We start from the raw sequence: 72089 nt of genomic DNA on the forward strand, positions 1-72089 counted from the left end.
TGCATATAAGTGCATACACTTCAGTCCTGGCGAAGGGTGTCTGAGAAAAGTTGTATGGCGTTTCCTCAACAAAGCGTTTTGGAGAGATGATCCCACTGATGAAAAAGTGTCCAGGCCGGTAGTAATTGCGAGCATCCGTTTGATCCCTGACCAGATTCAAGGGGCATTTCGCCTTGTGGTTCTTGCAGACTCCAAAGGACATCATGAGCAGCAGAAGCAGCAACAGAAGGAGCAGGGATCTCATTCTGGCTCTGCCTCCTCCTCCTCTTACCTGCCAAGGAGGCAAAGCAGAAGAACCCAAAGACTCTTGCAAGGCCAGACTGCCTGGGCTTTCCCAATCTGGGTGGTTTTCAACTCTACCTTCTGAGCTTGGAAGCACAAGGCAGGCACCTCCCTCTTTCTCCAGCTCTGCATCTTCACTCGGTCTGTCTCCATCACAGGAAATATTCTCTGCACCAACTTTTCCCCCCCAGACACAGTGCAATTAATATTGTCATGTTGCTTTCCGAGGCTCATGCAATCTACAGAAATATCTCCTGAGCTTTCAGAAGATGAGAAGACTATAATTTTGATTATTCCAAGTGGAATAAGTTTCATCACAAAAACTTTCTGGAGTCTTGAATGGCTCAAGCAGCAGGTGCAGAGCTGGAGAAAAACATGGTGCACAGAAGTCAAGGGGTGTGTTTGGGATTTGGAAGTTTGGCCTGAACTTTGCTCCCAAGGACCAAAGAAGGAGCTGGATCTGACCATGGACTCTCCTTCCTTGGAGGTTTTGAAGCAGAGTTTGGATGGCCATCTGTTAGGGATGATTTAGCATTGCAGAGGGTTGGACTAGAGGACCTTGGGGTCCCTTTCCAAGTCTCCCATTCTATGATTCATTGGAGGTTTTTAAGAAGAGGTGGGAGAGTCAGGGATGGACAACAGCCAGATGAAGGAGTCCCAGCCTTGAATCCCGGGCATCCTAAGCCCTTTTAAAATGTGGGGGTTCGGGGGGGACATTATTGGGGTGTTGTTTTTATTTTGATTATATATGTTGTGGTTTTATATTTTGATTTTGTTCTGTGAACCGCCCTGAGACCTCCAGGGAGAGAGCGGTATATAGATTCAGTACATCAATAAATAAAGGAATAAATATGAATAAATAAAAATGAATAAATGAAGAATGCTGAGAAATGCCATCCTCAGTACTGTGAACGGGATACATGGTGGTGGGATCTTGTTTCCTGGAGGCTGCTAGAGACAGAGACTGGTGGAGCCTGCGATGGGGAGGGTTTTCTCAAGCCCACCGTCTGGCCACTTTGGGTGGGTCTGGGCTGCTTGATTCCTGCCGCTCTCTTCTGGTTCTCCCCTGGAAGGGAAGTAGCACCTTGGTGGCTTTGAAGCCATTTCAAGTGAATTTCCACCCCATCTTTGAAAGGCTTCTCCAACAGAGGGAATCTCTCTGGGGTTGGTGGAGGGGAGAAAGGTTGCTCTGAACTTTTGACTCTCCCTTCCCCTTCGACATGTTCTGCGGAAGGAGAGCTTCTGTTGCACATGGAGCCAACTTGCTCCTTGACTTTGAGCAGAAACTTCTCTACTTGTAAACAATTGCATGTGCAGAAGCCAGGTGTGACGGAAAAGTTGGTTCCATAAGTATTTCTTTTTTACTTTTATCTCCTGCCAGGAAATGGTGAAAGAACGGCAGCCTCTGATTGGCTGAAGTTCCAGGAGGGAGAGTTTAAAAAGAGAGGCGTTGGAGTGAGACAGGGAGTTGGGCTGTTGAGGGTGGTGTGGTTGGTTGAGTTGAGCTGGTTGAGGAAGGAGGTTGGGAGTTAGGTAGGGAGATAGGATAGGAGTCAGGTTGAAATACAACGAGTGTTGAGGAGGCAGAGTTGGTTCTGGAGAAAAGGTCCACTCCACTGTACAGTGAAGGACTGAGTGTAGTGTCTGAGTGTAGTGTCCTGTGGGAGTAATAGGACCAGATCTTGCTGGGAGACTGAGGCTGAGACAGAAGTAGGAGCTGAGGTCTACTTAGGTCTCAAACTCGTCTGGAGGGGGGGAGAGACTCTTCTGAGGAAAGAAGAGACTTCCAAAACCCAGTGAAGGAAGGGTGTGTGTGGTGAACCCTTAAGACTGTTACTGAAAGTCCCTCAGGAGCTGGATTTGTTAAAGGGGTGGGTAACTGAAGGAAAAGAGGGACGCGGGTGGTGCTGTGGTCTAAACCACAGAGCCTAGGGCTTGCCTAGGTCGGCGGTTCGAATCCCCGCGACGGGGTGAGCTCCCGTTGCTCGGTCCCTACTCCTGCCAACCTAGCAGTTTGAAAGCATGTCAAAGTGCAAGTAGATAAATAGGTACTGCTCCAGTGGGAAGGTAAACGGCGTTTCTATGCACTGCTCTGGTTCGCCAGAAGTAGCTTAGTCATGCTGGCCACATGACCCAGACATGCTGGCCACATGACCTGCGGACAAACGCTGGCTCCCTCGGCCAATAAAGCAAGATGAGCGCCGCAACCCCAGAGTCGTCCGCGACTGGACTTAACTGTTAGGGGTCATAGAATCATAGAATCATAGAGTTGGAAGAGAGCACAAGGGCCATCGAGTCCAACCCCCTGCCAAGCAGGAAACACCATCAGAGCACTCCTGACATATGGTTGTCAAGCCTCTGCTTAAAGACTTCCAAAGAAGGAGACTCCACCACACTCCTTGGCAGCAAATTCCACTGTCGAACAGCTCTTACTGTCAGGAAGTTCTTCCTAATGTTTAGGTGGAATCTTCTTTCTTGTAGTTTGGATCCATTGCTCCGTGTCCGCTTCTCTGGAGCAGCAGAAAACAACCTTTCTCCCTCCTCTATGTGACATCCTTTTATATATTTGAACATGGCTATCATATCACCCCTTAACCTCCTCTTCTCCAGGCTAAACATGCCCAGCTCCCTTAGCCGTTCCTCATAAGGCTTCATTTCCAGGCCTTTGACCATTTTGGTTGCCCTCCTCTGGACACGTTCCAGTTTGTCAGTGTCCTTCTTGAACTGTGGTGCCCAGAACTGGACACAGTACTCCAGGTGAGGTCTGACCAGAGCAGAATACAGTGGCACTCTTACTTCCCTTGATCTAGATGCTATACTCCTATTGATGCAGCCCAGAATTGCATTGGCTTTTTTAGCTGCCGCGTCACACTGTTGGCTCATGTCAAGTTTGTGGTCAACCGAGACTCCTAGATCCTTTTCACATGTACTGCTCTCAAGCCAGGTGTCCCCCATCTTGTATTTGTGCCTCTCATTTTTTTTGCCCAAGTGCAATACTTTACATTTCTCCCTGTTAAAGTTCATCTTGTTTGTTTTGGCCCAGTTCTCTAATCTGTCAAGGTCGTTTTGAAGTGTGATCCTGTCCTCTGGGGTGTTAGCCACCCCTCCCAGTTTGGTGTCATCTGCAAATTTGATCAGGATGCCCTTGAGTCCATCATCCAAGTCGTTGATAAAGATGTTGAATAAAACCGGGCCCAAGACAGAACCCTGTGGCACCCCACTAGTCACTCTTCTCCAGGATGAAGAGGAACCATTGATGAGCACCCTTTGGGTTCGGTCAGTCAGCCAGTTACAAATCCACTGAGTGGTAGCATAGTCAAGACCGCATTTTACCAGCTTCTTTACAAGAATATCATGGGGCACCTTGTCAAATGCCTTGCTGAAATCAATGTAGGCTACATCCACTGCGTTCCCTTCATCTACCAGGCTTGTAATTCTGTCAAAAAACGACATCAGGTTAGTCTGACATGACTTATTTTTCAGAAATCCATGCTGACTATTGGTGATCACAGCATTCCTTTCTAGGTGCTCACAGACTGTTTGCTTAATGATCTGCTCCAGAATCTTCCCTGGTATTGATGTCAGACTGACTGGGCGGTAATTATTTGGGTCCTCTCTTTTCCCCTTTTTGAAAATAGGGACAACATTTGCCCTCCTCCAGTCTGCCGGGACTTCGCCTGTTCTCCAGGAATTCTCAAAGATGACTGCCAGTGGTTCTGAAATCACATCTGCGAGTTCTTTTAATACTCTTGGATGCAGTTCATCTGGCCCTGGAGACTTGAATACATCTAGACTAGGCAAGTATTCTTGTACTATCTCCTTAGTTATTCTGGGCTGTGTTTCCTCTGCTGAATCATTTGCTCCAAATTCTTCAGGTCGGGCATTGTTTTCTTTATCGGAGAAGACTGAGGCAAAGAAGGCATTGAGGAGTTCAGCCCTTTCTGTGTCCCCTGTTTGCATTTCACCATCTTCTCCTCTGAGTGACCTCTGAGGGTCCCTTTACACTTAACTGAAGGAAAGTACCGCCTTAGAAAGGAACCAAAGTATAAAGCTGAAACTTCTGAAAATGAATTGAAGTAGCGTATTATTATTGAAGTAACCTAAGTTTCTCCACTTGTATTATACTACCTTGTTTTAAAATAAATCTTTATTGTTATTTGAAAAACATCTGCTTGAGACTCCAGCTCACTGGTTATCCCCCACACCCAGGTCCCCTACAGAATACTCTGGGATAGTTAGCATTGGTTTTAAGGGTGGTTCAGTGAGGTGGGGGCAATATATGTAAGAAAGAGCAGGCACATTGAGGCGCCAAGCCCGTGGCACCAGGCTAGCATTCTAGCAGTTTTATTATTCTTTATCCATTTATTTATTAATATTTACTTCTTTCTTACTTACTCATTTCATCTCTTGCATAAAATCCACGTACCACAGGGTTAGGCCAATAACTCCCAAAGCGCTTTATGTAACAATCATAAAAAGTTTACAAACTTACTTCAGAACATACAAAAAGTTAAAATAATAAAACAGACTCAAATTACCTCAACTTCCTAAGAATCTGGGTGGATCCTTAACGAAAATATATTTTTTATAACAATAAATTTAATAAAGTCTCCATAGATATTCCAAAACACCTTTCTTCTTATACAACTGGTAAAAATAAATACATAATTTCTTCTTGACTCCCCACCTCTCCTTTCTCGATGTTTGTTTTTATTACTCCTTTTTATCAGATGTTTTAAAATATATATGCTTTTATTATGTAAGCCCCGATGTCGTCTTTCAATAATCCTCTGCCTTTGACTTCATGTATGGATGATGGTTTGACAGATAATATATCCCTGATCTCCATTCTTCCTTAAACAATCCATCATTTTGGATGGTCATTTTGGATGGTAATTTTAGCAGGTAATTTCACCATTTCAGCATATTCCCCCAGTTTCATAAGCCATTCCTCCTTGGTGGGGAACTCTTTCCATTTCTGTGCATATAAAGTTCTAGCTGCTGTGGTTGCATACATACATAAACTAGTCAGCTTTCTTAGGACCTTTACTAATTAATTTTATATTGCACCCTTCATTGGAATTCTACAGGTTGAATTGCTATAAGACTGAGAACTTAGTAAGCTTTCCACCAATTTGAAGTGTTGAAAGTTTAAGTAGGGTGCAATCTTGGCTAATTAACCTATTCTAAATGCTTCATTAGTGGCTGTTCTGCCAATTATTTTCACTTCCCATCTGATCTTGGTTTTGCTCTATAAATGGGGCCTGAATGGGAGGAACCTGAGGAGGAGGAGGAGGAGGACCTGAATGGGAGGAACCTGAGTAGGAGGAGGAGGACCTGAATGGGAGGAACCTGAGTAGGAGGAGGAGGACCTGAATGGGAGGAACCTGAGTAGGAGGAGGAGGACCTGAATGGGAGGAACCTGAGTTGGAGGAGGAGGACCTGAATGGGAGGAACCTGAGTAGGAGGAGGAGGAGGAGGAGGAGGAGGAGGACCTGAATGGGAGGAACCTGAGTAGGAGGAGGAGGCCTCTCGCTCTTCCTTCCTGACTGAGCATAAGATGCCTCCTCTTAAAAGGTTTGGCAGGCAGGAAATACAACTATCTGGCTTCGTCTCATTGCTTCCCTCCAATAGATGAGTAGCTGTGTTTCCTTTAGGCACTTCTGGACACTGGGAACATGGACTATTTTAAGAATCACATGTCCCCTTAATTTCTGGTTGTGAGGTGCTCCTTTGTGTTCAGATCAGGCCTCAGCACAATAATGTAGCACTTGGGAAGGAAGATGCAGCCCAGAAGCCCAGCACTGGAGGCCAACATAGAGAAGATCTGCACGGCCACCATGTACTTGCCCTTGGTGCTCAGGTAGGTGGGCACAAAAGACACCCAAACGCTGCAGAAGACCAGCATGCTGAAGGTGATCAGCTTGGCTTCGTTGAAGGAGCCAGGCAGCTTCCTGGCTAGGAAAGCCACCGTGAAGCAGGTGGCAGCCAAGAAGCCCATGTAGCCGAGGGCAACGTAAAACATGGCCACAGACCCTTCGTTGCATTGCAGGATGATCTCTTCCACCTGGGAGAGCATGTCGGGCTCTGGGAATGGGGGAGAAGAGCCCAGCCAGATGGTGCAGATGAGAACTTGCCCCCCAGAACAGGAGATGACAATGGAGTTGGCCAGACTCTTGCCCAGCCATCTCCTCACCCTGTTCCCGGGCTTTGTGGCCAGGAAGGCCAGCACCACCGTGATGGTCTTTGCCAAGACAGAAGAAACAGCAGCTGAGAAGATGATGCTGAAGGCCGTTTGTCGGAGAAGGCAGGTCTCTTTCCTTGGGCGCCCGATGAAGAGGAAGGAGGACAAAAAGGAAAGCAGGAGGGAGACGAGGAGGATGTAGGAGAGGTCCCGGTTGTTGGCTTTGACTATGGGAGTGCCCTTGTATTTAATGAAGATTCCCAACACAATGCCTGCTGTTAAGGACAAGAAGAGGGCAATGGAAGCTAACACCATTCCCAAATATTCTTCATAAGCCAGGAAGATGATAATCTTGGGGGCACATTGATTTCTGTCCTTGTTTGGATACTGATCTTCTGAACATTTGGTGCAATGTTCTGCATCTGAGGAAGAGGAAAAAGAGTGGCTGCAGCATCAGTTACATCCCTAAGGATCTGTGCTCTGCTACGTTTTGAAAAACTCTGTGGTGGACCTCAGGAAATAAGAATGCTAAATGAGGTAAAGCAAAAATTGTGAGGTAGGATAAACTGAGTAGCAATGAGCACTCCACTTCTGTTAACTGCATTGTTTGGATCCTGCCTAATCCTGAAGAAACAGCTCTTTAACTTGACATTTGAAATGCAGTTTTCTGTTGCTTCCATGCAATGTTCATAGTAGTGAGATCAAAACAGTCCATTGATTATATTGTAATAATTTTCATTTGAAATATTTTATTTTTTATTGTGCTTTTGCTATTAAACATTTGCTGGTTTGCATCACCTGTCCATTACTCTTTATAAATGTCAAAATGATTTCCTTTTTGGTGTGACTTGGTATGAAAAATAAAAAAGGAATGCTTTATGGGCATTCCTCTCACAGCTGCCCACTTTCAACCCCAGAGATGTCTTCCTCATGGTCATTCCTATCAACTCACTTCCTGGATGTAATAAAGTTGATTAATCCTAAAGAAGTTGAGGAAGGAGCCCCAATATCTGCAGAATTCTCACAAAAAGTGTGTGAGACTGGATTACTGCCCAGTGTTTACTCTCTCTCGGAATACTGTAATGGTTCTAGGGGTTGCTCGTGCATAAATCGGCGCCACACCTTGCTGAGTTGTCTGAGTGAACCCTTTCTGTCCGGAGAGCCACTCACCTGTGGCTGTCTCAATCGCTGGCAGAATCCGTCAGTGGGCGTTTCTTGAACTTCTTCCAGCAAAGAAGCTCTTTGACACCTAGTCTCCGCCTACTCTCCCTGCGCGGAAGCCTTCTGCGCAGGGAGGGTGTTGGCAGCGGAGGACCCATGCTCTCCCTGCAGGTCTCTGGCGAGGAGTCATGGAGCCACCTCGCCGATTCCCCAATCTGCCCCCCTTCTCCACTGGTGCTACGCTGATTTCCTTCCCCAGAAGATGGGCTGCTTCTCTCCCTCCCGGGACGCTCTCCAGAATCCCTCTGGAGCCCTCCCTCTCGCTCTGGCTCCGATGGCAGTTCCCTGACAAATACCTTCCCCTTGGAGTCACCCACCTTCCTGGGCGGAGAAGGTCCCTTCCGCACACCGAGCACAAGCATAGCAGCAAACGGGCTTTCCTTCCAGAACCACCTTGGCATATCCAGGTCGACATCTTTCTGTACACCTGGAACGAGGTACGGCCTAACCAGAAAGACAAGAAGGTGCAAGAAAGAGGAACAGTTAGGAGTATTTGTGGGTATGTAATTCACTCATAGGGTAAATTGAAACTGATCTCTGGACTGCAGCCTTTGACCCCTCATCAGGGTCCTTTCAACCCCCCACTGACCATTGGGGTGACCAGAATATCTTGTTCTTCGTTCAGGACAACTGAGGTTTGCGCCACAGAACTCTGATTCCTCTTCTCCGTTTACCTGCTTCCCTGCTTAAAAAATCTTCAAAGAAGATAGCAATGGAGTCTGAAATGTGATTTCCCCAATTTTCAGGATTCTGATAATCTCTCAACCACTAATTTAGATAAATTTAATATGACTTTTCCAAATATTGGTTTCCCTCACTCTGTTCTTGAGGGATGCAAGGTTTCCTCTTGTCGCTGATCTATTTCCCTAGTTATTTCTAGTTTACATGCCATTTCTTAACGTTAACCTTATATTACAATAGGGTTGTTGTTTTTTTAAATTATCATCTTTCACCAACAACTGTGAATGGTGTCTTCTCTGAGGACCTCTGGGCTCTATGCTTTCTGTGAGCATCCCAAATTTCCCACCTATCTCAGCTGCTGTGGAAAGAAGGAGTGGCCGTTGCAGCTGTTATTGGACGGTCAAGACATCATTGGTCAACCTGATATAGTCATTTTGCAGCAGTTGTTCAAGGAAAAGCATATTCAGGATCTCCTAGCCTCCCCTCTCTGTGATTCCCCCTACCTTGTTGAATTTCTTGGGCCACTCAATGGCTTCTGGGTTAATGGTGAACTTTATGCTAGCAGACGTCTCTCTCCTTATATTCCCAATAACGACACAAGACTTATTGGGAGAGATCACCCAGTTCACAATATCAAAGTCTGCTGGCAGCTCCCAGTTCTCATCCAAGCACAGCCTGCCTCTGGAAGTATTCAAACACTGGATTTCTCTCAAGAAAGGGTGAAGCTGGAATGACAGGGGAAAGCACCAGCACTGAGAAACCTGGAAGCCAAGATGGATATCTCAGTCCTACTCACTTCAACCTCTTCTGATTTGGGGCCTGGGTGTATCTCATGTAGACTGGAATTCCTATTCAGCCATTTTTATTACTACAGACCCTGCAAGTGCCCCAATTTTCCAGGGATGTCCCTGGATTAGAGTCAGTTTTTCATTTGATCCCGAAATTCCCCACTTTTCCTTTTCTTCATTGGAGAAAAGTTGGCAGATGTGGAGTTATCCAACCCACAAGCCGTCCAATCCTGTATCGGGAATTTTAATATGTTTTATATTTTAGTATGAATTTCTTTATTTTGGGAGCTGCCCAGAGTGCTGAGGCAAGCCAAAAAGATGTGTGGGGTATAAACAGTGATATATTTCTAGCAAAAAGGGTGCCGGAAATCACCATGAACACCTCCCTCTGAGAATGGCAATGGTACCCGCCTGAGAGGTGCCAGAACTGAGTCCCGACCCCCCAGTAAAAAAGCCCTAGGTATCAACAGTATCTGTATAGGGACAGATGGTATGTCCCTATTTTCATCAGAGAAATGTTGGGCGGTCTGCTACTATTACTAATACTAATAGTAATTATGATATGTTGCAGGTCTATCCCCAGTCAAGATCAGCATCTGTGTGGAGTGCAGTTTGCAAAAGGGGAAGGAAATACCTGCCACGGCTGTAGCCTTTGGGGTCCCCATTGCTCTCCTTCCTCCACCATCAGCCTCCTCTGGGATCTCGAGGAAAGCGAAGCATGCAAGGCCTGAGCCACAGCTTGAACATGGATGTAAGTGCCAGAGCTGTCTAGAGACAGGGCTCTCTCATGCACCCCTTGGGATAATGGCTCCAGTTTCTCCTCCTCTTTGCATCTTATCCTGCCTTTCACGGACAACAAATGCTTTGAATATGAACACTGAAATGCTTGATTGAAATAATCCCTAAGATTGAACTGCAATTTGTCACCTTTGCTGCTCCTTATTCCGGTCTGAATTGCAAAGGACAGAGAACCATGGAGGTGCTGGAATAAATTTGGAGGGATGTAAAAGCCATTTCTGATTTCTAGCAAAGATGTTGTGATCCAGACTTTTGCCCCTATTTCCTTCTCATAGATAAAGTGTATTGCCATGAGGATTACGATAGTCTGTGAATTGGTTATATAGGAAACAAATACCCCAACTTGTCTCCATAGGAAAAAAGGTTCCCCAGGCCTGATAAATTGACCTGGATCATTTTCTGGTACTCTTTTTGATAAAGCAATGCAGATCCCTTTGCTGAGCAGCAGAGGTTTCACAGCGCTCACAAATCTTTCTCCACTGTCATTGTCTGGAGTGAAGAGGCCAATCCACGTCCATCCAAAATGCAGGAGCAATTCAACAATCCCCTGGTACTGACTTTCCTCTTTGGGACTCATCCGGTAGACAAAAGGGAACAGGGTTTTACCTTCGAGAACCTGGGAAGTGAAGCCATAACTGATCTAGCAAGGAAAGCAAAAGATCAGCAATTTATTTTACTTTCAGCATAATGGGTATTTAATCATCTGAAATGCCTGATATCTAAATCTCTGCTGGCTGAGGCTGATGGGAGTTTTAGTCGGAAACATCTGGAGGTGCCAAGTTGGTAAAGGCTCAGTTTTGAAAAAGGGATGTTGAATCCATAGCTCAGGATTTTCCCATTTTGAAAAATATCCTCACTTGACCCCTCCCAAGAGAAAATAGAATTTTACACAGTTGGAATTCTCTGTGCTTCCATGCTCTCCCACTACTTACCTGTGGGATTTTGTAGATGCCTGACAAGGCTGAAATCACTCTTGAGATGAAAGTGTTGCTTCTTTCAAGAACAGCCAGCAGCTGATTCTGTTCTCCACAGTGATAATTGGGAATATTGCATCCACTGCCTGCAAGCAGCTCTAGCATGGCGTCCGAAGTCATCCTTGCATCAAAATAGTTCTCATAGATGTTGTAGCCCAGGGTGATGTTGGGTAAGAGCCTGAGATCCTGGTTGATCTCTTGAATGGTGAACAGGAAAGACAACATGTGCCAGTAGAACCTAGGTGCCTCCCTGCAATAAATGAACCCTTTAAACAGAGTGCAACTGGCATTCGTATGAATGGGGGTGGGGACATTATATGATCCACAAAGATTAATATTTGTTTGTTTCTTTGTTTTTCCATCCTTCTGCATTGACATCAAATCTTTTCCTGTCTAGCATAGAGGAAGAATTTGGAAATCTCTGCTCCATTACAGCACCTTTGAAGCACACAGAGCTGTTCAACAGTGGAACGGACTCCCTCCGAAGGTGACCATGTGTCATGGATGCTTCAGGTGAGATTCCTCTGGGTCCCTTCCATCTCTACCACTCTATGATTCTATTCTACTGTGGTTTTATGAGTAAGAAATGAAGGCGCCCCTCAAAAATTGTGATATACTGGGAAGTTGCTGCAAAGGCTGCTTTTCTTGCAGTGGTCTTTGGCTTCTTCCAAGGGGCTAGACTATAGGTAGGTAAGAGACCATTTTATTGACAGAAGAGAAGCACCAAATACCTCAGTCCCCTTTTACTTACATATGGGGCCTGGTGGCTTGCAGGTTTGACTGTGTGGTAAAATTATAATTTTGTCCATATTCTGGATCAGAAACTACACGAATGAGCACACCTCCCTTTACTAGAATCTTTTACTAGACACCCCTCCCCAGCTCCCAGCTCCTCCAACAGCAAGCCCAATGGTCAGGGCAGGGTAGTCCTGCAACACCAGCCCTTGGCTCCCCAGCCCTGAGAAAGGGGCTATTTCCTTGATAAATAGGAACCATTATAAGGAGTGGAGGACCATGAAACCATCTGCATATAAGTGCATACACTTCAGTCCTGGCGAAGGGTGTCTGAGAAAAGTTGTATGGCGTTTCCTCAACAAAGCGTTTTGGAGAGATGATCCCACTGATGAAAAAGTGTCCAGGCCGGTAGTAATTGCGAGCATCCGTTTGATCCCTGACCAGATTCAAGGGGCATTTCGCCTTGTGGTTCTTGCAGACTCCAAAGGACATCATGAGCAGCAGAAGCAGCAACAGAAGGAGCAGGGATCTCATTCTGGCTCTGCCTCCTCCTCCTCTTACCTGCCAAGGAGGCAAAGCAGAAGAACCCAAAGACTCTTGCAAGGCCAGACTGCCTGGGCTTTCCCAATCTGGGTGGCTTTCAACTCTACCTTCTGAGCTTGGAAGCACAAGGCAGGCACCTCCCTCTTTCTCCAGCTCTGCATCTTCACTCGGTCTGTCTCCATCACAGGAAATATTCTCTGCACCAACTTTTCCCCCCCAGACACAGTGCAATTAATATTGTCATGTTGCTTTCCGAGGCTCATGCAATCTACAGAAATATCTCCTGAGCTTTCAGAAGATGAGAAGACTATAATTTTTATTATTCCAAGTGGAATAAGTTTCATCACAAAAACTTTCTGGAGTCTTGAATGGCTCAAGCAGCAGGTGCAGAGCTGGAGAAAAACATGGTGCACAGAAGTCAAGGGGTGTGTTTGGGAGTTGGAAGTTTGGCCTGAACTTTGCTCCCAAGGACCAAAGAAGGAGCTGGATCTGACCATGGACTCTCCTTCCTTGGAGGTTTTGAAGCAGAGTTTGGATGGCCATCTGTTAGGGATGATTTAGCATTGCAGAGGGTTGGACTAGAGGACCTTGGGGTCCCTTTCCAAGTCTCCCATTCTATGATTCATTGAAGGTTTTTAAGAAGAGGTGGGAAGGTCAGGGATGGACAACAGCCAGATGAAGGAGTCCCAGCCTTGAATCCCGGGCATCCTAAGCCCTTTTAAAATGTGGGGGTTCGGGGGGGACATTATTGGGGTGTTGTTTTTATTTTGATTATATATGTTGTGGTTTTATATTTTGATTTTGTTCTGTGAACCGCCCTGAGACCTCCAGGGAGAGAGCGGTATATAGATTCAGTACATCAATAAATAAAGGAATAAATATGAATAAATAAAAATGAATAAATGAAGAATGCTGAGAAATGCCATCCTCAGTACTGTGAACGGGATACATGGTGGTGGGATCTTGTTTCCTGGAGGCTGCTAGAGACAGAGACTGGTGGAGCCTGCGATGGGGAGGGTTTTCTCAAGCCCACCGTCTGGCCACTTTGGGTGGGTCTGGGCTGCTTGATTCCTGCCGCTCTCTTCTGGTTCTCCCCTGGAAGGGAAGTAGCACCTTGGTGGCTTTGAAGCCATTTCAAGTGAATTTCCACCCCATCTTTGAAAGGCTTCTCCAACAGAGGGAAGCTCTCTGGGGTTGGTGGAGGGGAGAAAGGTTGCTCTGAACTTTTGACTCTCCCTTCCCCTTCGACATGTTCTGCGGAAGGAGAGCTTCTGTTGCACATGGAGCCAACTTGCTCCTTGACTTTGAGCAGAAACTTCTCTACTTGTAAACAATTGCATGTGCAGAAGCCAGGTGTGACGGAAAAGTTGGTTCCATAAGTATTTCTTTTTTACTTTTATCTCCTGCCAGGAAATGGTGAAAGAACAGCAGCCTCTGATTGGCTGAAGTTCCAGGAGGGAGAGTTTAAAAAGAGAGACGTTGGAGTGAGACAGGGAGTTGGGCTGTTGAGGGTGGTGTGGTTGGTTGAGTTGAGCTGGTTGAGGAAGGAGGTTGGGAGTTAGGTAGGGAGATAGGATAGGAGTGAGGTTGAAATACAACGAGGGTTGAGGAGGCAGAGTTGGTTCTGGAGAAAAGGTCCACTCCACTGTACAGTGAAGGACTGAGTGTAGTGTCTGAGTGTAGTGTCCTGCGGGAGTAATAGGACCAGATCTTGCTGGGAGACTGAGGCTGAGACAGAAGTAGGAGCTGAGGTCTACTTAGGTCTCAAACTCGCCTGGAGGGGAGAGACTCTTCTGAGGAAAGAAGAGACTTCCAAAACCCAGTGAAGGAAGGGTGCGTGTGGTGAACCCTTAAGACTGTTACTGAAAGTCCCTCAGGAGCTGGATTTGTTAAAGGGGTGGGTAACTGAAGGAAAAGAGGGACGCGGGTGGTGCTGTGGTCTAAACCACAGAGCCTAGGGCTTGCCCAGGTCGGTGGTTCGAATCCCCACGACGGGGTGAGCTCCCGCTGCTCGGTCCCTGCTCCTGCCAACCTAGCAGTTTGAAAGAACATCAGAGTGCAAGTAGATAAATAGGTACCACTCCGGTGGGAAGGTAAACGGCGTTTCCGTGCGCTGCTCTGGTTCGCCAGAAGCAGCTTAGTCATGCTGGCCACATGACCCAGACATGCTGGCCACATGATCTGCGGACAAATGCTGGTTCCCTCGGCCAAGCGAGATGAGCGCCGCAACCCCAGAGTCGTCCGCGACTGGACATAACTGTTAGGGGTCCCTTTATCTTTAACTGAAGGAAAGTACCGCCTTAGAAAGGACCAAACTATCAAGCTGAAACCTGTGAAAATGAATTGAAGTAGCGTATTATTATTGAAGTAACCTAAGTTTCTCCACTTGTATTATACTACCTTGTTTTAAAATAAATCTTTATTGTTATTTGAAAAACATCTGCTTGAGACTCCAGCTCACTGGTTATCCCCCACACCCAGGTCCCCTACAGAATACTCTGGGATAGTTAGCATTGGTTTTAAGGGTGGTTCAGTGAGGTGGGGGCAATATATGTAAGAAAGAGCAGGCACATTGAGGCGCCAAGCCCGTGGCACCAGGCTAGCATTCTAGCAGTTTTATTATTCTTTATCCATTTATTTATTAATATTTACTTCTTTCTTACTTACTCATTTCATCTCTTGCATAAAATCCACGTACCACAGGGTTAGGCCAATAACTCCCAAAGCGCTTTATGTAACAATCATAAAAAGTTTACAAACTTACTTCAGAACATACAAAAAGTTAAAATAATAAAACAGACTCAAATTACCTCAACTTCCTAAGAATCTGGGTGGATCCTTAACGAAAATATATTTTTTATAACAATAAATTTAATAAAGTCTCCATAGATATTCCAAAACACCTTTCTTCTTATACAACTGGTAAAAATAAATACATAATTTCTTCTTGACTCCCCACCTCTCCTTTCTCGATGTTTGTTTTTATTACTCCTTTTTATCAGATGTTTTAAAATATATATGCTTTTATTATGTAAGCCCCGATGTCGTATTTCAATAATCCTCTGCCTTTGACTTCATGTATGGATGATGGTTTGACAGATAATATATCCCTGATCTCCATTCTTCCTTAAACAATCCATCATTTTGGATGGTCATTTTGGATGGTAATTTTAGCAGGTAATTTCACCATTTCAGCATATTCCCCCAGTTTCATAAGCCATTCCTCCTTGGTGGGGAACTCTTTCCATTTCTGTGCATATAAAGTTCTAGCTGCTGTGGTTGCATACATACATAAACTAGTCAGCTTTCTTAGGACCTTTACTAATTAATTTTATATTGCACCCTTCATTGGAATTCTACAGGTTGAATTGCTATAAGACTGAGAACTTAGTAAGCTTTCCACCAATTTGAAGTGTTGAAAGTTTAAGTAGGGTGCAATCTTGGCTAATTAACCTATTCTAAATGCTTCATTAGTGGCTGTTCTGCCAATTATTTTCACTTCCCATCTGATCTTGGTTTTGCTCTATAAATGGGGCCTGAATGGGAGGAACCTGAGGAGGAGGAGGAGGAGGACCTGAATGGGAGGAACCTGAGTAGGAGGAGGAGGACCTGAATGGGAGGAACCTGAGTAGGAGGAGGAGGACCTGAATGGGAGGAACCTGAGTAGGAGGAGGAGGACCTGAATGGGAGGAACCTGAGTTGGAGGAGGAGGAGGAGGAGGAGGACCTGAATGGGAGGAACCTGAGTAGGAGGAGGAGGACCTGAATGGGAGGAACCTGAGTAGGAGGAGGAGGAGGAGGAGGACCTGAATGGGAGGAACCTGAGTTGGAGGAGGAGGACCTGAATGGGAGGAACCTGAGTAGGAGGAGGAGGAGGAGGAGGACCTGAATGGGAGGAACCTGAGTTGGAGGAGGAGGACCTGAATGGGAGGAACCTGAGTAGGAGGAGGAGGAGGAGGAGGAGGACCTGAATGGGAGGAACCTGAGTAGGAGGAGGAGGCCTCTCGCTCTTCCTTCCTGACTGAGCATAAGATGCCTCCTCTTAAAAGGTTTGGCAGGCAGGAAATACAACTATCTGGCTTCGTCTCATTGCTTCCCTCCAATAGATGAGTAGCTGTGTTTCCTTTAGGCACTTCTGGACACTGGGAACATGGACTATTTTAAGAATCACATGTCCCCTTAATTTCTGGTTGTGAGGTGCTCCTTTGTGTTCAGATCAGGCCTCAGCACAATAATGTAGCACTTGGGAAGGAAGATGCAGCCCAGAAGCCCAGCACTGGAGGCCAACATAGAGAAGATCTGCACGGCCACCATGTACTTGCCCTTGGTGCTCAGGTAGGTGGGCACAAAAGACACCCAAACGCTGCAGAAGACCAGCATGCTGAAGGTGATCAGCTTGGCTTCGTTGAAGGAGCCAGGCAGCTTCCTGGCTAGGAAAGCCACCGTGAAGCAGGTGGCAGCCAAGAAGCCCATGTAGCCGAGGGCAACGTAAAACATGGCCACAGACCCTTCGTTGCATTGCAGGATGATCTCTTCCACCTGGGAGAGCATGTCGGGCTCTGGGAATGGGGGAGAAGAGCCCAGCCAGATGGTGCAGATGAGAACTTGCCCCCCAGAACAGGAGATGACAATGGAGTTGGCCAGACTCTTGCCCAGCCATCTCCTCACCCTGTTCCCGGGCTTTGTGGCCAGGAAGGCCAGCACCACCGTGATGGTCTTTGCCAAGACAGAAGAAACAGCAGCTGAGAAGATGATGCTGAAGGCCGTTTGTCGGAGAAGGCAGGTCTCTTTCCTTGGGCGCCCGATGAAGAGGAAGGAGGACAAAAAGGAAAGCAGGAGGGAGACGAGGAGGATGTAGGAGAGGTCCCGGTTGTTGGCTTTGACTATGGGAGTGCCCTTGTATTTAATGAAGATTCCCAACACAATGCCTGCTGTTAAGGACAAGAAGAGGGCAATGGAAGCTAACACCATTCCCAAATATTCTTCATAAGCCAGGAAGATGATAATCTTGGGGGCACATTGATTTCTGTCCTTGTTTGGATACTGATCTTCTGAACATTTGGTGCAATGTTCTGCATCTGAGGAAGAGGAAAAAGAGTGGCTGCAGCATCAGTTACATCCCTAAGGATCTGTGCTCTGCTACGTTTTGAAAAACTCTGTGGTGGACCTCAGGAAATAAGAATGCTAAATGAGGTAAAGCAAAAATTGTGAGGTAGGATAAACTGAGTAGCAATGAGCACTCCACTTCTGTTAACTGCATTGTTTGGATCCTGCCTAATCCTGAAGAAACAGCTCTTTAACTTGACATTTGAAATGCAGTTTTCTGTTGCTTCCATGCAATGTTCATAGTAGTGAGATCAAAACAGTCCATTGATTATATTGTAATAATTTTCATTTGAAATATTTTATTTTTTATTGTGCTTTTGCTATTAAACATTTGCTGGTTTGCATCACCTGTCCATTACTCTTTATAAATGTCAAAATGATTTCCTTTTTGGTGTGACTTGGTATGAAAAATAAAAAAGGAATGCTTTATGGGCATTCCTCTCACAGCTGCCCACTTTCAACCCCAGAGATGTCTTCCTCATGGTCATTCCTATCAACTCACTTCCTGGATGTAATAAAGTTGATTAATCCTAAAGAAGTTGAGGAAGGAGCCCCAATATCTGCAGAATTCTCACAAAAAGTGTGTGAGACTGGATTACTGCCCAGTGTTTACTCTCTCTCGGAATACTGTAATGGTTCTAGGGGTTGCTCGTGCATAAATCGGCGCCACACCTTGCTGAGTTGTCTGAGTGAACCCTTTCTGTCCGGAGAGCCACTCACCTGTGGCTGTCTCAATCGCTGGCAGAATCCGTCAGTGGGCGTTTCTTGAACTTCTTCCAGCAAAGAAGCTCTTTGACACCTAGTCTCCGCCTACTCTCCCTGCGCGGAAGCCTTCTGCGCAGGGAGGGTGTGGGCAGCGGAGGACCCATGCTCTCCCTGCAGGTCTCTGGCGAGGAGTCATGGAGCCACCTCGCCGATTCCCCAATCTGCCCCCCTTCTCCACTGGTGCTACGCTGATTTCCTTCCCCAGAAGATGGGCTGCTTCTCTCCCTCCCGGGACGCTCTCCAGAATCCCTCTGGAGCCCTCCCTCTCGCTCTGGCTCCGATGGCAGTTCCCTGACAAATACCTTCCCCTTGGAGTCACCCACCTTCCTGGGCGGAGAAGGTCCCTTCCGCACACCGAGCACAAGCATAGCAGCAAACGGGCTTTCCTTCCAGAACCACCTTGGCATATCCAGGTCGACATCTTTCTGTATACCTGGAACGAGGTACGGCCTAACCAGAAAGACAAGAAGGTGCAAGAAAGAGGAACAGTTAGGAGTATTTGTGGGTATGTAATTCACTCATAGGGTAAATTGAAACTGATCTCTGGACTGCAGCCTTTGACCCCCTCATCAGGGTCCTTTCAACCCCCCACTGACCATTGGGGTGACCAGAATATCTTGTTCTTCGTTCAGGACAACTGAGGTTTGCGCCACAGAACTCTGATTCCTCTTCTCCGTTTACCTGCTTCCCTGCTTAAAAAATCTTCAAAGAAGATAGCAATGGAGTCTGAAATGTGATTTCCCCAATTTTCAGGATTCTGATAATCTCTCAACCACTAATTTAGATAAATTTAATATGACTTTTCCAAATATTGGTTTCCCTCACTCTGTTCTTGAGGGATGCAAGGTTTCCTCTTGTCGCTGATCTATTTCCCTAGTTATTTCTAGTTTACATGCCATTTCTTAACGTTAACCTTATATTACAATAGGGTTGTTTTTTTTTAAATTATCATCTTTCACCAACAACTGTGAATGGTGTCTTCTCTGAGGACCTCTGGGCTCTATGCTTTCTGTGAGCATCCCAAATTTCCCACCTATCTCAGCTGCTGTGGAAAGAAGGAGTGGCCGTTGCAGCTGTTATTGGACGGTCAATACATCATTGGTCAACCTGATATAGTCATTTTGCAGCAGTTGTTCAAGGAAAAGCATATTCAGGATCTCCTAGCCTCCCCTCTCTGTGATTCCCCTTACCTTGTTGAATTTCTTGGGCCACTCAATGGCTTCTGGGTTAATGGTGAACTTTATGCTAGCAGACGTCTCTCTCCTTATATTCCCAATAACGACACAAGACTTATTGGAAGAGATCACCCAGTTCACAATAGCGAAGTCCGCTGGTCGCTCCCAGTTCTCATCCAAGCACAGCCTGCCTCTGGAAGTATTCAAACACTGGATTTCTCTCAAGAAAGGGTGAAGCTGGAATGACAGGGGAAAGCACCAGCACTGAGAAAGCTTGAAGCCAAGATTGATATCTCAGTCCTACTCACTGCAACCTCTTCTGATTTGGGGCCTGGGTGTATCTCATGTAGACTGGAATTCCTATTCAGCCATTTTTATTACTACAGACCCTGCAAGTGCCCCAATTTTCCAGGGATGTCCCTGGATTAGAGTCAGTTTTTCATTTGATCCCGAAATTCCCCACTTTTCCTTTTCTTCATTGGAGAAAAGTTGGCAGATTTGGAGTTATCCAATCCACAAGCCGTCCAATCCTGTATCGGGAATTTTAATATGTTTTATATTTTAGTATGAATTTCTTTATTTTGGGAGCTGCCCAGAGTGCTGAGGCAAGCCAAAAAGATGTGTGGGGTATAAACAGTGATATATTTCTAGCAAAAAGGGTGCCGGAAATCACCATGAACACCTCCCTCTGAGAATGGCAATGGTACCCGCCTGAGAGGTGCCAGAACTGAGTTTGAGTGAGTCCCGACCCCCCAGTAAAAAAGCCCTAGGTATCAACAGTATCTGTATAGGGACAGATGGTATGTCCCTATTTTCATCAGAGAAATGTTGGGCGGTCTGCTACTATTACTAATACTAATAGTAATTATGATATGTTGCAGGTCTATCCCCAGTCAAGATCAGCATCTGTGTGGAGTGCAGTTTGCAAAAAGGGGAAGGAAATACCTGCCACGGCTGTAGCCTTTGGGGTCCCCATTGCTCTCCTTCCTCCACCATCAGGCTCCTCTGGGATCTCGAGGAAAGCGAAGCTTGCAAGGCCTGAGCCACAGCTTGAACATGGATGTAAGTGCCATAGCTGTCTAGAGACAGGGCTCTCTCATGCACCCCTTGGGATAATGGCTCCAGTTTCTCCTCCTCTTTGCATCTTATCCTGCCTTTCACGGACAACAAATGCTTTGAATATGAACACTGAAATGCTTGATTGAAATAATCCCTAAGATTGAACTGCAATTTGTCACCTTTGCTGCTCCTTATTCCGGTCTGAATTGCAAAGGACAGAGAACCATGGAGGTGCTGGAATAATTTGGAGGGATGTAAAAGCCATTTCTGATTTCTAGCAAAGATGTTGTGATCCAGACTTTTGCCCCTATTTCCTTCTCATATACCATGTTTATTGACAGGAGTATTATGATACCTACTGCATTGGTTATATAGGAAACAAATATCCCAACTTGTCTCCATAGGAAAAAAGGTTCCCCAGGCCCGATAAATTGACCTGGATCATTTTTCGGTACTCTTTTTGATAAAGCAATGCAGATCCCTTTGATGAGCATCAGAGGTTTCACAGCGCTCACAAATCTTTCTCCACTGTCATTGTCTGGAGTGCAGAGGCCAATCCACGTCCATCCAAAATGCAGGAGCAATTCAACAATCCCCTGGTACTGACTTTCCTCTTTGGGAGTCATCCGGTAGACAAAAGGGAACAGGGTTTTACCTTCGAGAACCTGGGAAGTGAAGCCATAACTGATCTAGCAAGGAAAGCAAAAGATCAGCAATTTATTTTACTTTCAGCATAAGGTAAAGGTAAAGGTACCCCTGCCCGTACGGGCCAGTCTTGACAGACTCTAGGGTTGTGCGCCCATCTCACTCAAGAGGCCGGGGGCCAGCGCTGTCTGGAGACACTTCCGGGTCACGTGGCCAGCGTGACAAGCTGCATCTGGCAAGCCAGAGCCGCACACGGAAACGCCGTTTACCTTCCCGCTAGTAAGCGGTCCCTATTTATCTACTTGCACCCGGGGGTGCTTTCGAACTGCTAGGTTGGCAGGCGCTGGGACCGAGCAACGGGAGCGCACCCCGCCGCGGGGATTCGAACCGCCGACCTTTCGATCGGCAAGCCCTAGGCACTGAGGCTTTTACCCACAGCGCCACCCGCGTCCCTACTTTCAGCATAATGGGTATTTAATCATCTGAAATGCCTGATATCTAAATCTCTGCTGGCTGAGACTGATGGGAGTTTTAGTCGGAAACATCTGGAGGTGTCATGTTGGTGAAGGCTCAGTTTTGAAAAAGGAATGTTGAATCCATAGCTCAGGATTTTCCCATTTTGAAAAATATCCTCACTTGACCCCTCCCAAGAGAAAATAGAATTTTACACAGTTGGAATTCTCTGTGCTTCCATGCTCTCCCACTACTTACCTGTGGGATTTTGTAGATGCCTGACAAGGCTGAAATCACTCTTGAGATGAAAGTGTTGCTTCTTTCAAGAACAGCCAGCAGCTGATTCTGTTCTCCACAGTGATAATTGGGAATATTGCATCCACTGCCTGCAAGCAGCTCTAGCATGGCGTCCGAAGTCATCCTTGCATCAAAATAGTTCTCATAGATGTTGTAGCCCAGGGTGATGTTGGGTAAGAGCCTGAGATCCTGGTTGATCTCTTGAATGGTGAACAGGAAAGACAACATGTTCCAGTAGAACCTAGGTGCCTCCCTGCAATAAATGAACCCTTTAAACAGAGTGCAACTGGCATTCGTATGAATGGGGGTGGGGACATTATATGATCCACAAAGATTAATATTTGTTTGTTTCTTTGTTTTTCCATCCTTCTGCATTGACATCAAATCTTTTCCTGTCTAGCATAGAGGAAGAATTTGGAAATCTCTGCTCCATTACAGCACCTTTGAAGCACACAGAGCTGTTCAACAGTGGAACGGACTCCCTCCGAAGGTGACCATGTGTCATGGATGCTTCAGGTGAGATTCCTCTGGGTCCCTTCCATCTCTACCACTCTATGATTCTATTCTACTGTGGTTTTATGAGTAAGAAATGAAGGTGCCCCTCAAAAATTGTGATATACTGGGAAGTTGCTGCAAAGGCTGCTTTTCTTGCAGTGGTCTTTGGCTTCTTCCAAGGGGCTAGACTATAGGTAGGTAAGAGACCATTTTATTGACAGAAGAGAAGCACCAAATACCTCAGTCCCCTTTTACTTACATATGGGGCCTGGTGGCTTGCAGGTTTGACTGTGTGGTAAAATTATAATTTTGTCCATATTCTGGATCAGAAACTACACGAATGAGCACACCTCCCTTTACTAGAATCTTTTACTAGACACCCCTCCCCAGCTCCCAGCTCCTCCAACAGCAAGCCCAATGGTCAGGGCAGGGTAGTCCTGCAACACCAGCCCTTGGCTCCCCAGCCCTGAGAAAGGGGCTATTTCCTTGATAAACAGGAACCATTATAAGGAGTGGAGGACCATGAAACCATCTGCATATAAGTGCATACACTTCAGTCCTGGCGAAGGGTGTCTGAGAAAAGTTGTATGGCGTTTCCTCAACAAAGCGTTTTGGAGAGATGATCCCACTGATGAAAAAGTGTCCAGGCCGGTAGTAATTGCGAGCATCCGTTTGATCCCTGACCAGATTCAAGGGGCATTTCGCCTTGTGGTTCTTGCAGACTCCAAAGGACATCATGAGCAGCAGAAGCAGCAACAGAAGGAGCAGGGATCTCATTCTGGCTCTGCCTCCTCCTCCTCTTACCTGCCAAGGAGGCAAAGCAGAAGAACCCAAAGACTCTTGCAAGGCCAGACTGCCTGGGCTTTCCCAATCTGGGTGGCTTTCAACTCTACCTTCTGAGCTTGGAAGCACAAGGCAGGCACCTCCCTCTTTCTCCAGCTCTGCATCTTCACTCGGTCTGTCTCCATCACAGGAAATATTCTCTGCACCAACTTTTTCCCCCCAGACACAGTGCAATTAATATTGTCATGTTGCTTTCCGAGGCTCATGCAATCTACAGAAATATCTCCTGAGCTTTCAGAAGATGAGAAGACTATAATTTTGATTATTCCAAGTGGAATAAGTTTCATCACAAAAACTTTCTGGAGTCTTGAATGGCTCAAGCAGCAGGTGCAGAGCTGGAGAAAAACATGGTGCACAGAAGTCAAGGGGTGTGTTTGGGAGTTGGAAGTTTGGCCTGAACTTTGCTCCCAAGGACCAAAGAAGGAGCTGGATCTGACCATGGACTCTCCTTCCTTGGAGGTTTTGAAGCAGAGTTTGGATGGCCATCTGTTAGGGATGATTTAGCATTGCAGAGGGTTGGACTAGAGGACCTTGGGGTCCCTTTCCAAGTCTCCCATTCTATGATTCATTGGAGGTTTTTAAGAAGAGGTGGGAGAGTCAGGGATGGACAACAGCCAGATGAAGGAGTCCCAGCCTTGAATCCCGGGCATCCTAAGCCCTTTTAAAATGTGGGGGTTCGGGGGGGACATTATTGGGGTGTTGTTTTTATTTTGATTATATATGTTGTGGTTTTATATTTTGATTTTGTTCTGTGAACCGCCCTGAGACCTCCAGGGAGAGAGCGGTATATAGATTCAGTACATCAATAAATAAAGGAATAAATATGAATAAATAAAAATGAATAAATGAAGAATGCTGAGAAATGCCATCCTCAGTACTGTGAACGGGATACATGGTGGTGGGATCTTGCTTCCTGGAGGCTGCTAGAGACAGAGACTGGTGGAGCCTGCGATGGGGAGGGTTTTCTCAAGCCCACCGTCTGGCCACTTTGGGTGGGTCTGGGCTGCTTGATTCCTGCCGCTCTCTTCTGGTTCTCCCCTGGAAGGGAAGTAGCACCTTGGTGGCTTTGAAGCCATTTCAAGTGAATTTCCACCCCATCTTTGAAAGGCTTCTCCAACAGAGGGAATCTCTCTGGGGTTGGTGGAGGGGAGAAAGGTTGCTCTGAACTTTTGACTCTCCCTTCCCCTTCGACATGTTCTGCGGAGGGAGAGCTTCTGTTGCACATGGAGCCAACTTGCTCCTTGACTTTGAGCAGAAACTTCTCTACTTGTAAACAATTGCATGTGCAGAAGCCAGGTGTGACGGAAAAGTTGGTTCCATAAGTATTTCTTTTTTACTTTTATCTCCTGCCAGGAAATGGTGAAAGAACGGCAGCCTCTGATTGGCTGAGGTTCCTGGAGGGAGAGTTTAAAAAGAGAGACGTTGGAGTGAGACAGGGAGTTGGGCTGTTGAGGGTGGTGTGGTTGGTTGAGTTGAGCTGGTTGAGGAAGGAGGTTGGGAGTTAGGTAGGGAGATAGGATAGGAGTGAGGTTGAAATACAACGAGGGTTGAGGAGGCAGAGTTGGTTCTGGAGAAAAGGTCCACTCCACTGTACAGTGAAGGACTGAGTGTAGTGTCTGAGTGTAGTGTCCTGCGGGAGTAATAGGACCAGATCTTGCTGGGAGACTGAGGCTGAGACAGAAGTAGGAGCTGAGATCTACTTAGGTCTCAAACTCGCCTGGAGGGGAGAGACTCTTCTGAGGAAAGAAGAGACTTCCAAAACCCAGTGAAGGAAGGGTGCGTGTGGTGAACCCTTAAGACTGTTACTGAAAGTCCCTCAGGAGCTGGATTTGTTAAAGGGGTGGGTAACTGAAGGAAAAGAGGGACGCGGGTGGTGCTGTGGTCTAAACCACAGAGCCTAGGGCTTGCCCAGGTCGGTGGTTCGAATCCCCACGACGGGGTGAGCTCCCGCTGCTCGGTCCCTGCTCCTGCCAACCTAGCAGTTTGAAAGAACATCAGAGTGCAAGTAGATAAATAGGTACCACTCCGGTGGGAAGGTAAACGGCGTTTCCGTGCGCTGCTCTGGTTCGCCAGAAGCAGCTTAGTCATGCTGGCCACATGACCCAGACATGCTGGCCACATGATCTGCGGACAAATGCTGGTTCCCTCGGCCAAGCGAGATGAGCGCCGCAACCCCAGAGTCGTCCGCGACTGGACATAACTGTTAGGGGTCCCTTTATCTTTAACTGAAGGAAAGTACCGCCTTAGAAAGGAACCAAACTATAAAGCTGAAACCTCTGAAAATGAATTGAACTAGCGTATTATTATTGAAGTAACCTAAGTTTCTCCACTTGTATTATACTACCTTGTTTTAAAATAAATCTTTATTGTTATTTGAAAAACATCTGCTTGAGACTCCAGCTCACTGGTTATCCCCCACACCCAGGTCCCCTACAGAATACTCTGGGATAGTTAGCATTGGTTTTAAGGGTGGTTCAGTGAGGTGGGGGCAATATATGTAAGAAAGAGCAGGCACATTGAGGCGCCAAGCCCGTGGCACCAGGCTAGCATTCTAGCAGTTTTATTATTCTTTATCCATTTATTTATTAATATTTACTTCTTTCTTACTTACTCATTTCATCTCTTGCATAAAATCCACGTACCACAGGGTTAGGCCAATAACTCCCAAAGCGCTTTATGTAACAATCATAAAAAGTTTACAAACTTACTTCAGAACATACAAAAAGTTAAAATAATAAAACAGACTCAAATTACCTCAACTTCCTAAGAATCTGGGTGGATCCTTAACGAAAATATATTTTTTATAACAATAAATTTAATAAAGTCTCCATAGATATTCCAAAACACCTTTCTTCTTATACAACTGGTAAAAATAAATACATAATTTCTTCTTGACTCCCCACCTCTCCTTTCTCGATGTTTGTTTTTATTACTCCTTTTTATCAGATGTTTTAAAATATATATGCTTTTATTATGTAAGCCCCGATGTCGTATTTCAATAATCCTCTGCCTTTGACTTCATGTATGGATGATGGTTTGACAGATAATATATCCCTGATCTCCATTCTTCCTTAAACAATCCATCATTTTGGATGGTCATTTTGGATGGTAATTTTAGCAGGTAATTTCACCATTTCAGCATATTCCCCCAGTTTCATAAGCCATTCCTCCTTGGTGGGGAACTCTTTCCATTTCTGTGCATATAAAGTTCTAGCTGCTGTGGTTGCATACATACATAAACTAGTCAGCTTTCTTAGGACCTTTACTAATTAATTTTATATTGCACCCTTCATTGGAATTCTACAGGTTGAATTGCTATAAGACTGAGAACTTAGTAAGCTTTCCACCAATTTGAAGTGTTGAAAGTTTAAGTAGGGTGCAATCTTGGCTAATTAACCTATTCTAAATGCTTCATTAGTGGCTGTTCTGCCAATTATTTTCACTTCCCATCTGATCTTGGTTTTGCTCTATAAATGGGGCCTGAATGGGAGGAACCTGAGGAGGAGGAGGAGGACCTGAATGGGAGGAACCTGAGTAGGAGGAGGAGGACCTGAATGGGAGGAACCTGAGTAGGAGGAGGAGGACCTGAATGGGAGGAACCTGAGTAGGAGGAGGAGGACCTGAATGGGAGGAACCTGAGTAGGAGGAGGAGGACCTGAATGGGAGGAACCTGAGTTGGAGGAGGAGGACCTGAATGGGAGGAACCTGAGTTGGAGGAGGAGGACCTGAATGGGAGGAACCTGAGTTGGAGGAGGAGGACCTGAATGGGAGGAACCTGAGTAGGAGGAGGAGGACCTGAATGGGAGGAACCTGAGTTGGAGGAGGAGGAGGACCTGAATGGGAGGAACCTGAGTAGGAGGAGGAGGACCTGAATGGGAGGAACCTGAGTAGGAGGAGGAGGACCTGAATGGGAGGAACCTGAGTTGGAGGAGGAGGACCTGAATGGGAGGAACCTGAGTTGGAGGAGGAGGACCTGAATGGGAGGAACCTGAGTTGGAGGAGGAGGACCTGAATGGGAGGAACCTGAGTAGGAGGAGGAGGACCTGAATGGGAGGAACCTGAGTTGGAGGAGGAGGACCTGAATGGGAGGAACCTGAGTAGGAGGAGGAGGACCTGAATGGGAGGAACCTGAGTTGGAGGAGGAGGAGGACCTGAATGGGAGGAACCTGAGTAGGAGGAGGAGGACCTGAATGGGAGGAACCTGAGTAGGAGGAGGAGGACCTGAATGGGAGGAACCTGAGTTGGAGGAGGAGGACCTGAATGGGAGGAACCTGAGTTGGAGGAGGAGGACCTGAATGGGAGGAACCTGAGTTGGAGGAGGAGGACCTGAATGGGAGGAACCTGAGTAGTAGGAGGAGGACCTGAATGGGAGGAAACTGAGTTGGAGGAGGAGGACCTGAATGGGAGGAAACTGAGTTGGAGGAGGAGGCCTTCCCAAAGTTAAAATAATAAAACAGAATCAAATTACCTCAACTTACTAAGAATCTGGGTGAATGCTTTCTTTACTACATTAAAAAATATATATATTATTAAGTCTCCACAGATATTCCAATCACTTGTCTTCGCATACAGTTTAAAACAAAACCCCCCACACAATTTCTTCTTGACTCCCCACCCCCCATTCTCTATGTTTGTTTTTATTACTTCTTTTTATCAGATGTTTTAAAAAACATGTTTTTATTATCAAAGCCCCAATGTCGTATTTCAGTCATCCGCTGCTTATATTTCAAATCCTGCCTTTGACTTCATGTATGGATGATAGTTTGACAAATAAGATATCAATGGTCTCCATTCTTCCTGAAAAGATTCATCCTCATGTCCTCTTAGTTTAGCAGGTAATTTCACCATCTCAGCAGATTCCCCCAGTTTCATAAGCCAATCCTCCCTCTTTCCACTTCTGTGCAAATAAAGTTCTAGCTGCTGTGGTTGCATACATAAATATCCCAGTCAGCTTTCTTGGGACCTTAATTATTAAATTTATATAGGAGCCTTCATTGGATTGCTACAGGTTGAACTGCTATAAGAATAAGTGTTTAGTAAGCTTTCCACTAGTCTGGAGAGATGAAAGTCTAAGTAGGATGCAATCTTAGCTAATGAATCTAAATGCTTCATCAGTGGCTGTTCTGTCAATTATTTTTACTTGCCGATCTGATCTTGGTTTTGCTCTATAAATGGGGGCCTGAATGGGAGGAACCTGAGTTGGAGGAGGAGGACCTGAATGGGTGGAACCTGAGTTGGAGGAGGAGGACCTGAATGGGTGGAACCTGAGTAGGAGGAGGAGGACCTGAATGGGAGGAACCTGAGTTGGAGGAGGAGGACCTGAATGGGTGGAACCTGAGTTGGAGGAGGAGGACCTGAATGGGAGGAACCTGAGTTGGAGGAGGAGGACCTGAATGGGAGGAACCTGAGTTGGAGGAGGAGGACCTGAATGGGAGGAACCTGAGTAGGAGGAGGAGGACCTGAATGGGAGGAACCTGAGTTGGAGGAGGAGGACCTGAATGGGAGGAACCTGAGTTGGAGGAGGAGGCCTCTCGCTCTTCCTTCCTGACTGAGCATAAGATGCCTCCTCTGAAAAGGTTTGGCAGGCAGGGAATACAACTATCTGGCATCGTCTCATTGCTTCCCTCCAATGCTAAACTTGTTGCTGGCTCACTCGTAATCTGGTGATCCACTCAACATCAGTGCACAATGTGTCAGATCCTGGACAACGCAATAAAATCCATTGTACTCCAGTCAAGGCTTGGCTAAGGTCAGTTGCTACTCTTTGGAATAGGGAGCAGAGTTTACACAATACAGAAATTAAGCCAGCAGACTACGGAAGATAATTTAAATGATTTTCTCAATTTATTAATATACAAAGTTTAGGAGAATGAAATGATGTGAAGTGAGCTTATGAATGATACGTGTGCTGGTCGCGATTTGCTGCTTCCACGCATGTGTGTGACATCATTTTGAGCGTTTGCGCATGCGCGAATGGCAAAACCCGGAAATAATGCTTTTTGTTACTTCCAGGTTGCCGCGGAGCGCAACCTAAAAACTCTCAGTTTCCTTCTTATGGTAATTTCTTTGACCCCCAGAAGGTCTCACTGTCTCTTTTCTCAGTTCTTTCTTTAGCTGTCCCTTCTTGCTCGCTTGCTCTCCTCCTTTCCTTCCTCCTCCTCCTTTGGGCGTGGGCAGCGTGAGCTAGCAGTTTTCCTACGCCCTATTGTGGTTCGAGGGCCCGACCCCCACGAAGTGAAATGAAGACACAAGGACACGTGATATAAGGTTAATGGGCTAGAAAAGGCCACAACTTTATTGATTACAGCAATGAAAAGGTATTGGCTTAGGCATTGGATCGAAACAAGTGGGTTTATTCACCAGGCGTTCATCACCTGTTGATGCTAATCCAACTATAGGCTCACCCCTGCTGTCACCGCGGGTCGTGCCATGGCCTCCCGCCAAGCAGGCATCGGACAGAATACACGACCGCCAGATTCCTTTAACGGAATACCCCTAAAAATTGAAGGCATAGGCGATGGCCACACCTAGCACTTCGACACACCACAACACATTATTCCAATGCCTAACCTACCCACCAATACCACAAAAGTTGTGACGATTGCTACGAGGTAGGCGAAAAAACCAAAAAGCCTATTGCCAAATGGAAAAACTCCTACCAGGCCCCCCAGGCAACCAGGGCGACCAACCTAAGGTCCATAGCAAGGCCAATGACCTAAGCCCTAACTAAAAGGGAGTGGAGGGTGGGTGACTCGTGACGGGATGACGATGAGGAATGAGGCCAGGGAAAGGCTGGCACTGCAGCAAAAGGCTGCTGAACACGCCCCCACCACGGCACCTGGTTGGGTGGCCACCGGGGGGGGGGGCGTGAGTGCCAGCCAGGTGAGCGGGAGGCAGGGGGCAACGCCCCCTGCTGGGCGGTGCTCGGGTTCCCGCCCACAACCACTCCCCTGTCTTTCAGGGAGGAGAGTCTTTGCCCTTTCTTTTCAAGCCACCTTCCAGGATCGTTCCCCTCTCAGTCCTGCCTTCTCCTTCTCCTCCGCCACCGTAGACGCTGTCGTTCTCTCGCACTTCTCCTTCGCCGTCCACCCTTTGCCCGCTGTCTTCTCCGTTCTGCTCCGCGATCTCAAAAGGTGTCGGGCTGTAGGATGGGCTGGCCGTGTGGGACGCCAGCGTAGGGCCACATGGGGTTGGGTTTCTCGCCCCGCTTGCCTCCGCGCTCAGATCTTTTATTCCTCCTCTCCAGTTTGGACCACAAGGATTAAGACCTGTGCAAGGACAACAAAAAGGAAATGTCCCTTAGGGACTCGGGCGCCTCCAGGTGCTACTTCCCCTGCCACCACTGGAGGACCTGAATGGGAGGAACCTGAGTAGGAGGAGGAGGAGGAGGAGGACCTGAATGGGAGGAACCTGAGTTGGAGGAGGAGGCCTCTCGCTCTTCCTTCCTGACTGAGCATAAGATGCCTCCTCTTAAAAGGTTTGGCAGGCAGGAAATACAACTATCTGGCTTCGTCTCATTGCTTCCCTCCAATAGATGAGTAGCTGTGTTTCCTTTAGGCACTTCTGGACACTGGGAACATGGACTATTTTAAGAATCACATGTCCCCTTAATTTCTGGTTGTGAGGTGCTCCTTTGTGTTCAGATCAGGCCTCAGCACAATAATGTAGCACTTGGGAAGGAAGATGCAGCCCAGAAGCCCAGCACTGGAGGCCAACATAGAGAAGATCTGCACGGCCACCATGTACTTGCCCTTGGTGCTCAGGTAGGTGGGCACAAAAGACACCCAAACGCTGCAGAAGACCAGCATGCTGAAGGTGATCAGCTTGGCTTCGTTGAAGGAGCCAGGCAGCTTCCTGGCTAGGAAAGCCACCGTGAAGCAGGTGGCAGCCAAGAAGCCCATGTAGCCGAGGGCAACGTAAAACATGGCCACAGACCCTTCGTTGCATTGCAGGATGATCTCTTCCACCTGGGAGAGCATGTCGGGCTCTGGGAATGGGGGAGAAGAGCCCAGCCAGATGGTGCAGATGAGAACTTGCCCCCCAGAACAGGAGATGACAATGGAGTTGGCCAGACTCTTGCCCAGCCATCTCCTCACCACCGTGATGGTCTTTGCCAAGACAGAAGAAACAGCAGCTGAGAAGATGATGCTGAAGGCCGTTTGTCGGAGAAGGCAGGTCTCTTTCCTTGGGCGCCCGATGAAGAGGAAGGAGGACAAAAAGGAAAGCAGGAGGGAGACGAGGAGGATGTAGGAGAGGTCCCGGTTGTTGGCTTTGACTATGGGAGTGTCCTTGTATTTAATGAAGATTCCCAACACAATGCCTGCTGTTAAGGACAAGAAGAGGGCAATGGAAGCTAACACCATTCCCAAATATTCTTCATAAGCCAGGAAGATGATAATCTTGGGGGCACATTGATTTCTGTCCTTGTTTGGATACTGATCTTCTGAACATTTGGTGCAATGTTCTGCATCTGAGGAAGAGGAAAAAGAGTGGCTGCAGCATCAGTTACATCCCTAAGGATCTGTGCTCTGCTACGTTTTGAAAAACTCTGTGGTGGACCTCAGGAAATAAGAATGCTAAATGAGGTAAAGCAAAAATTGTGAGGTAGGATAAACTGAGTAGCAATGAGCACTCCACTTCTGTTAACTGCATTGTTTGGATCCTGCCTAATCCTGAAGAAACAGCTCTTTAACTTGACATTTGAAATGCAGTTTTCTGTTGCTTCCATGCAATGTTCATAGTAGTGAGATCAAAACAGTCCATTGATTATATTGTAATAATTTTCATTTGAAATATTTTATTTTTTATTGTGCTTTTGCTATTAAACATTTGCTGGTTTGCATCACCTGTCCATTACTCTTTATAAATGTCAAAATGATTTCCTTTTTGGTGTGACTTGGTATGAAAAATAAAAAAGGAATGCTTTATGGGCATTCCTCTCACAGCTGCCACTTTCAACCCCAGAGATGTCTTCCTCATGGTCATTCCTATCAACTCACTTCCTGGATGTAATAAAGTTGATTAATCCTAAAGAAGTTGAGGAAGGAGCCCCAATATCTGCAGAATTCTCACAAAAAGTGTGTGAGACTGGATTACTGCCCAGTGTTTACTCTCTCTCGGAATACTGTAATGGTTCTAGGGGTTGCTCGTGCATAAATCGGCGCCACACCTTGCTGAGTTGTCTGAGTGAACCCTTTCTGTCCGGAGAGCCACTCACCTGTGGCTGTCTCAATCGCTGGCAGAATCCGTCAGTGGGCGTTTCTTGAACTTCTTCCAGCAAAGAAGCTCTTTGACACCTAGTCTCCGCCTACTCTCCCTGCACGGAAGCCTTCTGCGCAGGGAGGGTGTTGGCAGCGGAGGACCCATGCTCTCCCTGCAGGTCTCTGGCGAGGAGTCATGGAGCCACCTCGCCGATTCCCCAATCTGCCCCCCTTCTCCACTGGTGCTACGCTGATTTCCTTCCCCAGAAGATGGGCTGCTTCTCTCCCTCCCGGGACGCTCTCCAGAATCCCTCTGGAGCCCTCCCTCTCGCTCTGGCTCCGATGGCAGTTCCCTGACAAATACCTTCCCCTTGGAGTCACCCACCTTCCTGGGCGGAGAAGGTCCCTTCCGCACACCGAGCACAAGCATAGCAGCAAACGGGCTTTCCTTCCAGAACCACCTTGGCATATCCAGGTCGACATCTTTCTGTACACCTGGAACGAGGTACGGCCTAACCAGAAAGACAAGAAGGTGCAACAAAGAGGAACAGTTAGGAGTATTTGTGGGTATGTAATTCACTCATAGGGTAAATTGAAACTGATCTCTGGACTGCAGCCTTTGACCCCTCATCAGGGTCCTTTCAACCCCCCACTGACCATTGGGGTGACCAGAATATCTTGTTCTTCGTTCAGGACAACTGAGGTTTGCGCCACAGAACTCTGATTCCTCTTCTCCGTTTACCTGCTTCCCTGCTTAAAAAATCTTCAAAGAAGATAGCAATGGAGTCTGAAATGTGATTTCCCCAATTTTCAGGATTCTGATAATCTCTCAACCACTAATTTAGATAAATTTAATATGACTTTTCCAAATATTGGTTTCCCTCACTCTGTTCTTGAGGGATGCAAGGTTTCCTCTTGTCGCTGATCTATTTCCCTAGTTATTTCTAGTTTACATGCCATTTCTTAACGTTAACCTTATATTACAATAGGGTTGTTGTTTTTTTAAATTATCATCTTTCACCAACAACTGTGAATGGTGTCTTCTCTGAGGACCTCTGGGCTCTATGCTTTCTGTGAGCATCCCAAATTTCCCACCTATCTCAGCTGCTGTGGAAAGAAGGAGTGGCCGTTGCAGCTGTTATTGGACGGTCAATACATCATTGGTCAACCTGATATAGTCATTTTGCAGCAGTTGTTCAAGGAAAAGCATATTCAGGATCTCCTAGCCTCCCCTCTCTGTGATTCCCCCTACCTTGTTGAATTTCTTGGGCCACTCAATGGCTTCTGGGTTAATGGTGAACTTTATGCTAGCAGACGTCTCTCTCCTTATATTCCCAATAACGACACAAGACTTATTGGGAGAGATCACCCAGTTCACAATATCAAAGTCTGCTGGCAGCTCCCAGTTCTCATCCAAGCACAGCCTGCCTCTGGAAGTATTCAAACACTGGATTTCTCTCAAGAAAGGGTGAAGCTGGAATGACAGGGGAAAGCACCAGCACTGAGAAACCTGGAAGCCAAGATGGATATCTCAGTCCTACTCACTTCAATCTCTTATGATTTGGGGCCTGGGTGTATCTCATGTAGACTGGAATTCCTATTCAGCCATTTTTATTACTACAGACCCTGCAAGTGCCCCAATTTTCCAGGGATGTCCCTGGATTAGAGTCAGTTTTTCATTTGATCCCGAAATTCCCCACTTTTCCTTTTCTTCATTGGAGAAAAGTTGGCAGATGTGGAGTTATCCAACCCACAAGCCGTCCAATCCTGTATCGGGAATTTTAATATGTTTTATATTTTAGTATGAATTTCTTTATTTTGGGAGCTGCCCAGAGTGCTGAGGCAAGCCAAAAAGATGTGTGGGGTATAAACAGTGATATATTTCTAGCAAAAAGGGTGCCGGAAATCACCATGAACACCTCCCTCTGAGAATGGCAATGGTACCCGCCTGAGAGGTGCCAGAACTGAGTTTGAGTGAGTCCCGACCCCCCAGTAAAAAAGCCCTAGGTATCAACAGTATCTGTATAGGGACAGATGGTATGTCCCTATTTTCATCAGAGAAATGTTGGGCGGTCTGCTACTATTACTAATACTAATAGTAATTATGATATGTTGCAGGTCTATCCCCAGTCAAGATCAGCATCTGTGTGGAGTGCAGTTTGCAAAAAGGGGAAGGAAATACCTGCCACGGCTGTAGCCTTTGGGGTCCCCATTGCTCTCCTTCCTCCACCATCAGCCAAGCATGCAAGGCCTGAGCCACAGCTTGAACATGGATGTAAGTGCCATAGCTGTCTAGAGACAGGGCTCTCTCATGCACCCCTTGGGATAATGGCTCCAGTTTCTCCTCCTCTTTGCATCTTATCCTGCCTTTCACGGACAACAAATGCTTTGAATATGAACACTGAAATGCTTGATTGAAATAATCCCTAAGATTGAACTGCAATTTGTCACCTTTGCTGCTCCTTATTCCGGTCTGAATTGCAAAGGACAGAGAACCATGGAGGTGCTGGAATAAATTTGGAGGGATGTAAAAGCCATTTCTGATTTCTAGCAAAGATGTTGTGATCCAGACTTTTGCCCCTATTTCCTTCTCATAGATAAAGTGTATTGCCATGAGGATTACGATAGTCTGTGAATTGGTTATATAGGAAACAAATACCCCAACTTGTCTCCATAGGAAAAAAGGTTCCCCAGGCCTGATAAATTGACCTGGATCATTTTCTGGTACTCTTTTTGATAAAGCAGTGCAGATCCCTTTGCTGAGCAGCAGAGGTTTCACAGCGCTCACAAATCTTTCTCCACTGTCATTGTCTGGAGTGAAGAGGCCAATCCACGTCCATCCAAAATGCAGGAGCAATTCAACAATCCCCTGGTACTGACTTTCCTCTTTGGGACTCATCCGGTAGACAAAAGGGAACAGAGTTTTACCTTCGAGAACCTGGGAAGTGAAGCCATAACTGATCTAGCAAGCAAAGCAAAGATCAGCAATTTATTTTACTTTCAGCATAATGGGTATTTAATCATCTGAAATGCCTGATATCTAAATCTCTGCTGGCTGAGGCTGATGGGAGTTTTAGTCGGAAACATCTGGAGGTGCCAAGTTGGTAAAGGCTCAGTTTTGAAAAAGGGATGTTGAATCCATAGCTCAGGATTTTCCCATTTTGAAAAATATCCTCACTTGACCCCTCCCAAGAGAAAATAGAATTTTACACAGTTGGAATTCTCTGTGCTTCCATGCTCTCCCACTACTTACCTGTGGGATTTTGTAGATGCCTGACAAGGCTGAAATCACTCTTGAGATGAAAGTGTTGCTTCTTTCAAGAACAGCCAGCAGCTGATTCTGTTCTCCACAGTGATAATTGGGAATATTGCATCCACTGCCTGCAAGCAGCTCTAGCATGGCGTCCGAAGTCATCCTTGCATCAAAATAGTTCTCATAGATGTTGTAGCCCAGGGTGATGTTGGGTAAGAGCCTGAGATCCTGGTTGATCTCTTGAATGGTGAACAGGAAAGACAACATGTGCCAGTAGAACCTAGGTGCCTCCCTGCAATAAATGAACCCTTTAAACAGAGTGCAACTGGCATTCGTATGAATGGGGGTGGGGACATTATATGATCCACAAAGATTAATATTTGTTTGTTTCTTTGTTTTTCCATCCTTCTGCATTGACATCAAATCTTTTCCTGTCTAGCATAGAGGAAGAATTTGGAAATCTCTGCTCCATTACAGCACCTTTGAAGCACACAGAGCTGTTCAACAGTGGAACGGACTCCCTCCGAAGGTGACCATGTGTCATGGATGCTTCAGGTGAGATTCCTCTGGGTCCCTTCCATCTCTACCACTCTATGATTCTATTCTACTGTGGTTTTATGAGTAAGAAATGAAGGCGCCCCTCAAAAATTGTGATATACTGGGAAGTTGCTGCAAAGGCTGCTTTTCTTGCAGTGGTCTTTGGCTTCTTCCAAGGGGCTAGACTATAGGTAGGTAAGAGACCATTTTATTGACGGAAGAGAAGCACCAAATACCTCAGTCCCCTTTTACTTACATATGGGGCCTGGTGGCTTGCAGGTTTGACTGTGTGGTAAAATTATAATTTTGTCCATATTCTGGATCAGAAACTACACGAATGAGCACACCTCCCTTTACTAGAATCTTTTACTAGACACCCCTCCCCAGCTCCCAGCTCCTCCAACAGCAAGCCCAATGGTCAGGGCAGGGTAGTCCTGCAACACCAGCCCTTGGCTCCCCAGCCCTGAGAAAGGGGCTATTTCCTTGATAAACAGGAACCATTATAAGGAGTGGAGGACCATGAAACCATCTGCATATAAGTGCATACACTTCAGTCCTGGCGAAGGGTGTCTGAGAAAAGTTGTATGGCGTTTCCTCAACAAAGCGTTTTGGAGAGATGATCCCACTGATGAAAAAGTGTCCAGGCCGGTAGTAATTGCGAGCATCCGTTTGATCCCTGACCAGATTCAGGAGGAGGAGGAGGAGGACCTGAATGGGAGGAACCTGAGGAGGAGGAGGAGGAGGAGGAGGAGGAGGAGGAGGAGGAGGAGGAGGAGGACCTGAATGGGAGGAACCTGAGTAGGAGGAGGAGGACCTGAATGGGAGGAACCTGAGTAGGAGGAGGAGGACCTGAATGGGAGGAACCTGAGTTGGAGGAGGAGGACCTGAATGGGAGGAACCTGAGTAGGAGGAGGAGGACCTGAATGGGAGGAACCTGAGTTGGAGGAGGAGGACCTGAATGGGAGGAACCTGAGTTGGAGGAGGAGGACCTGAATGGGAGGAACCTGAGTTGGAGGAGGAGGACCTGAATGGGAGGAACCTGAGTAGTAGGAGGAGGACCTGAATGGGAGGAAACTGAGTTGGAGGAGGAGGCCTTCCAAAAGTTAAAATAATAAAACAGAATCAAATTACCTCAACTTACTAAGAATCTGGGTGAATGCTTTCTTTACTACATTAAAAAAATATATATTATTAAGTCTCCACAGATATTCCAATCACTTGTCTTCGCATACAGTTTAAAACAAAAAACCCCACACAATTTCTTCTTGACTCCCCACCCCCCATTCTCTATGTTTGTTTTTATTACTTCTTTTTATCAGATGTTTTAAAAAACATGTTTTTATTATCAAAGCCCCAATGTTGTATTTCAGTCATCCGCTTCTTATATTTCAAATCCTGCCTTTGACTTCATGTATGGATGATAGTTTGACAAATAAGATATCAATGGTCTCCATTCTTCCTGAAAAGATTCATCCTCATGTGCTCTTAGTTTAGCAGGTAATTTCACCATCTCAGCAGATTCCCCCAGTTTCATAAGCCAATCCTCCCTCTTTCCACTTCTGTGCAAATAAAGTTCTAGCTGCTGTGGTTGCATACATAAATAACCCAGTCAGCTTTCTTGGGACCTTAATTATTAAATTTATATAGGAGCCTTCATTGGATTGCTACAGGTTGAACTGCTATAAGAATAAGTGTTTAGTAAGCTTTCCACTCGTCTGGAGAGATGAAAGTCTAAGTAGGATGCAATCTTAGCTAATGAATCTAAACGCTTCATCAGTGGCTGTTCTGTCAATTATTTTTACTTGCCGATCTGATCTTGGTTTTGCTCTATAAATGGGGGCCTGAATGGGAGGAACCTGAGTTGGAGGAGGAGGACCTGAATGGGAGGAACCTGAGTTGGAGGAGGAGGACCTGAATGGGAGGAACCTGAGTAGGAGGAGGAGGACCTGAATGGGAGGAACCTGAGTTGGAGGAGGAGGACCTGAATGGGTGGAACCTGAGTTGGAGGAGGAGGACCTGAATGGGAGGAACCTGAGTTGGAGGAGGAGGACCTGAATGGGAGGAACCTGAGTTGGAGGAGGAGGACTGAATGGGAGGAACCTGAGTTGGAGGAGGAGGACCTGAATGGGAGGAACCTGAGTTGGAGGAGGAGGACCTGAATGGGAGGAACCAGAGTTGGAGGAGGAGGACCTGAATGGGAGGAACCTGAGTAGGAGGAGGAGGACCTGAATGGGAGGAACCTGAGTTGGAGGAGGAGGACCTGAATGGGAGGAACCTGAGTAGGAGGAGGAGGACCTGAATGGGAGGAACCTGAGTTGGAGGAGGAGGACCTGAATGGGTGGAACCTGAGTTGGAGGAGGAGGACCTGAATGGGAGGAACCTGAGTTGGAGGAGGAGGACCTGAATGGGAGGAACCTGAGTTGGAGGAGGAGGACCTGAATGGGAGGAACCTGAGTAGGAGGAGGAGGACCTGAATGGGAGGAACCTGAGTTGGAGGAGGAGGACCTGAATGGGTGGAACCTGAGTTGGAGGAGGAGGACCTGAATGGGAGGAACCTGAGTTGGAGGAGGAGGACCTGAATGGGAGGAACCTGAGTAGGAGGAGGAGGACCTGAATGGGAGGAACCTCAGTTGGAGGAGGAGGACCTGAATGGGAGGAACCTGAGTAGGAGGAGGAGGACCTGAATGGGAGGAACCTGAGTAGGAGGAGGAGGACCTGAATGGGAGGAACCTGAGTAGGAGGAGGAGGACCTGAATGGGAGGAACCTGAGTAGGAGGAGGAGGACCTGAATGGGAGGAACCTGAGTTGGAGGAGGAGGACCTGAATAGGAGGAACCTGAGTAGGAGGAGGAGGACCTGAATGGGAGGAACCTGAGTAGGAGGAGGAGGACCTGAATGGGAGGAACCTGAGTTGGAGGAGGAGGCCTCTCGCTCTTCCTTCCTGACTGAGCATAAGATGCCTCCTCTGAAAAGGTTTGGCAGGCAGGGAATACAACTATCTGGCATCGTCTCATTGCTTCCCTCCAATGCTAAACTTGTTGCTGGCTCACTCGTAATCTGGTGATCCACTCAACATCAGTGCACAATGTGTCAGATCCTGGACAACGCAATAAAATCCATTGTACTCCAGTCAAGGCTTGGCTAAGGTCAGTTGCTACTCTTTGGAACAGGGAGCAGAGTTTACACAATACAGAAATTAAGCCAGCAGACTACGGAAGATAATTTAAATGATTTTCTCAATTTATTAATATACAAAGTTTAGGAGAATGAAATGATGTGAAGTGAGCTTATGAATGATACGTGTGCTGGTCGCGATTCGCTGCTTCCACGCATGTGCGTGACATCATTTTGAGCGTTTGCGCATGCGCGAATGGCAAAACCCGGAAATAATGCGTTTTGTTACTTCCAGGTTGCCGCGGAGCGCAACCTAAAAACTCTCAGTTTCCTTCTTATGGTAATTTCTTTGACCCCCAGAAGGTCTCACTGTCTCTTTTCTCAGTTCTTTCTTTAGCTGTCCCTTCTTGCTCGCTTGCTCTCCTCCTTTCCTTCCTCCTCCTCCTTTGGGCGTGGGCAGCGTGAGCTAGCAGTTTTCCTACGCCATATTGTGCTTCGAGGGCCCGACCCCCACGAAGTGAAATGAAGACACAAGGACACGTGATATAAGGTTAATGGGCTAGAAAAGGCCACAACTTTATTGATTACAGCAATGAAAAGGTATTGGCTTAGGCATTGGATCGAAACAAGTGGGTTTATTCACCAGGCGTTCATCACCTGTTGATGCTAATCCAACTATAGGCTCACCCCTGCTGTCACCGCGGGTCGTGCCATGGCCTCCCGCCAAGCAGGCATCGGACAGAATACACGACCGCCAGATTCCTTTAACGGAATACCCCTAAAAATTGAAGGCATAGGCGATGGCCACACCTAGCACTTCGACACACCACAACACATTATTCCAATGCCTAACCTACCCACCAATACCACAAAAGTTGTGACGATTGCTACGAGGTAGGCGAAAAAACCAAAAAGCCTATTGCCAAATGGAAAAACTCCTACCAGGCCCCCCAGGCAACCAGGGCGACCAACCTAAGGTCCATAGCAAGGCCAATGACCTAAGCCCTAACTAAAAGGGAGTGGAGGGTGGGTGACTCGTGACGGGACGACGATGAGGAATGAGGCCAGGGAAAGGCTGGCACTGCAGCAAAAGGCTGCTGAACACGCCCCCACCACGGCACCTGGTTGGGTGGCCACCGGGGGGGGGGCGTGAGTGCCAGCCAGGTGAGCGGGAGGCAGGGGGCAACGCCCCCTGCTGGGCGGTGCTCGGGTTCCCACCCACAACCACTCCCCTCTCTTTCAGGGAGGAGAGTCTTTGCCCTTTCTTTTCAAGCCACCTTCCAGGATCGTTCCCCTCTCAGTCCTGTCTTCTCCTTCTCCTCCGCCACCGTAGACGCTGTCGTTCTCTCGCACTTCTCCTTCGCCGTCCACCCTTTGCCCGCTGTCTTCTCCGTTCTGCTCCGCAATCTCAAAAGGTGTCGGGCTCTAGGACGGGCTGGCCGTGTGGGACGCCAGCGTAGGGCCACATGGGGTTGGGTTTCTCGCCCCGCTTGCCTCCGCGCTCAGATCTTTTATTCCTCCTCTCCAGTTTGGACCACAAGGATTAAGACCTGTGCAAGGACAACAAAAAGGAAATGTCCCTTAGGGACTCGGGTGCCTCCAGGTGCTACTTCCCCTGCCACCACTGGCGGAGGAAGGTGGGGTGTGGGGGGGGTATCGCCCCGAGTGTCATCCCAGGGGGGGTGGCAAAATCCCCCTGGGCGGATCGGTGCAAGCTTCCCAACTCCTCCTCATCTGGGTTCAGGGTGGACACAGCTGCGATGCTGCCGCATCCAGCGCCTGAGCCACGTGCAGAGTGGCCTCCTTTCCCCCTGCGCCCCACTGCTGCCTCTTGTACTGGGTTGCTCTGGTGGCACTGGTGGTGCTGGCGGCAGCGCTCTTCTGAAGATCTTGCGAATCCGGGAGATGATGGAGCCCAGGCAAGTGGGGGTCTTCGGGGGCCTCTCTTCCTCGCAGTCCTGTGAGAAAAGTAAACAATTCACCTCCAGATTCTGGGAAAATGCCGCAATCATTAATCAATCAATCAAACAATTGATTGATTAAATCCGTATGCCGTCCTTCATCTGAAGCTGTCAGGGCGGCTTACAGCATAAAAATACAAAATAAGTGAAGTTATTGCGATAAGTGAAGTTACAGGGAACCAGGCAGAGGGCCTTCTCGGTGGTGGCACCCGCCCGGTGGAACGCCCTCCCGCCAGATGTCAAAGAAATAAACAACTATTTGACTTTTAGAAGACATGTGAAGACAGCCCTGTTCAGGGAAGCTTTTCAAATGTCATGAATGAATGTGTGTTTCGTCTGACCTCGATTATGCTTGCCTCCAGGTGTTCTCCAGGTGGGGGGCACGGCGAATAAACGGCCTCCTTGTCCTCCTTGTCCTCCTCTGGGGGGCTCTCTGGTACTTCCTGTTTCTCTTCCTCCTTGATAGCCACTTCAGAGGCTGCCTGCCAGCAGAGACAGGACCCCAGAGGTGGTGGCATTGGTGGTGGGGAGAGGGGAGAAAGAGAGCAGCCCAGAATGAGACAGGAACCCACATTGAGTCGCTAGCCAGGGAAGCCCTACAGCCCTGGCGCCATGGGGGGCTGGTCCATCAGGACAAGTAGGGCAGCAAGCATACCCTTAGCAGCCCCCTGCCTGCCTGCCTGCCTGCCTGCCCCCTTGCTCACGACCAGTCCAGAAGGTGGCCTGACCGGCCAGCCGGCTTCTTCCTCCTCCTCCTCCTCCTCCTCCTCCCCAGCCTCAGGGTTCTCCAGCTCAGCAGGGCTTCCCTCCTGCTCTGTCTGCTACGTACCTCATTGAGGGAGTCCCAAAGGGAATCCAGGGAGGACAGGGAGGAAACACTGGAAAATGGTGACATGCTTGGAACCTGCAAGGAAAAGATGCAAAAAACGAGCAATTAAAAAACGCAACCAAACGTTTAAACTCAAGGCACCCATAACTGAAACAACAGTCTCATCCTACAATTGATATGCCCCCCTCCCCTTCTGCCAATCACCACTTAGGCCACGGCCACCTACCCAGTCAGGGCTGAGGAGATCCAGCCGTCTTGCGGTCGTCTCCTCCTCGCCTTTTCCTTCGTCCTCCTTGACATTGGGAATGTCCTCCTCGGTGGCTGACTGCTAGCAGAGACAGGACCCCAGAGTTGACGGTGGGGAGAGAGGAGAAAGAGAGCATCCCAAAATGAGAGAGGAACCCAGAAGGGAAACTCTCTTGCCTACATTGAGTCGCTAGCCAGGGACATGGGGGGCTGGTCCATCAGGAGGAGTGGGGCAGCAAGCATGGTCTGCCCTTAGCAGCCCCCTGCCTGTTTGCCCCCTTGCTCTCAACCATCCAGAAGGTGGCCTGGCCGGTCAGCCAGCCAGCATCCTCCTCTTCCTCCTCCTCCCCAGCCTCAGGGTTGCCCATGTGCAGCTCAGCAGGGCTTCCCTCCTGCTCTGTATGCTACGTACCTCATTGAGGGAGTCCCAAAGGGAATCCAGGGAGGACAGGGAGGAAACACTGGAAAATGGTGACATGCTTGGAACCTGCAAGGAAAAGATGCAAAAAACGAGCAATTAAAAAACGCAACCAAACGTTAAAACTCAAGGCACCCATAACTGAAACAACAGTCTCATCCTACAATTGATATGCCCCCTCCCCTTCTGCCAATCACCACTTAGGCCACGGCTACCTACCCAGTCAGGGCTGAGGAGATCCAGCCGTCTTGCAGTCGTCTCCTCCTCGCCTTCGTCCTCCTTGACATTGGGAATGTCCTCCTCGGTGGCTGACTGCTAGCAGAGACAGGACCCCAGAGTTGACGGTGGGGAGAGAGGAGAAAGAGAGCATCCCAAAATGAGACAGGAACCCAGAAGGCAAACTCTCCTGCCCACATTGAGTCGCTAGCCAGGGACATGGGGGGCTGGTCCATCAGGAGGAGTGGGGCAGCAAGCACAGCACATTCACTCTCAAGGCACCCATAATTCAAACAACAGAACAGCGGTATAGCCAGCTGCTTGGGTGCCCGGTTCAACGCGGGGGGGTCCTGTGGGCTTTCTGGAGCCTATCCTCTGCCTCCCCCCCAGCTGTAGGGCGGCTGAGGGAGAGGCAGGGGGCAGACGCAAGCCCCACGCTTCTGTTTCAGGCAGCGTCCAGCCTGCAGGGGCCCAAGCCACCAAGTCACCCCCAGGAGAGATGCGTGGATCAGGCCCTCTGCACCCCCCCCCCCGGTAAGTGCCAGGCCCCGCGGTGTGGCGCCCAGTGCCAGCCGCGTTTTTTGACTCAACTAAAAGGTTTGGTGAGCCCAATTTTTATTTTTATTTTAAACACGGCTTTCTGTCCTTTTGCCACCCCCCTCAGTGATGACACCTGGGGCGGACCCCAACCCCCCACCCCCACCCTCCTTTCTCTGCAACTGCAACAGAATAAAAGGACTCAAAACTCCCTTAGCAGTTTCCTGCTGGTCCCCTCACCATTTCCCCAGACGTCAGTCTTCAGGCTTTGCTTTCTCGGTGTCCAATAAGAGTTTTTTCTGATTCACTTGCAGAGAAACCACCCAAAGGCTGTTGGCCTCAACTGCAAAGTGAGGCTGGGATTCTGAGCCGATGTCACAGCCAGGTTCCGATCAGTCCATTTCCTCCAAGGGGGGGGGGGGGACCTGTTTCCCCTGAGGGTGACCGCTGAACACACCACCCAAGGGAAAAAGAAATCTTTTCATTCTGTAGCAAGAAAGAATGAGTGCCAGGAGTCTTCTTTTCCCTGCACTCCTCCATTGCCACACCTTTTCATTACTATTATTATGCTAGATCAGGGGTCGGCAACCCGCGGCTCCGGAGGCGCATGCGGCTCTTTAACGCCTTTGCCGCGGCTCCGGGGCGGAGGCGAGGGGAGGAGGCGCATGTTCCGCAAAGCCATTTCCGAGCTAGAGAGGAGAGGGGGTTGCGAGCTAACCCCTCCCACACTCCATTCGCGGGGGCTGGCCTTTTGCCCCCGCGAGAACAGGGGAATCCCCGGGCGTGCCTGCAACCCTGCCCGCCAATCGGACCGCCCTCTTTGCCCCGTTCCAGCTCGCACCCTCTCCCTTCCTTCCCCTCGCGGTGTGTGGGATTCCACTCCCGGCAGTCCTTCTCCGCCGTCCTCGCTGCTTTCCTCCCTCTCTAGCCTCCTCTAGGCGTGGGTTGAAGCTGCGGCGGCCATTTCTTTAAAGGGCACCGATAAGGGAAAACCGTCGGCGCCATCTTTGTGGGCGCACGTGGGAGTCGCGGGAGCGGCCATTTTGGTTGAGGGCTGTAAGCAGGCTGCATTGAAAGGGGGCATGTAAGCTGGTCACTGTTTTGAAGGGGAGTGAAGAACACACACTCAAAAAAAGGTAACTTGTTAATTTAACCTTTATTTCTATGAGGAGGAGTAATTCTGAGGGGTCAAACAAAAAAATAATAAAAAAGTGTCAAAAAAGTTATTTTAAAATGACGAGGATGACATTGGGCCCTCATTATTAATTATTATTTACATCAGGCACTGATTAGGATTTATGGTACACTGGGGCCCTGATTAATTTTCTATGGCATTTTGGGGCATTGATTATTGGGCATAGCAAATTTTGCTATGGGGCCCTCTGATTTCTAGTTGCGTCCCTCTTTTGGACCCCCGGTAGCCCAGCCATGGATAAAGGCAAGAAAAGAAAAATTTCTGAAGAAAACAGAATGTCTAATGATACATGGACAGAATCATTTGCCTTCTCTACTGACAAGACTGGTTTACCAGTATGCTTAATATGTGGTGAGAATTTTGGAAACAACAAAAAGTCAAATATTGCAAGACATTTCCAGAATAAACACACAGCCTTTGCTGAAAAATATCCAGATGGAGATGAGAGACGAAAAGCCATTGCAGAACTTATGAGGAAGATTGATAGGAGCAAAAATAATTTCAAGAATTGGGTGAAGTCTGCAAATTCCACAACATATGCTAGTTTTGTAGCCGCTCAGGAAATAGTCAAGCACGGTAAGCCGTTCACAGTGTTATATTTGTTTTAAATGTTGCAATGGTTTTGCAGCTCCCAGTTGTTGTTTTTTCTTCGGAAACGGGTCCAAGTGGCTCTTTTTGTCTTAAAGGTTGCAGACCCCTGTGCTAGATTTAATGAACACTCATATCAGAGTGCTCTGTAAATTGGTGGCCATAGTCTTTATATACTAACCTTTTATGCTCTTCCACATCTGTTTAATGCTCCCAAACCCTTCTTTTAGCGTCTTTAAGACTTTTATATATACTTTGTGTTAAATACTTTTTCGCTTTCCGAAACGTTTTACAGACTGAAAATGATTGTACCCCACTCTACTGATGCTGGTCTACTACTGTAATAAAGATTTGATTGATTGATTGATTGATTGAAATGAAGTATCCTATAGAAATGCAATGACTGGACACTAATGTAATGTATTCCCCTCCCCCCAAATTCATACTTTATTACTTATTAATATTAGTAAGAATAATGAAATAAGTCAAGCCAGAGGCTGCTCCCAGCTTAAATTTATATAGCACCCTTCATTGGAATGCTACAAGTTGAATCGTAATAAGAATGAGAGTTTCCACCAATTTGAAGTGATGAAAGTTTAAGTAGGATGCAATCTTGACTAATTAATATAAATGCTTTGTCAGTGGCTGATCTGTAAATTATTTTTACTTGCCCTTTTGATCTTGGCTTTGCTCTATAATGGGGACGTGAATGGGAGGAATCTGAGTTGGAGGAGGAGGCCTCTTGCTTTTCCTTCCTGACTGAGCATAAGATGCCTCCTCTTAAAAGGTTTGGCAGGCAGGGAATACAACTATCTGGCATCGTCTCATTGCTTTCCTCCAATGCTAAACTTGTTGCTTGCTCACTCGTAATCTGGTGATCCACTCAACATCAGTGCACAACATGTCACATCCAGGCCAGTGTAATAAAACCCATTGGTCTCCAGTCAAGGCTTGGCTAAGGTCAGTTGCTACTTTTTGGAACAGAGAGCAGAGCTTACACAATACAGAAATTAAACCAACAGACTACGGAAGATGTCTTAAATGAATTTCTCAGTTTATTGATATACAAAGCTTAGGAGAACAAAATGACGTGAAGTGTACTTATGAATGATACAGCATACATGTAGAAAATGGAGAAAATTCAATAAATAGAAATGACATAACTAGAAACTATTGTTGAATATCAGAATTGATATGGTTAATAGGTAGTTAGGACAAAGGAATCACACTCAAAGACCTAACTCCTCTCTCCCTCCAGCCTATCTTGTTGTGAGATAAATATAACTTCTCAAAGCAAAAAATGATTAAATGATAAAACTTTACAAACTAAGGGCAGTAGACCAGGACTCATTGTAGTCCTTGGCAAAGCAAGGTAGCAAAACTTTTCTTCCCATCTTACCGTTCATGTCAACAGGACTACACAAAACCTGGGCTAAGAAGGAACACAATCTCTTTCACAGATGGAGAATGAGCAACATGGATGAGCAAGTGTGTTTCCTTTAGGCACTTCTGGGCATCGGGAACATGGAATATTTTAAGAATCAGGTGTCCCCTTAATTTCTGGTTGTCAGGTGCTCCTTTGTGTTCAGATCAGGCCTCAGCACAATCATGTAGCACTTGGGAAGGAAGATGCAGCCCAGAAGCCCAGCACTGGAGGCCAACATAGAGAAGATCTGCACGGCCACCATGTCCTTGCCCTTGGTGCTCAGGGAGGTGGGCACAAAAGAGACCCAAACGCTGCAGAAGACCAGCATGCTGAAGGTGATCAGCTTGGCTTCGTTGAAGGAGCCGGGCAGCTTCCTGGCTAGGAAAGCCACCGTGAAGCAGGTGGCAGCCAAGAAGCCCAGGGAGCCGAGGGCATAGTTTTGCGCCACAGAACTCTGATTCCTCTTCTCCGTTGACCTGATTCCCTGCTGAATAAATCTTCAAAGAAAATGGCAATGGAGTCTGAAATGGGATTCCCCTCGTTAGTTCTAGTTTACATGCCATTTCTTAACGTCGGGTTACAGAGATTCAGATGACGTTAAAGAGTGAGTTTATCAATCAGGTACCAATCAGAAGAAAGTGAATGGTCAGTCTCAACTGCGAAAAGAAGAATGGTTGGTGTAAACCCGAAACGAAGTTAAGAATTGCATTTCAATGGGTCTGCTTTAGGTTTCATTGCAATCAAGGCGGTGAAATAATAATAATAATAATAATAATAATAATAATAATAATAATAATAATAATAATAATAATGTTTTCCCTGGCCACTCTGGGCAGCTCCCAACAGAATATTAAAAGCACTATAAATATCACAGCCACAACATGCATTTAAAGCATTTTGGGAGCTCTAAATTGCAGGTAAAACAACTGGCGGGTGGCCAGCGCCATTTTGGCCTCTGTTGTCCAGGGCGCAGGAGCCGCTGGAGGTCGGGAAAAGGGGGAAGCCGTTCTAGGTGCCTCCCAGGGCATGAGGAAAAGGACGAGGTCTCTTCGCGACTTCCTGGGTTATGCGGGTTTATGAGTATAATAATTGGTTGTTATTAGTTTATTAGCAGGCCAGGAGGAAGGTTGCGCAGGGCAGCCTGGGAAGGGCGAGGGAAAGGCTGTGAGGAAAAGCCTTCTCTCTTTCTCCATCGCTCTGCCCCTCCATCAAGTTTAAATGGAAGAATAAGAGAAAAATAAAATGATAAGAAACAGGACTCTTGTTTGTGAGAAGAAGGGGCAGCAAAGCATGCTGGGAAGAAGGACGTGAGGGAAATGAAATGAAACCTAATAAAGGATAATTTATCAATAAAGCTAATAAGTGAAGCCTAACAGAAGACATCTTGGGATTTATTTATTTAGTTATACATTGGAAAAAGGGTAAATTTCAATTATAGGAAACAGGATCCTTGTTTGTGAGAAGAAGGGGCAGCAAAGCATTCTGGGAAGAAGGACGTGAGGGAAATGAAATGAAACCTAATAAAGGATAATTTATCAATAAAGCTAATGAGTGAAACCGAACAAAAGACATCTTGGGATTTATTCATTCAGTTATACACTGGAAAAAGGGTAAATTTCAAATTTATTGAGGCTGGGAATCGACCATTGGCCTGGCAGAGCTGGCAGTGCATGCTGGGAAGTCTGCCCCCCCCCCCAGTGTGGACCAGGCTGGCAGAGGCTGGCGGGAGTCGCAGGGCCTTTGGAAGGTGGCCCCTTCCCCTCCGAGGGCAGAGAAAGGCCCGGCCAAGTGACCCTCCTGGTCCTCCAGGGACACCAGCGCCTGCCAGAGTCCCCCAAGGGCCAGAGAGGCTGGCAGGGGCAGGGCCCCCAGGAGAGAGAGGGGCCCCTGGGGGGATCTGCACTCTGCACGCCCTCAGAGGCCGGAGAGGCTGGCAGGGGCAGGGCCCCCAGGAGAGAGAGGGGCCCCTGGGGGGATTTGCACTCTGCACGCCCTCAGAGGCCGGAGAGGCTGGCAGGGGCAGGGCCCCCAGGAGAGAGAGGGGCCCTTGGGGGGATCTGCACTCTGCACGCCCTCAGAGGCCGGAGAGGCTGGCAGGGGCAGGGCCCCCAGGAGAGAGAGGGGCCCCTGGGGGGATCTGCACTCAGCACGCCCTCAGAGGCCAGAGAGGCTGGCAGGGGCAGGGCCCCCAGGAGAGAGAGGGGCCCCTGGGGGGATTTGCACTCTGCACGCCCTCAGAGGCCAGAGAGGCTGGCAGGGGCAGGGCCCCCAGGAGAGAGAGGGGCCCCTGGGGGGATCTGCACTCTGCACGCCCTCAGAGGCCGGGGAGGCTGGCAGGGGCAGGGCCCCCAGGTGAGCCCGGGAGAGAGAGGGGCCCCTGGGGGGATTTGCACTCTGCACGCCTTCAGAGGCCGGAGAGGCTGGCAGGGGGAGGGCCCCCAGGTGAGCCCAGGAGAGAGAGGGGCCCCTGGGGGGATCTGCACTCTGCACGCCCTCAGAGGCCAGAGAGGCTGGCAGGGGCAGGGCCCCCAGGAGAGAGAGGGGCCCCTGGGGGGATCTGCACTCTGCACGCCCTCAGAGGCCGGGGAGGCTGGCAGGGGCAGGGCCCCCAGGTGAGCCAGGGAGAGAGAGGGGCCCCTGGGGGGATCTGCACTCTGCACGCCCTCAGAGGCCAGAGAGGCTGGCAGGGGCAGGGCCCCCAGGTGAGCCCGGGAGAGAGAGGGGCCCCTGGGGGGATCTGCACTCTGCACGCGCTCAGAGGCCAGGGAGGCTGGCAGGGGCAGGACCCCCAGGTGAGCCAGGGAGAGAGAAGGGCCCCTGGGGGGATCTGCACTCTGCACGCCCTCAGAGGCCGGAGAGGCTGGCAGGGGCAGGGCCCCCAGGTGAGCCCGGGACAGAGAGGGGCCCCTGGGGGGATCTGCACTCTGCACGCCCTCAGAGGCCGGAGAGGCTGGCAGGGGGAGGGCCCCCAAGAGAGAGAGGGGCCCCTGGGGGGATCTGCACTCTGCACGCCCTCAGAGGCAGAAGCGGGTGGCAGGGGCAGGGCCCCCAGGTGAGCCCGGGAGAGAGAGGGGCCCCTGGGGGGATTTGCACTCTGCACGCCCTCAGAGGCTGGAGAGGCTGGCAGGGGCAGGGCCCCCTGGTGGGCCCGGGAGAGAGAGGGGCCCCTGGGGGGATTTGCACTCTGCACGCCCTCAGAGGCCGGAGGGGCTGGCAGGGGCAGGGCCCCCAGGAGAGAGAGGGGCCCCTGGGGGGATCTGCACTCTGCACGCCCTCAGAGGCCGGAGAGGCTGGCAGGGGGAGGGCCCCCAGGTGAGCCCAGGAGAGAGAGGGGCCCCTGGGGGGATTTGCACTCTGCACGCCCTCAGAGGCCGGGGAGGCTGGCAGGGGGAGGGCCCCCAGGTGAGCCCGGGAGAGAGAGGGGGCCCTGGGGGGATTTGCACTCTGCACGCCCTCAGAGGCCGGAGAGGCTGGCAGGGGCAGGGCCCCCAGGTGAGCCCGGGAAAGAGAGGGGCCCCTGGGGGGATTCGCACTCTGCACGCCTTCAGAGGCCGGAGAGGCTGGAAGGGGCAGGGCCCCCAGGTGAGCCAGGGAGAGAGAGGGGCCCCTGGGGGGATCTGCACTCTGCACGCCCTCAGAGGCCGGAGAGGCTGGCAGGGGCAGGGCCCCCAGGTGAGCCCGGGAGAGAGAGGGGCCCCTGGGGGGATCTGCACTCTGTACGCCCTCAGAGGCCAGAGAGGCTGGCAGGGGCAGGGCCCCCAGGTGAGCCCGGGAGAGAGAGGGGCCCTTGGGGGATTTGCACTCTGCACGCCCTCAGAGGCCGGAGAGGCTGGCAAGGGCAGGGCCCCAGGTGAGCCCGGGAGAGAGGGGGCCCCTGGGGGGATTTGCACTCTGCACGCCCTCAGAGGCTGGCAGGGGCAGGGCCCCCAGGAGAGAGAGGGGCCCCTGGGGGGATTTGCACTCTGCACGCCCTCAGAGGCCGGAGAGGCTGGCAGGGGCAGGGCCCCCAGGTGAGCCAGGGAGAGAGAGGGGCCCCTGGGGGGATCTGCACTCTGCACGCCCTCAGAGGCAGGAGAGGCTGGCAGGGGCAGGACCCCCAGGTGAGCCCAGGACAGAGAGGGGCCCCTGGGGGGATTTGCACTCTGCACGCCCTCAGAGGCCGGAGAGGCTGGCAGGGGCAGGGCCCCCAGGTGAGCCTGGGAGAGAGGGGGGCCCCTGGGGGGATCTGCACTCTGCACGCCCTCAGAGGCCGGGGAGGCTGGCAGGGGCAGGGCCCCCAGGTGAGCCCGGGAGAGAGAGGGGCAACTGGGGGGATCTGCACTCTGCACGCCCTCAGAGGCCAGAGAGGCTGGCAGGGGCAGGGCCCCCAGGTGAGCCCGGGAGAGAGAGGGGCCCCTGGGGGGATCTGCACTCTGCACGCCCTCAGAGGCCGGAGAGGCTGGCAGGGGCAGGGCCCCCATGTGAGCCCGGGAGAGAGAGGGGCCCCTGGGGGATCTGCACTCTGCACGCCCTCAGAGGCCAGAGAGGCTGGCAGGGGGAGGGCCCCCAGGTGAGCCCAGGAGAGAGGGGGGCCCCTGGGGGGATTTGCACTCTGCATGCCCTCAGAGGCCAGAGAGGCTGGCAGGGGGAGGGCCCCCAGGTGAGCCCAGGAGAGAGGGGGGCCCCTGGGGGGATTTGCACTCTGCACGCCCTCAGAGGCCGGAGAGGCTGGAAGGGGCAGGGCCCCCAGGAGAGAGAGGGTCCCCTGGGGGGATCTCCACTCTGCACGCCCTCAGAGGCCAGAGAGGCTGGCAGGGGCAGGGCCCCCAGGTGAGCCCGGGAGAGAGAGGGGCCCCTGGGGGGATTTGCACTCTGCACGCCCTCAGAGGCCGGAGAGGCTGGCAGGGGCAGGGCCCCCAGGTGAGCCCGGGAGAGAGAGGGGCCCCTTGGGGGATTTGCACTCTGCACACCCTCAGAGGCCGGAGAGGCTGGCAGGGGCAGGGCCCCCAGGTGAGCCCAGGAGAGAGAGGGGCCCCTGGGGGGATTTGCACTCTGCACGCCCTCAGAGGCTAGCAGGGGGAGGGCCCCCAGGTGAGAGAGGGGCCCCTGGGGGGATCTGCACTCTGCACGCCCTCAGAGGCCGGAGAGGCTGGCAGGGGCAGGGCCCCCAGGTGAGCCCGGGAGAGAGAGGGGCCCCTGGGGGGATTTGCACTCTGCACGCCCTCAGAGGCTAGCAGGGGCAGGGCCCCCAGGAGAGAGAGGGGCCCCTGGGGAGATTTGCACTCTGCACGACCTCAGAGGCCAGAGAGGCTGGCAGGGGGAGGGCCCCCAGGTGAGCCCAGGAGAGAGGGGGGCCCCTGGGGGGATCTGCACTCTGCACGCCCTCAGAGGCCGGGGAGGCTGGCAGGGGGAGGGCCCCCAGGTGAGCCCGGGAGAGAGAGGGGCCCCTGGGGGGATCTGCACTCTGCACGCCCTCAGAGGCCGGGGAGGCTGGCAGGGGGAGGGCCCCCAGGTGAGCCCGGGAGAGAGAAGGGCCCCTGGGGGGGATCTGCACTCTGCACGCCCTCAGAGGCCGGGGAGGCTGGCAGGGGCAGGGCCCCCAGGAGAGAGAGGGGCCCCTGGGGGGATTTGCACTCTGCACGCCCTCAGAGGCCGGAGAGCCTGGGAGAGAGGGGGGCCCCTGGGGGGATTTGCACTCTGCACGCCCTCAGAGGCAGGAGAGGCTGGCAGGGGGAGGGCCCCCAGGTGAGCCCGGGAGAGAGAGGGGCCCCTGGGGGGATCTGCACTCTGCACGCCTTCAGAGGCCGCACTGGCTGGCAGGGGCAGGGCCCCCAGGTGAGCCCGGGAGAGAGAGGGGCCCCTGGGGGGATCTGCACTCTGCACGCCCTCAGAGGCCGGAGAGGCTGGCAGGGGGAGGGCCCCCAGGTGAGCCCAGGAGAGAGAGGGGCCCCTGGGGGGATCTGCACTCTGCACGCCCTCAGAGGCCAGAGAGGCTGGCAGGGGGAGGGCCCCCAGGTGAGCCCGGGAGAGAGAGGGGCCCCTGGGGGGATCAGCACTCTGCACGCCCTCAGAGGCAGGAGAGGCTGGCAGGGGCAGGGCCCCCATGTGAGCCCGGGAGAGAGAGGGGCCCCTGGGGGGATTTGCACTCTGCACGCCCTCAGAGGCCGGAGAGGCTGGCAGGGGCAGGGCCCCCAGGTGAGCCCAGGAGAGAGGGGGGCCCCTGGGGGGATTTGCACTCTGCACGCCCTCAGAGGCCGGAGAGGCTGGAAGGGGCAGGGCCCCCAGGTGAGCCCAGGAGAGAGAGGGGCCCCAGGGGGATCTGCACTCTGCACGCCCTCAGAGGCCAGAGAGGCTGGCAGGGGCAGGGCCCCCAGGAGAGCCCGGGAGAGAGAGGGGCCCCTGGGGGGATTTGCACTCTGCACGCCCTCAGAGGCCGGAGGGGCTGGCAGGGGCAGGGCCCCCAGGAGAGAGAGGGGCCCCTGGGGGGATCTGCACTCTGCACGCCCTCAGAGGCCGGAGAGGTTGGCAGGGGCAGGGCCCTCATGTGAGCCCAGGAGAGAGAGGGGCCCCTGGGGGGATTTGCACTCTGCACGCCCTCAGAGGCCAGAAGGGCTGGCAGGGCACGGGCCCCCAGGTGAGCCAGGGAGAGAGAGGGGCCCCTGGGGGGATTTGCACTCTGCACGCCCTCAGAGGCCGGAGAGGCTGGCAGGGGCAGGGCCCCCAGGAGAGCCCGGGAGAGAGAGGGGCCCCTGGGGGGATTTGCACTCTGCACGCCCTCAGAGGCCGGAGGGGCTGGCAGGGGCAGGGCCCCCAGGAGAGAGAGGGGCCCCTGGGGGGATCTGCACTCTGCACGCCCTCAGAGGCCGGAGAGGCTGGCAGGGCACGGGCCCCCAGGTGAGTCTGGGAGAGAGAGGGGCCCCTGGGGGGATTTGCACTCTGCATGTACTCAGAGGCCGGAGAGGCTGGCAGGGGCAGGGCCCCCAGGAGAGAAAGGGGCCCCTGGGGGGATCTGCACTCTGCACGCCCTCAGAGGCCGGAGAGGCTGGCAGGGGCAGGGCCCCCAGGAGAGAGAGGGGCCCCTGGGGGGATTTGCACTCTGCACGCCCTCAGAGGCCGGAGAGGCTGGCAGGGGCAGGGCCCTCATGTGAGCCCAGGAGAGAGAGGGGCCCCTGGGGGGATTTGCACTCTGCACGCCCTCAGAGGCCAGAAGGGCTGGCAGGGCACGGGCCCCCAGGTGAGCCAGGGAGAGAGAGGGGCCCCTGGGGGGATTTGCACTCTGCACACCCTCAGAGGCCGGAGAGGCTGGCAGGGGCAGGACCCCCAGGTGAGCCAGGGAGAGAGAGGGGCCCCTGGGGGGATTTGCACTCTGCACGCCCTCAGAGGCCGGAGGGGCTGGCAGGGGCAGGGCCCCCAGGAGAGAGAGGGGCCCCTGGGGGGATCTGCACTCTGCACGCCCTCAGAGGCCGGAGAGGCTGGCAGGGGGAGGGCCCCCAGGTGAGCCCGGGAGAGAGAGGGGGCCCTGGGGGGATTTGCACTCTGCACGCCCTCAGAGGCCGGAGAGGCTGGCAGGGGCAGGGCCCCCAGGTGAGCCCGGGAAAGAGAGGGGCCCCTGGGGGGATTTGCACTCTGCACGCCCTCAGAGGCCGGAGGGGCTGGCAGGGGCAGGGCCCCCAGGTGAGCCCGGGAGAGAGAGGGGGCCCTGGGGGGATTTGCACTCTGCACGCCCTCAGAGGCCGGAGAGGCTGGCAGGGGGAGGGCCCCCAGGTGAGCCCGGGAGAGAGAGGGGGCCCTGGGGGGATTTGCACTCTGCACGCCCTCAGAGGCCGGAGAGGCTGGCAGGGGCAGGGCCCCCTGGTGGGCCCGGGAGAGAGAGGGGCCCCTGGGGGGATTTGCACTCTGCACGCCCTCAGAGGCCGGAGGGGCTGGCAGGGGCAGGGCCCCCAGGTGAGCCCGGGAGAGAGAGGGGCCCCTGGGGGGATTTGCACTCTGCACGCCCTCAGAGGCCGGAGAGGCTGGCAGGGGGAGGGCCCCCAGGTGAGCCCGGGAGAGAGAGGGGGCCCTGGGGGGATTTGCACTCTGCACGCCCTCAGAGGCCGGAGAGGCTGGCAGGGGCAGGGCCCCCTGGTGGGCCCGGGAGAGAGAGGGGCCCCTGGGGGGATTTGCACTCTGCACGCCCTCAGAGGCCGGAGGGGCTGGCAGGGGCAGGGCCCCCAGGAGAGAGAGGGGCCCCTGGGGGGATCTGCACTCTGCACGCCCTCAGAGGCCGGAGAGGCTGGCAGGGGGAGGGCCCCCAGGTGAGCCCGGGAGAGAGAGGGGGCCCTGGGGGGATTTGCACTCTGCACGCCCTCAGAGGCCGGAGAGGCTGGCAGGGGCAGGGCCCCCAGGTGAGCCCGGGAAAGAGAGGGGCCCCTGGGGGGATTCGCACTCTGCACGCCTTCAGAGGCCGGAGAGGCTGGAAGGGGCAGGGCCCCCAGGTGAGCCAGGGAGAGAGAGGGGCCCCTGGGGGGATCTGCACTCTGCACGCCCTCAGAGGCCGGAGAGGCTGGCAGGGGGAGGGCCCCCAGGTGAGCCCGGGAGAGAGAGGGGCCCCTGGGGGGATTTGCACTCTGCACGCCCTCAGAGGCCGGAGAGGCTGGCAGGGCACGGGCCCCCAGGAGAGAGAGGGGCCCCTGGGGGGATCTGCACTCTGCACGCCCTCAGAGGCCGGAGAGGCTGGCAGGGCACGGGCCCCCAGGAGAGAGAGGGGCCCCTGGGGGGATCTGCACTCTGCACGCCCTCAGAGGCCGGAGAGGCTGGCAGGGCACGGGCCCCCAGGTGAGTCTGGGAGAGAGAGGGGCCCCTGGGGGGATTTGCACTCTGCACGCCCTCAGAGGCTTCGTAGTCTAAGCTCAGGGGGCTCTCTGAGCCAGCATCTCTCTGGGGGGTGAGGGGCTTCTTCCCATTGGTCAACATCCTTCTTAAATTGTGGTGCCCAGAACTGGACACAGTATTCCAGCTGGCGTCTGACCAAGGCAGAATGGAGCTCAGTCTTGTAAGCCACTGGGATTAGTAGCAATAAAAGTAACAATAATCACTTTGTTAACAAATATTTATGCTGCTCAACTATGTGTGCATTTCAATCACTTATTCATTGTTGTGAGTAGTAATTTTAAGTGCATGCTTAATATTACAATCAAGGTGCGATACTTTTAAAATGCACGTTTTCTTTAATTATGAACACAGAAATAAATGACGCTCCCAATTCATCGGATGATGACCTGGGCCACAAAGAGGGAACCAGGCAGAGGGCCTTCTTGGTGGTGGCGCCCTCCCAGCCGATGTCAAGGAAAGAAACGACTACCTGACTTTTAGAAGACACCTGAAGGTAGCCCTGTTCAGGGAAGTTTGCAATGTTTGATGTATTTATCGTGTTTTTCATATTCTATTGGGAGCCGCCCTGAGTGGCTGGGGAAACCAAGCCAGATGGTGGGGTAGAAAGAAATGGTGGTTGTTGTGACACTAGATTGAATGAACACTCATCTCAGAGTGCCCTGGAAATGGAGGGCCAGAGTCTTTTATATACTAACCTTTTATGCTCTTCCACATCTGTTTAATGCTCCGAAACCCGTCTTTTCGCTTCTTTTAGACTTTTATGTATACTTTGTGTTTTAATACTTTTTAGCTTTACGTTTTACAGTTTGGAAATGACTGTACCCCACCCTACTGATGCTGGTCTACTACCGTAATAAAGATTTGATTGATTGAAATGAAAAATCCTATAGTAATGCAGTGATTGGACACCGAAATAATATAATACAGGGTGATTCATAATGAAATATACATTTTCCAGATCCTGTAAGACAGGCGCCGACACAGAAAACAGCTGCGAACCGTGAGGTAGATGTACTCATAAAATGATGGAGGTGATGGTGCGCGTGTCACGTGACTAGTCAGGCGAAATGGCTGCGTCTGCAGTGGAGAAGGCGTTTTGGGTTCTTGAATTGAGCAAAACGGAGTTTGTTGTGCAACGGCATTTTCGATTGTGATGTGTGTCGTGTGACAAAGGGTGCACACATAGAACATCTCTGACTGTTTCTAAAATACTTTAAACATTCCCCTACAATTCTGTCACAGGTAACATGAGATATATTATATTCTCTTTTATATTGTGTTGAAACTGTATACTGCATTATGAATCACTCTGCATCATAACATAAAACATAACATAACATAACATAACACAACATAACATAACATAATATAATATATCGTACTTTTCCGTGTATGAGACGAGTAAAATGGGACCCTCCCCTTTTTCTTAATTTTCAGTTCCCAAAAATAGGGGTTGTCTTATACACAGGGGCATGTTCTACATGGTAAAATACAGTAATATGTAATATAATATAATATAATATAATATAATATAATATAATATAATATAATATAATATAATATAATAATATAATAGGGACCCCTGACCCTTAGGTCCAGTCGTAGCCGACTCTGGGGTTGCGGCGCTCATCTTGCTTTACTGGCCGAGGGAGCCGGCGTACAGCTTCTGGGTCATGTGGCCAGCATGCTCATTCTGGCAAACCAGAGCAGTACACGGAAATGCCGTTTACCTTCCCGCCGGAGTGGTACCTATTTATCTACTTGCACTCTGACTTGCTTTCGAACTGCTAGGTTGGTAGGAGCTGGGACCAAACAACAGGAGCTCACCCCGTCGCGGGGATTCCAACTGCCGACCTTCTGATCGGCAAGCCCTAGGCTCTGTGGTTTGACCCACAGCACCACCCGTGTCCCAATGTAATAATTATAATATAATATAATATAATATAATATAATATAATATAATAATAATATACCTCGCCCCAGCTCTCCCCGCTTTCCACTGCTGCCTTTCGTGACCCATTGCCTTCCCCAGCTCTACTCTCCCCACCTCCTTTCACAATGACTCGTCCAGATTGGCGTAGGCGGCCTGCCACTCCCGTGAGCGCCGGAGTTCCCTCTCCACTCTCTTCCCTCTTGCCCGCCCCTAACCCTGGCCAGTGCAATAAAATTCATTGGACCGCAGTCAAGGCTTGGCTAAGGTCAGTTGCTACTCTTTGGAACAGGGAGCAGAGCTTACACAATACAGAAATTAAACCAACAGACTACGGAAGATGTCTTAAATGAATTTCTCAGTTTATTATACATAGCTTAGGAGAACGAAATGATGTAAAGTGAGCTTATGAATGATAGCGCATAAATGTGGGAAATGGAGCATAGAAAATGGAATACATAGAACTGGCATAACTAAATGGTATTGTTGAATATAAGAATTTATATGGTTAATAGGCAGTTAGGACAAAGGAATCACACTCAAAGACCTAACTCCTCTCTCCCTCCAGCCTATCTTGTTGTGAGATAAATATAACTTCTCAAAGCAAAAAATGATTAAATGATAAAATTTTACAAACTAAGGGCAGTAGACCAGGACTCATTGTAGTCCTTGGCAAAGCAAGGTAGCAAAACATTTCCTCCCATCTTACGGTTCATGTCAACAGGACTTCCTAAAACCTGGGCTAAGAATGAACACAATGTCTGTCAGAGGTGGAGAATAAGCAACATGGATGAGCAAGTGTGTTTCCTTTGTGCACTTCTGGGCATCGGGAACATGGAATATTTTAAGAATCAGATGTCCCCTTAATTTCTGCTTGTCAGGTGCTCCTTTGTGTTCAGATCAGGCCTCAGCACAATCATGTAGCACTTGGGAAGGAAGATGCAGCCCAGAAGCCCAGCACTGGAGGCCAACATAGAGAAGATCTGCACGGCCACCATGTACTTGCCCTTGGTGCTCAGGGAGGTGGGCACAAAAGAGACCCAAACGCTGCAGAAGACCAGCATGCTGAAGGTGATCAGCTTGGCTTCGTTGAAGGAGCCGGGCAGCTTCCTGGCTAGGAAAGCCACCGTGAAGCAGGTGGCAGCCAAGAAGCCCAGGGAGCCGAGGGCAACGTAAAACATGGCCACAGACCCTTCGTTGCATTGCAGGATGATCTCTTCCAGCTGGGAGAGCATGTCGGGCTCTGGGAATGGGGGAGAAGAGCCCAGCCAGATGGTGCAGATGAGAACTTGCCCCCCAGAACAGGAGATGACAATGGAGTTGGCCAGACTCTTGCCCAGCCATCTCCTCACCCTGTTCCCGGGCTTTGTGGCCAGGAAGGCCAGCACCACCGTGATGGTCTTTGCCAAGACAGAAGAAACAGCAGCTGAGAAGATGATGCTGAAGGCCGTTTGTCGGAGAAGGCAGGTCTCTTTCCTTGGGCGCCCGATGAAGAGGAAGGAGGACAAAAAGGAAAGCAGGAGGGAGACGAGGAGGATGTAGGAGAGGTCCCGGTTGTTGGCTTTGACTATGGGAGTGTCCTTGTATTTAATGAAGATTCCCAACACAATGCCTGCTGTTAAGGACAAGAAGAGGGCAATGGAAGCTAACACCATTCCCAAATATTCTTCATAAGCCAGGAAGATGATAATCTTGGGGGCACATTGATTTCTGTCCTTGTTTGGATACTGATCTTCTGAACATTTGGTGCAATGTTCTGCATCTGAGGAAGAGGAAAAAGAGTGGCTGCAGCATCAGTTACATCCCTAAGGATCTGTGCTCTATTACGTTTTGAAGAAATCCTAGAGATTTCTTCCTTATGATCATTCCTTTCAACTCTCTTCCAGGATGTAATGAAGGTGATTAATACTAAGGAAGTTGAGGAAGGAGCCACATTCCACAATGTCTGCAGAATTCTCACAAAAAGTGGGTGAGACTGGATTTCTGCCCTATGTTTACTCTCTGTAGAAATACCTCCCCCCTTGGAGTCACCCACCTTCCTGGGCGGAGAAGGTCCCTTCCGCACACCGAGCACAAGCATAGCAGCAAACGGGCTTTCCTTCTAGAACCACCTTGGCATACCCAGGTTGACATCTTTCTGTACACCTGGAACGAGGCACAGCCTAACCAGAAAGACAAGAAGGTGCAAGAAAGAGGAACAGTTAGGAGTATTTGTGGGTATGCAATTCACTCATAGGGCTGCGGGTGGCGCTGTGGGTTAAACCACAGAGCCTAGGACTTGCTGATCAGAAGGTCGGACGTTTGAATCCCCATGACGGGGTGAGCTCCCGTTGCTCGGTCCCAGCTCCTGCCAACCTAGCAGTTCAAAAGCACGTCAAAAGTGCAAGTAGATAAATAGGTACCGCTCCAGCGGGAAGGTAAACGGTGTTTCTGTACGCTGCTCTGGTTCGCCAGAAGCAGCTTAGTCATGCTGGCCACATGACCCAGAAGCTGTACGCTGGCTCCCTCGGCCAATAAAGCGAGATGAGCACCGCAACCCCAGAGTCGGCCACAACTGGACCTAATGGTCAGGGTCCCGTTACCTTTACCTTAATTCACACATAGAGTGAATTCAAACGGATCTCTGGACTGCAGCCTTTGACCCCCTCATCAGGGTCCTTTCAACCCCCCACTGACCATTGGGGTGACCAGAATATCTTGTTCTTCATAATTAGTTCAGGACAACTGAGGTTTGTGCCACAGAACTCTGTTTCTTCTTCTCCGTTTACCTGCTTGCCTGCTTAATAAATCTTCAAAGAAAATGGCAATGGAGTCTGAAATGTGATTTCCCCAAAGTTCAGGATTCTGATAATCTCTCAATCACTAATTAAGACAAATTTAATATGACTTTTCCAAATATTGGTTTCCCTCACTCTGTTCTTGAGGCATGCAAGGTTTCCTCTTATTGCTGATGAATGTCCTAGTTATTTCTAGTTCATATGCCATTCCTTAACATTAACCTTATATTACAATAGGGTTTTTTTTTTTTTTAACTTCTCATCCTTCACCAACAGCTGTGCACTTCTCAATTCCTGCATGTACAATAGTTTAACATTTGCAACATCTACAAGTGAGCTTACTCCACAAATTAAAAAATCCACAATAAATCAGTAATTATCATTTCTAAAATAAATTACTTTCCATCCTTCTGCATGTATGAAAGCCCAATAGTTCACTTTTACTAGGGGCTTTCCCTTTTCTTCTTATCTACGTAATCCTTTCTGTCGAAGATTTTTTTAAATTCTCAGTCTGACTCGGAAATAGATGGTGTCTTCTCTGAGGACCTCTGGGCTCTATCCTTTCTTTGAGCACCCCAAATTCACCTCCTACCTCAGCTGCTGTGGAAAGTAGGAATTGTGGTTGCAGCTGTTATTGACGGTCAAGACACCATTGGTCAAACTGATATGGTTATTTTTCAGCGGTTGTTTAAGGAAAAACATAATAAGGATCTCCTAGCCTTCTCCCTCTGTGATTTACCCTACCTTATTGAATTTCTTGGGCCACTCAATGGCTTCTGGGTTAACGGTGAACTTTATGCCAGCAGACGTCTCTCTCCTTATATTCCCAATTTTCACAACGTCACAAGACTCATTGGGAGAGATCACCCAGTTCACAATATCGAAGTCTCCTGGCAGCTCCCAGTTCTCATCCAAGCACAGCCTGCCCCTGGAAGTATTCAGACACTGGATTTCTCTTAAGAAAGGGTGAAGCTGGAATGACAGGGGAAAGCACCAGCACTGAGAAACCTGGAAGCCAAGATGGATATCTCAGTCCTACTCACTTCAACCTCTTCTGATTTGGGGCCTGCGTGTATCTCATGTAGACTGGAATTCCTATTCAGCCATTTCTATTACAGTGGCACCTCGGGTTACATATGCTTCAGCTTACAGACGCTTCAGGTTACACACAACCCAGAAATAGTGCTTCAGGTTAAGAACATTGCTTCAGGATAAGAACAGAAATCGGGCTCCAGCAGCACAGCAGCAGCAGGAAGCCCCATTAGCTAAAGTGGTGCTTCAGGTTAAGAACAGTTTCAGGTTAAGATCAGAGCTCTGGAAAGAATTAAGTACTTAACCCGAGGTACTACTATACTGCAGACCCTGCAAGTGCCCCAATTTTCGAGGGATGTCCCTGAATTAGAGACAGTTTTTCATTTGATCCCAGAATTTCCCACTTTTCCTTAGAATGTCCCTATTTTCATTGGAGAAATGTTGGCAGGTGTGGAATTTCTTTATGTTGGGAGCTGCCCAGAGTGTTGAGGGAACCCAAGATGATGTGTGGGGTATAAACAGTGCTATTTTTCTAGAAAATAAGGTGCCTGAACTCACCATGAACACCTCCCTGTGATAATGGCAATAGCACCCACCTGAGAGGTGCCAAAGCTGAGTTCCAGCGAGTTCTCCCTGAAAAAAAGCCCTGGCTATAAACAGAAAGATTATCAGTATGGAATGGGATGTTTCTATTTGCATCAGAGAAATGTTGGGCGGTCTGCTACTATTACTAATACTAATAGTAACTATGATATCTTACAGGCCTATCCCCAGTCAAGCTCAGCATCTGTGTGGACTGCAGTTTGCAAAAGGGGGGAGGAAATACCTGCCACGGCTGTAGCCTTTGGGGTCCCCATTGCTCTCCTTCCTCCACCATCAGCCTCCTCTGGGATCTCGAGGAAAGCGAAGCATGCAAGGCCTGAGCCACAGCCTGAACATGGATGTAAGTGCCAGAGCTGTCTAGAGACAGGGCTCTCTCATGCACCCCTTGGGGTAATGGCTGCAGTTTCTCCTCCTCTCTGCATCTTATCCTGCCTTTCACAGACAACAGATGCTTTGAATATGAACACTGAAATGCTTGATTCAAATAATCCCCAATATTGAACCAGGGACGCGGACTTATAAAAAATATTGGGGGGGCCCGGGAAAGCTCATGAATAATAAATAAGCTCATGAATATGCAAATAAAGTGGCACCGCCTCCTCGTGAGCGAATAGGGGAGAGCGTGCTGCGCCTATTAATCAGCTCCAAAGGAAATTGGGTGGAGCTTTTGCTCGGGAGGGAGGCCAGGAGGCATGCAGCCCGCCCCTCCCTGTGCATTTTGGGCTGGGGGAGGGGCGGCGATGGCGCTCTGCTGGAGGGGCGCCGGAGATTATTGGGGGGGCGGAGCCCCCCTAAACGAATTTTTGAGGGGGCTCGGGCCCCCTCAAGCCCCATGGAGTCGGCGCCTATGTATTGAACTGCAATTTGTCACCTTTGCTGCTCCTTATTCCAGTCTGAATTGCAAAGGACAGAGAACCATGGAGGTGCTGGAATAATTTGGAGGGATGTAAAAGCCATTTCTGATTTCTAGCAAAGATGTTGTGATCCAGACTTTTGCCCTTATTTCCTTCTCATATACCATGTTTATTGACAGGAGTATTATGATACCTAGTGCATTGGTTATATAGGAAACAAATACCCCAACTTGTCTCCGTAGGAAAAAAGGTTCCCCAGGCCTGATAAATTGATTTAGATCATTTTCTGGTACTCTTTTTGAGAAAGCAATGCAGATCCCTTTGCTGAGCATCAGAGGTTTCACAGCGCTCTCAAATCTTTCTCCACTGTCATTGTCTGGAGTGAAGAGGCCAATCCACGTCCATCCAAAATACAGGAGCAATTCAACAATCCCTTGGTACTGACTTTCCTCTTTGGGAGTCATCCGGTAGACAAAAGGGAACAGGGTTTTACCTTCGAGAAACTGGACAGTAAAACCATGACAGATCTAGCAAGGAAAGCAAAAGACCAGAAATTTACTTTACTTTCATCATAACGGGTATGTAATCATCTGAAATGACTGATATCTAAATCTATGCTGGCTGAGGCTGATGGGAGTTTTAGTCGGAAACATCTGGAGGTGTCAAGTTGGTGAAGGCTCAGTTTTGAAAAAGGGATGTTGAATCCATAGCTCAGGATTTTCCTATTTTTAAAAATATCCTCACTTGACCGGTATGAAATTTACGGCATGTAGTGCCTTAAAAGAAAACATTATGAAAATGATGTACAGGTGGTACATGACCCAATCAAACTTGCAAAGATATACCATTTGTCTGACAATAAATGTTGGAAATGTAAGGAGGCTGAAGGAACATTCTTTCACCTTTGGTGGACATGCCCGAGGGTGAAGGCTTTTTGGGAAATGATTTATAACGAGTTGAAAAAGGTATTTAAGTATACCTTTCATAAGAAACCAGAGGCCTTCCTCCTGGGCATTGTAGGCCAGAGAGTGCCAAAGAAAGATAGAACTTTTTTTCTATATGCAACTACAGCAGCAAGAATTCTTATAGCCAAATACTGGAAGGCACAGGAGCTACCCACACTGGAAGAGTGGCACACGCAACTGATGGACTACATGGAACTGGCTGAAATGACTGGCAGAATCCGAGACCTGGGAGAAGAGGCAGTGGAAGAGGACTGGAAAAAATTTAAGGACTATTTACAAAAACATTATAAGTTATATGAATGTTGAGAATTTGCTAGGTTTTGAGAAAAAATATGCTTCAGTATTGAGACTCGGAAATGATTGAAACTAAGTTACGACCGAGAAAAGTTTAATTTTTAGAGTAAATAAATTAGATGAAAATACAAAAACACATGAAACAAGGTATTAATTTGCTGTTTATTTTTATTGTAAAGAATGCAGGGATGGAGGATGTGGGGAAGTCCAGTTGATGATGGAAAAAGATCTGGAAAAATGAATTTACTTTTGTTTAATTTCTTCTTATTTTTTGTAAAACAGCTTTTGTTGTGTTATTGACGATGTATTGACGATGTACTTTGACCTTGGAAAACAAAGCAATAAAAAAATATTATAAAAAATAAAAAATAAAAATATCCTCACTTGACCCCTCCCAAGAGAAAATAGAATTTTACACAGTTGGAATTCTCTGTCCTTCCATGCTCTCCCACTACTTACCTGTGGGATTTTGTAGATGCCTGACAAGGCTGAAATCACTCTTGAGATGAAAGTGTTGCTTCTTTCAAGAACAGCCAGCAGGTGATTCTGTTCTCCACAGTGATAATTGGGAATATTGCATCCACTGCCTGCAAGCAGCTCTAGCATGGTGTCCGAAGTCATCCTTGCATCGAAATAGTTCTCATAGATGTTGTAGCCCAGGGTGATGTTGGGTAAGAGCCTGAGATCCTGGTTGATCTCTTGGATGGTGAACAGGAAAGACAACATGTGCCAGTAGAACCTAGGTGCCTCCCTGCAATAAATGAACCCTTTAAACAGAGTGCAACTGGCATTCGTATGAATGGGGGTGGGGACATTATATGATCCACAAAGATTAATATTTGTTTGTTTCTTTGTTTTTCCATCCTTCTGCATTGACATCAAACCTTTTCCTGTCTAGCATAGAAGAAAAATTTGGAAATCTCTGCTCCATGACCGGAGCTTTGATGCAAACAGCAGACAGAGCTGTTCAACAGTGGAAGAGACTCCCTCCGAAGGTGACCATGTGTCATGGATGCTTCAGGTGAGATTCCTCCGGGTTCCTTCCATCTCTACAGCTCTATGATTCTATTCTACTATGGTTTTATGAGTAAGAAATGAAGGCGCCCCTCAAAATGTGTGATATACTGGGAAGTTGCTGCAAAGCCTGCTTTTTTTGCAGTGGTCTTTGGCTTCTTCCAAGGGGCTAGACTATAGGTAGATAAGAGACAATTTTATTGAAGGAGGGGAAGCACCAAATACCTCAGTCCCCTTTGAGTTACATATGAGGCCTGGTGGCTTGCAGGTTTGAGTGTGTGGTAAAATTATAATTTTGTCCATATTCTGGATCAGAGACTACACCAATGAGGACACCCCCTGCTGTATAATTCCTTTTCGCATGTTACCGATATTACTCCACGAAGAAGGAAGTCTCCTTACTCAAATTACCATATTTTTTGCACCATAACACTCACTTTTTTCCTCCTAGAAAGTAAGGGGAAATGTCAGTGCGTGTTATGGAGCGAATGCCTGTGGGTGGCGGGGGGGGGAGGGGTCTGCTGCAGTCGCTAGCAGAGGATCCATGGTTCCCCTTCCTTCCCTCCTCCGTGGCTCGCTTTGGGAGAAGAGCCGCTGAGTGGGGAGGAGAGAGGGGCAGAGAGCCTGCTTGCTTTAAAGGAGCAAAGCTCCTTCTTTAAAGGTGTAAGCGGCTCCTGTCCGGTTGGTTCCTTTAAAGCAAGCAGGCTCTCTGCCCCTCTCTCCCACCCACTCAGCTCGCTACATAGCAGCAAAGCTTTTCAGCTCGCTAAGCCAGGGATGAGCGGGGAGGAGGGAGAAAAGCAGAGCCTGCTTGCTTTAAAGGAGCAAAGGGGAGAGGAGAAGAGCCTTCTCCCCCTCTTCTTCATTATTAGCAGCATCCTTCTCCACCCACCCCACACGTGCTCCTTGTCCCTTGAGTGCTTTTCCTTCCCTCCCCACTTAAAACTTGGTTACAAAGCATGGATCCACATGCATCCTCAGGATTTTTGCACTGGGTCACCCCAAATTCACCATCAGATCACATAGCATGTCCATGGCTACATCTTGCACCCCAAAAATCACGCACCCACTGTTGCCTGGGGCCGCAGTGGTGCAAAAATGTGGTTACAAAGCATGTCTCCACATGGATCCTTAGGATTTTTGCATTGGGCTACTCCAAACTCACTGTCAGATCACAGATCTGTGGCCACAGGATGAACCACAAAAATCATACATCCACTGTTTTGTTTAGAATATTTTTTTTCTTGTTTTCCTCCTCTAAAAACTATGTGCGTGTTATGGTCGGGTGCATGTTATAGAGCGAAAAATACGGCATTTCATTTATCATTTCAATTAAAGTACATCTTTTCTGCTCTTCAGTCATCAAACATCACCCAAAGGATCTTAATTTCCATTTGTAAAACTGTAGCATTCCTTAACAGCAGAGTATGAATCGTCCAAATGGAATAATATTGAATAAAACCCTTGAGCCTTGGGAATTGCCTGAGTTTCATGGCATCCTGCAGGTGGGGAAATTCAGTGCATCCTTTTGATGTCTGACCAGATTCATTGGCATCCTTGCATTCTTCCAAAAGCAACACAGAATCAAAGGTTGGAGAGTGTTTTATTAAGGAAGACCCAGGGAACATGGAAATAGGAGAGGGTTGGGTGGAATCTTTTACTAGACACCCCTCCCCAGCTCCCAGCTCCTCCAACAGCAAGCCCAATGGTCAGGGCAGGGTAGTCCTGCAACACCAGCCCTTGGCTCCCCAGCCCTGAGAAAGGGGCTATTTCCTTGATAAATAGGAACCACTAGAAGGATTGGAGGACCATGAAACCATCTGCATATAAGTACATACACTTCAGTCCTGGCGAAGGGTGTCTGAGAAAAGTTGTATGACGTTTCCTCAACAAAGCGTTTTGGAGAGATGATCCCAGTGATGAGAAAGTGTCCAGGCCGGTAGTAATTGCGAGCATCCGTTTGATCCCTGACCAGATTCAAGGGGCATTTCGCCTTGTGGTTCCCGCAGACTCCAAAGGGCATCATGAGCAGCAGAAGCTGCAACAGAAGGAGCAGGGATCTCATTCTGGCTCCTCCTCCTCTTACCTGCCTAGGAGGCAAAGCAGAAGAACCCAAAGACTCTTGCAAGGCCAGACTGGGTGGGCTTTCCCAATCTGGGTGGTTTTCATCTATATCTTCTGAGCTAGGAAGCACAAGGCAGGCACCTCCCTCTTTCGCCAGCTCTGCATCTTGACTCAGTCTGTCTCCAACACAGGAAATATTCTCTGCACCAACTTTTCTCCCCCAGACACAGTGCAATTAATATTGTCATGCTGCTGTTGCTTTCTGAGGCTCATGCAATCTACAGAAATATCTCCTGAGCTTTCAGAAGATGAGAAGACTATAATTTTGATTATTCCAAGTGGAATAAGTTTCATCACAATAACTTTCTGGAGTCTTGACTGGCTCAAGCGGCAGGTGCAGAGCTGGAGAAAAACATGGTGCACAGAAGTCAAGGGGTGTGTTTGGAAGTTGGAAGTTTGGCCTGAACTTTGCTCCCAAGGACCAAGGAAGGAGCTGGATCCGACCATGGACTCTCCTTCCTTGGAGGTTTTGAAGCAGAGTTTGGATGGCTATCTGTTGGGATTCTTTAGCTGAGATTCCTGCATCGCAGAGGGTTGGACTAGAGGACCTTGGGGTCCCTTTCCAAGTCTCCCATTCTATGATTCATTGGAGGTGGGAGAGTCAGGGATGGACAACAGCCAGATGTGGGAGTCCCAGCCTTGTATCCCAGGCATCCTAAGCCCTTTTAAAATGTGGGGGGGTTTTGGGAGGGCAGAGGCTGTTATTGGGTTGTTGTTTTTATTTTGATTATATATATTGTGGTTTTATATTTTGATTTTGCTCTCTGAACCGCCCTGCGACCTCCAGGCATAGGGCTTTATATAGAGTCAATAAGTAAATTTTAAAAAATAAAAAAAATGGAGAATGCAGAGAAATGCCATCCTCAGTACTGTGAACGGGATACATGGCGGTGGGATTTTGTTTCCTGGCGGCTTCTAGAAACAGAGACTGGTGGAGCCTGCGATGGGGAGGGTTTTCTCAAGCCCACCCTCTGGCCACTTTGGGTGGGTCTGGGCTGCTTGATTCCTGCCACTCTCTTCTCGTTCTCCCCCTGAAGGGAAGTAGCACCTTGGTGGCTTCAGAGCCACTTCAAGTGAATTTCCACCCCATCTTTGAAAGGCTTCTCCAACAGAGGGAAGCTCTCTGGGGTTGGTGGAGGGGAGAAAGGTTGCTCTGAGCCTTAAACCTTTTGCCCTTTGACATGTTTTGGGGAAGGTGAGCTTCTGTTGCACATGGAACCAACTTGCTCCCCGTCTTTGAGCAGAAACTTCTCTACTCAAATTGTCTGTGCACAAGCCAGGCTAGCATTCTAGCAGTTTTATTATTCTTTATCAATATTTGTTTGTTTGTTTGTTTGATCCGTTTCATAAAATCCATGCCCCACTTGATTGGGCAAATAAGCCGGGCGGGGAGGAGCCAAAGAAGATGGCGGCTGTAACAACTTCTCCTTCGTGAACCCTCCGGATTACAAACCTTTTATTGCCTTTTATAGCCTTTTACAGCCGTCTTTATAGCTGTTTTTATTAGACTTTTAAATTATTTTACCTCTGTCGGAAGTTTTTAATCGTTTTACTTCTATGGTTGGCCTGTCGAGGCCATATACGTATCAACAAGGATATTCAAACCCCCTGCTGAGAAAGCCTGCTGCTGATTAGTAACACCGCCTTGAAGACTGGGTTATGTTGAGCAGTGGACGAGGAGTAGCAGAGGAGTTGCGTCCATAAAGATAAGTTCTCTTTTATCTTTTATCTCCGTTTACCTCTACTTTGAACCTCCGTAGTTAGTGAGACAGCGACAAATGGGTCATGGCAAGCGACCAAGATCTGCTGAGAAAGGTTGTTCACCTCCAAGAGTAAAGCAGTCAAAGCTTGAATCTCCCCCACCATCTACTAACAATAACAGCAAAACGGAGCAAGTAAATGTTTCTGCGGTCGAAACATACAACCGCTTTTGGCCTCTGCATGATCAAGGAGAGTTGGAAAAACTAGCTGATCCAGCGGGGGATGGAAGCCATAGGGAAACCCTCCTCCCTGACACCTTAATTACACCTCCGTCACTGAAACGGGAAGCATTAGGGCAAACTGCCCATGAATTAGTACCTGATCAAATACAACTGGTAATCAGGACTTTAAGCTTCATCTTCAAGGAATTGGAGGGGATTTCTTTGTCATTGAATAAACTTACACGGGCCTTTCTAGCCCATCTACCTTCCTCAACTGAGCTATCTAATTTGCATCAATCTCCTGTGCAGCTTGTGAGTACCTTAAAGAGACAACTTGACCAGAAATCTCTCCTTAAGGGCTCAAGATGCAGGCTACCACTGCCCCAAAGGAATAAGCAATCCTTGATTTTTCAACCTAATAAAATATGTCTATCCATTTTTTCCCGTGACGCCCCCAGACTTAGGTGGAATAACCTGATGTTGGCCAAACGGTACCTACGTGATTTGTTAAATATTCCTTTTTCCCGGATAGATCTTATATCTGTAGTACCCCTAAATGCCACGCCCTGGCCAAGGAAATTTATGCTCTCCTTCCAGTCTGCAAGGATCCCACATCTTCTTGCAAGACAAAAAGATCGGCTGGCACCCTGGGAGATTGTAACAACAAGAGTCTTTAAGGACACGAGTGTTAAACCTCTTTTTCCCAACATTTTAACCGGCAATGAATGCCCGTTTCCTTCCTCTGTCCCTATAATAAAGGGAAAAACACCTAGCCGGGTACCCCCTATTCCACCTGCGATCCCAAGTGCCCATCTAGTTACGCAGAGGAATGATCCAATTGCGAGCGGAGATTGGAATATCCCTGAAGAGAGAAATCTTATCTCCTCTTATGGAAAACTCCCTTCAGAAGAACAGCAGGCTATTCTCGATAGATTGGATCTACTCAAACAAAGACTCTTATCACAAGGGGACCCCTCTATGCCAATGAGAGAGGAGAGCAGGCGCTCCACGTCCCACAAGGCGTCTCCATCAAATACCTTGATAATCTCTCAACCTGTTACTTTGTTACCCCCTACTGATCTGAATCAACAGTCACCTGTTGACCAACAGCACCATTCTACCGTGGAGGAAGTCGATAAACTCAATACTCCCATTTCAGACCTTATGTCCAATCAAAATATGGAAGTTGATGATTCCTTTGCCTCAATGCCTGAGCTAGAATCTACCCTGCCTGAAGATCACCAGGAAATGACTACGCATGCACCATCCCCACGTTCACGTCCTTCTATACAACTGCGTGATAATTCTTCCCCATCTGCGCAGCAACTACAAGTGATGGCTGGAACACCGCTTAGCGCTACCCTGGTTAAGACTGACAACTCTGACGGATCTACTAGTATAGCCCATCAAAGACTTGCTACTACTCACCTCAATGAACAGCATCCGACCTCACCAACTTTGCCTAATTCTTCCTCCCCGGCAAAACCCTTCCTGCCTGTTAATGTTACCAAATCATGGATTCAATCAACTCAGAAGAAGACCTTATCCGCACAAACTAAAATTACCGATTTTCTTATGGGTCCTCGTTCTACCTCCAAGAACCCATTAAACAACTCAAAGTGACAATTACCGAGACAGCACAAGGACCCGACATTATCAATACTTAGCTGGAACATCGCTGGTTGGAGAACCAAAAAATCAGACCCCGAATTTAGGAAGTACATAAACTCATTTAATATCATTCTATTCCAAGAAACGTGGGATGAGGAAGAGATTATCATAGACGGCTTCGATCTTCTAACACTTCCGGCCTCCCCTTCCTTGAAAGGAGGTCGCCCCAAAGGGGGTCTTTTGATTGGGATCTCACTCCAACTTCGCGCCAAATTCACTCTGGTACGGGCTTCCCCGCCTTTTGCTCTATCTGGACTGATGACAGAAGGGAAGTCCTCATTACTAATTACTAATGTTTATCTCCCCCCCGAAGGCTCAGCACCTGATCTTGATTGGAGATGGGAATCATTTGAAAATCACCTATTGTCATGTCATACCAAATGCCCTAACTCGTATTCCTTAATTGGGGGAGACTTTAATGCTCGTATTGCCACTAATTGGGACCTACTAACCAAGTCCAAATGGTGGACTCCCCCATGTTTGGACAACTTTGACTTGGAATATACCAGAATTAGAACTTCAAAGGACAACAGAGTAAACAAAGCAGGAGTGACCCTTTACCAAATGGCCATTCGCTTGAATCTAGTATTCTTGAACGGCACCTTCCCCCCCGATATACCGGGGGAGTTCACTCACCTGGGACCAACATCTAACAGTGTTATTGATTACTTCTTGATCTCCGCAAATTTGGCTGTTAATGTACTTTCCTTCCAAGTTGAAAACCAACATTTCAGTGATCACCTCCCAATAGTGACCACTTTGTCATTGTTCCGGAGCCAGAAGGACTATAAACACTCGGTCCTTCTGGAAACCTCATCATCGGTCCAAATAAGAGGGATCAAATGGTCGGAGGCTGTGGCCCAAAAATACCAGGATTTTTTCCATAGGGAAATCACCGCCTATCTACCTCAAATAACTACTGATTTACAAGATTCCAATTCGGTTTTGAAACTTTTTAACCTTCTTACAATAAACCTTACCTCTTTTTTTACATCACCTCCTCAAAAGGCGAAAGTGGCGCATTGCAGTGCTGGGGCCCCTTGGTTTAACATCTCTTGCAAACAAGCAAGATCCCTTCTTCGTTCCATCTATAATGAATACAAAGATTCTAATGCCCAAGCTCTACCATCCTCCTATTTACAAGCCAAAAGAGCATACAAACAGACTTTAAAGCTGGCCAAACGTGAGTGGCATCAAAAGCGTTGGCGAGCCTTGATTGCGGCCTCTAGATCCCGCAGACCACAGGAATTTTGGGCTCTGATAAACATAAGAGGAAGGAAGTACCCACTGACGATTATCCCTGCGCCCACATGGGAAAAATTCTTGAGTAAATATTTCTCCTTGGCAGAGGAATCCAACTCATCCACGGAATTCCGAGCCGACCATCTACCTTTGTGGCCCTCTACCGACCCAGACCTGATAATGGACTTGATATTAGATCTGAAAACGGGCAAAGCCCCCGGGCCGGATCTAGTCCCTGCTGAGGCTATT

Source organism: Podarcis muralis, chromosome 18, assembly GCF_964188315.1.
Source record: "Podarcis muralis chromosome 18, rPodMur119.hap1.1, whole genome shotgun sequence".
Lineage (NCBI taxonomy): Eukaryota > Metazoa > Chordata > Lepidosauria > Squamata > Lacertidae > Podarcis > Podarcis muralis.